The 72,089-nt window shown below is 36.6% G+C and overlaps 3 protein-coding genes and 1 non-coding gene across 5 annotated transcripts; 2 read left to right on the top strand and 2 right to left on the bottom strand.

Annotated features, from left to right (window-relative positions):
* Positions 1–12,807: 12,807 nt before the first annotated feature.
* LOC133799277 (homeobox-leucine zipper protein ATHB-14) lies at positions 12,808–19,991 on the top strand. 2 transcript variants are annotated; one of them, XM_062237293.1, is made up of 19 exons: positions 12,809–13,623; positions 13,756–14,016; positions 15,746–15,905; positions 16,031–16,146; positions 16,234–16,324; positions 16,439–16,534; positions 16,651–16,764; positions 16,856–16,939; positions 17,157–17,312; positions 17,401–17,475; positions 17,568–17,674; positions 17,796–17,982; positions 18,067–18,255; positions 18,352–18,432; positions 18,516–18,650; positions 18,741–19,063; positions 19,160–19,271; positions 19,367–19,516; positions 19,605–19,991. In XM_062237293.1, the coding sequence occupies exons 2-19, from the start codon at positions 13,793–13,795 to the stop codon at positions 19,749–19,751; spliced, it is 2,547 nt and encodes an 848-aa protein (XP_062093277.1). In that variant the 5' UTR covers positions 12,809–13,623; positions 13,756–13,792; the 3' UTR covers positions 19,752–19,991. The 2 variants fall into 2 exon arrangements, with proteins under 2 accessions (XP_062093276.1, XP_062093277.1); XM_062237292.1 differs by having other exon boundaries at positions 12,808–13,623; positions 18,516–19,063.
* A 20,079-nt stretch (positions 19,992–40,070) lies between these two features.
* Positions 40,071–41,309, bottom strand: LOC133799492 (uncharacterized). Its single transcript, XM_062237506.1, has 2 exons — positions 41,153–41,309; positions 40,071–40,618 (listed from the first exon to the last, which is right to left on the bottom strand). The coding sequence occupies exons 1-2, from the start codon at positions 41,307–41,309 to the stop codon at positions 40,071–40,073; spliced, it is 705 nt and encodes a 234-aa protein (XP_062093490.1).
* Positions 41,310–44,384: 3,075 nt separating this feature from the next.
* LOC133800912 (kxDL motif-containing protein LO9-177-like) lies at positions 44,385–46,020 on the top strand. Its single transcript, XM_062239023.1, has 3 exons — positions 44,385–44,555; positions 45,545–45,697; positions 45,800–46,020. The coding sequence occupies exons 1-3, from the start codon at positions 44,440–44,442 to the stop codon at positions 45,900–45,902; spliced, it is 372 nt and encodes a 123-aa protein (XP_062095007.1). The 5' UTR covers positions 44,385–44,439; the 3' UTR covers positions 45,903–46,020.
* A 23,409-nt stretch (positions 46,021–69,429) lies between these two features.
* Positions 69,430–69,535, bottom strand: LOC133803034 (small nucleolar RNA R71). The gene has a single exon (XR_009877766.1). It is a non-coding gene; the product is annotated as a small nucleolar RNA R71 (small nucleolar RNA).
* Positions 69,536–72,089: the final 2,554 nt, after the last annotated feature.

The following is a 72,089-nucleotide window of genomic DNA, read 5'->3' as shown; positions in this document are numbered from 1 at the left end:
TTCGTAGAATTTTGAACTAGAAATAGCCCTCAACAACCTTAACTCGTTCCTGAATGTTTTTGAGCGAATTCTGGGCATCTGTTGAGTAGATAATTCAAATTTATTCATTTTTAATCATTTATTTATTCATTTTAAAGGAGTTAGTTTCACTCCTTGAACTCTGTAAATAGAACCATTCACTCAGCCATTTTCATCATCTCTCAAGCACAGTTAAGAGCCTCCAAGCTGCTAAGTTCATTCCAGAGAGAAACACTAGGGTTTTGGGGTTAAAGCTTTTCAAATCTAAGCTTTTATAAACACCTGGGAAGTAAGTTTTTGTGTGATTTTTGGTATTTGAGGTATAGATCGATGTTTTAAGCTATCTAAGGTATTCATTATCTTCAGGTTTAGTTCACTATAGTTTCTATTAGTCTTTCATTTTTCTTCAAATCATAACTTATGATAGTGACTTTTAGTTAGGTGTTCAATTCCTTTGAAACATAAGGTTTTCGATAAGTTCTTATCTCGATGGTTTAGATCTTCTCTTCATCTTATTTTTCTTTAGAAGCTTATGTTTTTTTTTTTATGTTTGGTTTTAGGAGTTTCAATCCCGCTCTTGTCTCCAATATTCTGATTTTTGGTAAAGAAAATTAGGTAGTTTAGTATTATGATCTAGTTTATGTAGTTTATGATATAGTTTATGTTTCTATGACCTAACATTTCAGGTACAATAAATGGGTAAGTGTGTCTGGACCTAAAGTGTCCAATGATGTATGACAGACTATGTCCGGTAGGCTCGGTTGCCAAAACTTTATGACAGACCTAAGTGATGTTCGGTGTATGACAGACTTATGTCTGGGGCTTAATTGCCACCCTTGTATAAACACTTATCTTTTTATTATATCTGACTTGTTATTTTGACCCATAGTTATGATTTATGATCTATGATTTATGACTTATGACCTATGACTTATGACTTAGAGTATGATTTATGAATTATGACTTAGATTATGATGTAGAATTATGACTTAAGCTATGATATGATCTAGAGGTTTGTGTTTGTATGACTCTTGTGAATTTATATTATGTTTGATTATATGACTAACTTTTGTATGTATTTTCCTTACTGGGCTTAGAAGCTCACTCCTTATGATGTTGTTATTTGAGGCAATTAAGGATAGAAAGGCCGGTGGCGAGTGAGACCTAAGAGCTTTGTGATGTACTCGTGGGAACCATATAGTTGAGGAAGATCAAGCAGGCCTAATTATTTATTTTTGTTAAAAAAAGTTTATTTTAAAGTTTTATTTAAATGTTGCTCATTTTTATGTTAAAAACAATTATTTTATTTTTGTAAAACCATGGATCCATGTCATTATTTTCAAGTTTTTATTCAATAAAAGAGTAATGTTTATGATTTATGACTCAACGCTGTGTTTTCAGTAATCTATGAGAAATTAGTGCGTTACATACCCATATATATCCATTGATAATAACAAAATGAAAAAAAAAATTATTGATAATGGTCATCAATTTATTTTTTATAATTTTATAATTTAGATTCAAAAATAAAATAATATCCTAAACAATATCAAACTTAAAATATAATAATATTATATATTCAAAATTTATTAAGTAAGATATAATCAAACATTAAAAACGTATTTTAGTTTCTATTAATATTTCTATAAATATCTTATATATTTTATAATATATAAGTACAATAAAATAATATATATAAAACATAAAAATTACATAAATAAATTATTATATGTATATTGGAGTGAGTATGGAGAAGATTATGCTAATACCAAACCTACACCATATCCGTATATATGTTGGGTCGTTATTTCTCGCCTCAATCATTTTTCCAGTTTGAATGATTTTTTCACTCCATTCGGATCAAATAATAATCATGGGTACCAGTAACCATGGGTTATATTGCCATTTGGAATCTATCAAGAAAAAACCTCATTGAGAATGGGAAATAAGACGAGACATAGTAAAAAAAGAACCACGGTCTCTGCATCACTTTCCAATAAAAAAATATTAGAATTATTACATGGACTAATATAATCACAAACATTATTCCATAATTACAACCATTAACTAAAGTGCCTATCAATTGACAATAACCATAATAGGATGATTCACACTTGCTAATTGCATTAAAGACACATGGTGGCACCCTAATGATTATGTGTTGGCCCATTAAACTATAGTCCACCACCACTATTGTAATGAGCCCAATTAGACCACCAATACCCTTAGGGTGAGAGGGCATAAGATATATGGGGCATGAAGTTGTAATTGGAAGTGTGTGGTATTTGGTAAGGGTTGCTTTCCATAAGCCCTCTCTTGCATATACATTTGATCTTGTGTGTTGATTTTGGCATATTTGAAGTGTGGAAATGGCTCATGAAGGGATGAACAATATGGGAGGTATGTTCTTATTATTCTCTAATTAATGCCCTAAATAAAATGTATTATTGGATTGATTATGAGCATCTATTTATTGTGTATAATATGTTTTGTGCATTAATGATGCTCATATTGTGTTTACAAACTAGCAATGGTATCGAGAGCTAGTTCATTTGATTTTAGGGCTTAATTTTGACATAAACCCATTTTTTTTCAAATCTAACTTTTGCACAAATAATTTTGAAATAATGCCATATTAATTTGAAAATCGGTTTTGATAATGAGTGCTGGGTTTTAACAATGTTTTGGACACAAAATTTCGTGTGTATTGCTATGAAACCGAGCTTTTCTTGAAGCTCAAAAATGGAGGAAACCCATTTCGGGTTTTATGCTTGTTTTGATATTTTTGGTTGGAGAAGAGGAGAATGGAGATGCTAGGGTGGTCGGCGACGGTGAGAGGAAGAAAACCCAAGCTGCTGGTTTCAGTCGGGTCGGACCTGCGGATTGAATCGGGTCGAACACGACCCGTGCACCCAAATCAGGAGGTCAGGGACGACGAAAAATGACACGTCATTTTTGCACCTGTCAGGCAAAATGACATGTCGTTTTCAATGGGCAGAGGCTGTCGTTTTTGCTATCAAACGACATGCCATTTTTCTAAAACGACATGCGTGCGGACATAATATTTTTCCTTAAAAAAACAGTTTTTTTTTCGTGCGTGGGAGCGCGTGAGAGGTCCATTTTGGACCAATTTTTCACTATTTCACTCTATTTTTAATATCCTATTATTTTCATATGTTTATGCACAAGATTAATCCATGAATTTTATTTCATAATTGTATTTGTATTTAATATTTTTGTGGCGTAAACATAATTGTGTTTTTGACAATAGTGAATGCTTATTTTCTTGCCCATCGTAAGATTAAGCATGTTAAATTGTGATGAGGAACATTTAAATATTTATTTATTTAAATTTTGTGTTTTTTCCTCCAAAGTTACATTAAAGTCCATATGAGTAATTAATTATCCTATCGATAATAATTGATTGGTAAGGATGCTTAATATGATAAATAAAAACTATTGAATTTTATGAAGCACAATTTGTCTATCCTCTAGATAGTAAATTCAAGTATTTGGTTATAATGCTTAATAGATTGTTCTTACTTGTGAATGATTTATATCTTTTGTTTATTTGAGAACTCTAGCATACATAATGATCATTTGTTATTTTGTGATCATTTAAGATAAAAGAGCACAAATGACATGATTTTATTATAACATGCATTTAATAGTTATTGCTCTTGTTTCCCATTCAGCTTTAAGATATCCTAGAACCTCCGTTGTCTTGACACTGAATGCAACCAACCACAAGCAGTGGGTTGAGACTATCACGGTGAACTTGACTTTCATGAAAGTGGACTTGGCCTTGAGAATTGATGCACCATCTAAGCCCGTTGTTGATGCTATTGAGAAGGATAAACAAATTCTATGAGGATTGGGATCGTTGTTGGTTGATGCTCATGAGATATCACATGGATGAATCCATTCGTGATAGTATTCCTAAGTCTGAAAATGCAAATGATTTTCTTGCTGCCATTAAAGAAAAGTACCAGAAATTCTCAAAGAATGAGAAGAATGAACGCTTGAACATGCTCCATCACACCATTTATGATGGTTCAAGTGACATCAAGACTCATATTGACAAGCTCATGGGCTATTATCACAAACTTAAGGCCATGGGTATGGACCTTGGTGAGGATTACATGGTATGGTTGGTGATGGAGACCATTCCATCTCAATTTGATGTGATCAAATCATGCTATAATGCTCAGAAAGAGAAATGGACTGTTGGGGAGATATCTGCTATTCTTGCCAAGGAAGAGGATGACATGAGAAAAGGTAGGGCAAGAAGCATCTCTATGGTAACAAATCCTAACAATCCAAACAATCCTCACAAGCGAAAGTTCACTTCTAATAACTCTAGTAACCAAAAGCCTCCCAAGAAAAAGGCATTTAGTCCTAAAGGGAATGGACAGTCAGGTTCATCCTCTACTGGTCATAAGAATGAGTTTTTCAAAGGGAAGTGCAACTTTTGGCAAAATTTTGGGCACAAGAAAGCTGATTGTCAAAAGCTCAAAGCTCACATAGAGAAGAAAGGTAACTGTCTTGTGATGGTTTGTTTAGAATCCAATATTATTGATGTGCCCTCAAATTCTTGGTGGTTAGATACTGGAGCCACAATTCATGTTGCAAATTCCTTGCAGGCAATGACAAGTTGAAGAAGACTGAGTAGTCTGGAGAAGCATGTGTACATGATAGACGATACAAAAGTCCAAGTTAAATTTTTAGGGACAATTAGATTATAGTTGAATACAAGACATTTTTTTGGAGTTACAGGATGTTGCTTACATACCCTCTATTAGGAGGAATTTGAATTATGTATCTATTTTGGATAGACTAGGTTATAGTCTTCATTTTGGAATTGGAAAACTTACTTGGTATCGTGACTCTCTTTTGGTTGGAAATGGAACTTTATGTGGAAATTTATATAAACTTGATTTGCATGATATTGCTCATGTTTCTTCTACTTCTTATCTTAATACTATTGTTGGTTTTAAACGTGCAATATTAGATTTGAAATCTTATATGCTGTGGCACAAACATTTAGGCCATATCTCTAGAGACAGAATGGAAAGGTTGGTCAAAGATGGGGTACTTCAAGATCTGGATTTTTCAGATTTCACTGCTTGTGTTGATTGTATTAAAGGAAAGTTAACTGCAAATGTTAGAAATGGTAAAACAGAAAGGTGCACAGGATTGTTGGAATTGATTCACACTGATATATGTGGACCATTTATTCCACCTGCCATGGGTGGTTATAGATACTTCATCACTTTTATTGATGATTTTACCCGGTATGGCCATGTAGATCTCATTTGTGAAAAATCTGAATCTTTGTATGCATTTAAGATTTTTAAGACGAATGTTAAGCTTCAAAAGGGGAAGAAGATCAAGGCAGTTAATTCCGATAGAGGTGGAGAGTATTATGGGTGTTATGATGAAAATGGAAGGAACCCCGGGCCTTTTGCTAGGTACTTACAGGAATGTGGCATTGATGGAAGATATACAATGTCAGGAACACCCCAACGTAATGGAATTGCTGAAAGGAGAAATCACACTCTTCTTGACATGGTGCGATGGATTGATCTATTCTACTTTGCTAGAGCTTTTATGGGGTGAGGCATTAAAGACTGCAGCTTATATCTTGAATCAAGTACCCAGCAAGTCTGTCCCTTAGACGCCTTATGAGCTATGGTCAAGTAATAAACCAAGCTTGTGTCATTTTCATGTTTGGGGTTGCAAAGCAGAAATGAGGCCCTACAATCCACAATCTAAGAAACTTGATCTGAAGACCATTAGTGGCTATTTCGTAGGCTACACTATTGGATCAAGGGGTTCTAGATTTTATTGTCCATTCCACACCACCAGAGTTATAGAATCAAATAGAGCTGTCTATTTTGAAGATGAATTTGGTTCAAGTCAAGGGTCAAGAAAGATTGTTTTCAGGGAATAACACATTTTTATCCCTGTACCTGTTGCTTTCGCTCCTATTGATGACCCTATGATTGAACAGATTCTAGTAGAAACTCATGATGAAACTCAGAATCGAGAACAAGGAGAAAATCTTGATGTTGGGGATGATGAAGTTATGGTGAGAAGATCACAGAGAACTTGCAGGCTTGCTATTCCTGATGACTACCTTATCTATTTGCAGGAACATGAGTTTGATGTGGGAGATACTTCTGAGACAGTCACTTATCAAGAAGCCATGAGTAGTCCTAAATCTGTGTTGTGGGTGGATGGAATGAAAGAAGAATTGAGTTCTATGTCACAAAATGAAGTTTGAGAGTTGGTTGAACTACCCAAAGGTTGCAGACCCATTGAATGCAAATGGGTGTATAAGATCAAACGTGACTCGAATGGGCAAGTGGAAATGTAATGACCCAAAATTGCTAATAGGGTTTGGCGCCTTGATTAGCGTGCCGGGATGACATAATTGGTTTATATATGTGTTTAATTGGTTAAATGTGTGACTATGTGGCATGCATGATTAATATGATAATGTGAGTATATTATATGCATGTTTATGAGTATTAAATGTGCATGTGGGCCATTTACTGTTCATAAGGGCATATTTGTAATTTTGGTCCATTAAGGGCATAAATGTGATTATATGTGATAAATGGTTGAGAACATATTATTATATGTATATATTTGTAGTATATGGCTCGAGGCGGTCCTAGTGAGCGGATTAGCGAAATAGTTACAGCGGGGTTTAATACCCGACTCGGGGGAGCCTAGGGGTATTTTGGGACTTTAGATAATATTTTGGGATTTATTGAGTAATGAGTAAGTATTTGGTAATTAATTACACACGACGGGATTAATTGGTTAATGGTAGGAACACTTGAGGAATTAGCGGGAAAATGGATAAATGACTATTTTACCCTTAAGGGCAAGGAGGAGCTGATTTAGTATAAGGGGTAAAATGGTCTTTTATGGGTTAAGGATATACTTAGGAATTTTAGGAAGTGGTCAGAAACATCAGGAATACTCTCACACTCTCCCTTTCCCTCTCCTTCACGCTCACTCTCTCTCTCCCTCTTATGTTGGGGCTTTGAATTTGCTGAAGGAAACTAAGCTTGAATTTGAGTTGGAAACATGGGAATTTAGCAAGAAGGTCTGGAGATTTGAGGCTGGAAATTGTCAAGAATCAGCTGGGAAGTTTGGGAATTTAAGCTCAAGGATTGGAGGGGTGAAGCTGAGGATTTAGCTGCCATTGAGGTAAGGTTTCAGACCTTGAAGTTTGTTGAGTTTGATCTTGTTAAGGGGGACTTTGAATTTGGGGATTTAGGGAAAATTGAGTTAGTATTAAAGGTTTTAGATGTTGTTTTTTAAGTATTAATTGGAGATTTTGAGTTGGTTTTGACTGGGGTGTGTTTTAAAGTAGGATTTTGGAGCTGGGAGTTAGGGAGAAGGCTGGGAACCCAAGGAATTCTAGGTTTGGGGGGGAATCGCGGCCCGCGTGCCCAGAATGCCCTAGGAGGGCTTTTTGACTTGAGGGCGCATCGCGACCCTAGGGGACAAGTCGCGGCCCGCCTCCCCCCAGAAGCATGAGGCTGTGCCTCTAACTTGAGGCGTGCCATGACCCTTAGGGCCAGGTCGTGGCCCACCAAGACAACTTTGGCCTAGGATAGTTTTTAGGCTTGGGGATTCGAACCTAGGTGCTTGGGACGAGTTCTACTACCCGGTTTAGTAGAATTCGAGATCCCGGAGGCTAGTTTTTGTTTCCTAAATATTTATTTGGATTAGGAATTGATGGTTACCCATTGACACTGTGGCTAGGTTTATCGCTAAGGCTCAGGACTCAGGATCGTGCTCGGGACCATTCTTTATTCTTTGCTCGTGATTCGAGGTAAGAAAACTGCATCCTTATGGTTGTGAACGAGGTTGAGATTTGTACTGTGTGATTGTACGATTGTTATGTATATTAGCATGAATGACCCAAGAGTGTCGGGACTAATGATAAGTGTATGGAACGCAGCTCGGCCTAAGCGAGTCGGGGTCAGCTAGATAAATAGAGGGCTCGGCCTTAGTGTGCCAACCTTGAACATTTGTGTAACTGGTTAAGATATGTACTTGTGAATGTATGTTTACCATTGATTGGTCTAATGCTTGTTATATGTAAAATAATAGAATTGGTTGGATTAAAGTTGATTGAATGCTATTGTTGCTATATATGTTTGTTGTTTATGGTTTTCTTGCTGGGCCTTGGTTCACGGGTGCTACGTGGTGCAGGTAAAGGCAAAGAGAAATTGGACCAACCATGAGTTGGAGAGCTCTGGGGGCGGAGTGTACATAGGCAGCTGCTCGACCGCCACAGTCGAGGGAAAGTTACAGGGACAGAGCTCTAAAATCTGTATTTTGCCATTAGAATGGCTTTTAGTTGTATTAACTTTTGGGGATTGTAAATTACCACTTGTACCCTATTTTTGGGATCCCATGTATCAAACATCTGTTTTAATGAAAATTAACCATTTATGATCAAAATCTCTTAACCGTCACCTGGTGGTTGACCTTAGGATCACATTTTTGTTCAAACGACTTGATTAGAAAGTCTTGCACTATTTCAAAATACACAATGTAACAGTCTAGGTTATCTAGGGCATTACATGAAAGATATAAGGCTAGACTTGTGGTAAAAGGCTATAGCCAGAGAGAAGGTATTGATTTCAAAAAAACATTTTCACCTGTTTCCACCAAAGATTCGTTGCGAATCATTATGGCTATAGTGACTCATTTTGATCTAGAACTCAATCAAATGGATGTGAGGATTGCTTTCTTGAATGGAGATCTGTTTGAAGATGTTTATATGACTCAACCTATTATATGACTCAACCTGTTGGATTTGAAATATCAGGCAAAGAACACATGGTTTGCAAGCTCAAGAAATCTATCTATGGGCTTAAACAAGCATCAAGGTAGTGGTATCTGAAGTTTGATATGATTGTCAACGCAAATGGCTTCAAGGAGAATGTAGTAGATCAATGTATATACATGAAGGTCAGTGGAAACAACTTTATTTTTCTAGTATTGTATGTTGACGACATCCTACTTGCATCTAATAATTTTGACCTATTGTCTAAGACAAAAGAACTGTTGTTTAGTCATTTTGATATGAAGGATCTTGGTGATGCCTCCTATGTGCTTGGGATTCAGATTCTTCGGGATAGGGCTAATTGTATTCTTTGTTTGTCTCAGAAGACTTACATTGATCGGATCTTGAAAAGATTCAATATGCATGCTTGTTCTCCTGGGAAGGCATCAATAGTGAAGAATGACAAGTTCTCAAAGGCTCAATGTCCACAAAATGATAAAGAGAGAGAGAGAGATGAAATGAAAGTCGTTCCTTATGTGTCACTAGTTGGTAGCTTGATGTATGCTTAAGTTGCACACACCCTAATATTGCTTTTGTTATCGGCATGTTGGGTAGATACTTGAGTGATCCTGGACTTAGCCATTGGAAAGCAACTAAGAAAGTCATGAGGTATCTTCAGGGTACTAAGAATCATATGTTGACTTACCGGCGAGTTAACACTCTTGAAATAGTTGGGTTTAGTGACGCCGATTATGCAGGATACGTGGATGATAAAAAGTCCACTTCAGGCTACATGTATATGATGGTTGAAGGATTTATTTCATGAAAAAGTGTCAAGAAGACACTCACAGCTTCCTCTACGATGGAGGCAGAGTATATGGCATGTTATAAGGCTGCTTGTCAAGCAATATGGCTGCGAAATTTCATTTCAGCATTGAGTGTTGTAGACTTTATTTTGAGGCCGCTGGAATTGTATTGTGACAACTTCGCAGCAGTAGCTTTCTCTAAGAACACTAGGAGTACTTCTCGCTCAAAGAATATTGATATAAAGTACTATTTTGTTAAAGAGAAAGTTGTTGAGTCCCTCATTTCTGTTGAGTATACGCCTACCACTAGCATGTTAGCAGATCCACTAACGAAAGACTTACCTATATGTGTATTTTTAGAACACGTTGCCCGAATGGGATTGTCAGGAGCCTAGCTTGTTGAGCTCAGTGAGAGTTTTATTATTTATGTATTGAACATGCTAGAGGTTTGTATGGATTGCTTATAGCTTGTGTTTTGTTCTGAACATGCATAATGATATTTGAGGTCACTTCTTATTGTTGTTATATATATGTTTATTTATATATTATTGTTCATCGAAGTGACAGGTACAAAAGGAGATGAATGCGCATAGTCTCAATCTGTTGTACCTCATGCATGTTTGGTTTGGTAGTTAATGCTTGTTATGTTATTTAAATGTCTACAGGGCCAAGTCATATGTAATATATGTATCCTATCGGTATGATATTATGTATGATTTATTTGACTGCCATATGTATGTTAGACAATATTATGGTGATTTGATTATATTGCCCAAGTGGAAGAATGTTAGAATGATTATATGGACTAATATAATCACAGACATTATTCCATAATCACAACCATTAACTAAAGTGCCTATCAATTGACAATAAGCATAATGGGATGGTTCATACTTACTAATTATATTAGAGGCACGTGGTGGCACCCTAATGACTATGTATTGGCCCATTAAACTATAGTCCACCACCACTATTATAATGAGCCCAATTAGCCCACCAATGCCCTTAAGGTGAGAGGGCATAAGATATATGCGACATGAAGTTGTAATTGAAAGTGTGTGGTATTTGGTAAGAGTTGCTTTCCATAAGCCCTCCCTTGCATATACATTTGATCTTGTGTGTTGATTTTGGCAGATGTGAAGTGTGGAAATGGCTCACGAAGGGATGAACAATATGGGAGATGTTCTTATTATCCTTTAATTAATGCCCTAAATAAAATGTGTTATTGGATTGATTGTGAGCATCTATTTATTGTGTATAATTTATTTTGTGCATTAATGATGCTCATATTGCGTTTACAAATTAACAAAAAAATCATAACTCTTGAATTCATCTAAAACCATACAAAACCACCAATATCTCTGTTTTTTTTTTCACACTAAAAAGGCCATAGATCTTTTTAGCAAAGCTAACTAGAATAAATCCATCTTTAGCTCGTATGATTTTCCTTACACCGATGAAACCCTTTACAAAATCAAGAGCCACTTTAATATTCATCCTAAGAGAGCCATGAAAAAGAGCCCTCCAAGTATAAGAATTGGCAGGAATTTCAACCTATTGACTGTTTGGAAAGTTGAATGTTGTTATGTTTTGTTGATGAAGCTATAACATAATTTAAAGTTTTCAACTTCTTAACTTACCCCATTTCTCTTAACTAATACTTGTTTTACATAAGGATAAAATATTTATCAACTAAAAATCAATTTATATTTTTCTTCCCTAAAATGATACATCACACAAGAAAATTGAATGCATGTGTCTAGGTTAAAAGATTGTTCTAATTCAAATCTCACCCATGCCTAATAATTTTAAACAAAGAGCAGGATTAGAGAAGCTTTGAACTTGTTTTACAGGTTAAATAGGGTTGGAAAATTAAACATATATTTATAAAAGTACTACATTATCCTCTCAACATATTAGTCACTCAATTATAAGTATACACAATATTGTCGATCTAATTTTAATTATAAATAAAATTATTTATATTATATAGTAAGACTCATCTAAAAAAACACTAGTTCCTATTATTTGTTAAAGATATTTGCAGTAAAAATAATAAATTTTTTAGTGATAGTTACATTTAAGTACTAATTTTTTTAAAAAAAATTGGTAGTAATAATATCAAGTTTTTGTTAATAATTGCACTTAAGTACCATTTTTTTATTTGCGGTAAAAATAACAAATCTTTGTTAGTAATTGCAGTTAAGTACTAATATTTTAAAAATAATATTTTCATTATAAATTAAAATTAGATTATACATTTTTTTCACAACAATTTAAGAAATATTTGATGCTATAATACTAAAGAATTGGTATTATTGTTGTAAAAAATAAAATAAAAGAATTAGTACTTAAGTGCTACAATTAACAAAGATTTAGTATTATTGTCAGTAAAATGAAAAAATTAGTATTTAAGTATTACTATTAATACAAATATCCCTATTTGTTATTATATACTAAAAATGAAGGGAGATATTTTAAAGATTTTATGTCATTCCCTCCCTAACTTATCATGCCAACATTTATTTATCATAGCCATAGCTTGAGTAAATTTACCTACTTATTGTCTTGACTTTTGTGTGTATGTTTTTTCTTATAATAAAATAATTCCAGATCAATAATACATAAAGACCTCAAAAACATTTTCAACCTCAAACCCTAAAGTAGATAGACATGCCCCTATGTTAGCACAAAAGTAAGTAGACATTGTCCTAAAGTTGATAGACCAGAGTCCAACCCGGCCAGAAACGGATCCGGGTTCGGGTTACACCAGTCATGCATGTGGTAACGAGCCGTACCCAGTAAAAGCAAAACATTTGTAATGTTACAACATCACTTTTGTCCATTTCTTCTCGGCCTTCACGACTCCCATGCATCACTTCTCTGTCTAAAATGTATGTATATGCTCACACCCTTTACACGTATATACACACACATACAATGCTATGTATGAGCAATGATATCATATATATATATGATGAATGATGTGTATATATATGTATCCATGATGATGATGATGCAAATGGTCCACACCATGATCCATACTGTGCATCAATACAAAATAATACTACTACTACTGTTACCATTATGGAGTGAGAAGCTGTACAGTACTCTTGTCTATTATTTTTCTATTTATTATATATTTTTGTGTGATGGAAGAGAGAGAGAGAAAGAGTGACCAAAAAAAGAATTGAATCGTCAAAAAACGTCTCCTCTGATGTGTCTGGCAGAGTGGCTCAGATCAGCAGCAGTGCAGCACCAGCACCGGTACCAGCAGCAACAGCAACAGTAGCAGCCCCTCCTCTCCTCTCCTCTCCTCTCCTTCCTATTTATTAGTCCTTTTCCTTTTATTCTTTCCCTTTCATTTTTCACATCACACAGTTATAGAGAGAGAGAGAGGATATATTATATTATTATATTGTTGTGCTATATAAAAGTGCAAACTTTTTCAGATTAATCTTTGGGAAAAAGAAAAGCCCAGAAAGAAAAAAAAAAAAGACAGGACAAGGTAGAGTAATGGATTAGCCTTGGCCACCTGGCTTGTTACATTTGCTTTCTCTGTCACAATATACAAAGCCACAAACAAAGAAACATATATTACACAAGCGTTCTTCCCTTCTTTCGCTCTCTCCATCTCTTTCTGTGGGTTGGTGTCTAGAAAAATTCTCGAGATTGGCGTCTGAGATAAAGACCATCAACCAAGGACATACCACTTCTCCTCTACTGTTCAAACTTACAAAGCTCGCTCATCTCTTTTTTTTTTTCCTTACTTGGGTTTTGAGAGAAAAAGCCAGGCCAGATATTGATAGAGAAAGTTTGTGTGTGCTTGAGAGAGCTGAGAGAGAGAGAGAATATTCAAACGACAGCAGGCTGATGAAGGAGAGCGGAGGCTCTCTTGGTGAAGAGAGCCTACCCCTTGAGCACACCGTCAAGAAAAGTAATACAGAAGAAGAAGAACTGCTGACAACTCAAACTTTCTAAGTAAAAATCTCATTTTTTTGGAGCACCATGGCTTCTAGGGGCCACATAAAGCTTTCTGTGTTTTTGTTGTTGTTACTTGTTTTTACTAATTTTGTGGTGTTTTTCTCTTGTTATTCTTTCTTGGGGTTTTAGCTTAGCTCTGGTTTTGTGAGGGGTGGTGCATCGTTTGATGGCTCTTGTGATGCACAAGGATTCACCAACAAATAGTAATTATAAGCAAATGGATAATAGTAAGTACGTGAGGTATACACCGGAGCAGGTTGAGGCCTTGGAGAGGGTGTACTCGGAATGTCCAAAGCCTAGCTCCTTGAGAAGGCAGCAGCTCATTAGGGAGTGCCCTATTCTCTCTAATATTGAACCCAAACAGATCAAAGTCTGGTTTCAGAACCGCAGGTAATTTTATTCAAATACATATATGTTTGTGTATATAGAATGGCTTGTTTTTCTTTTTGGCTAATGAGTTCTTCAAACACAAGATCAACCAGTTCTCTCTCTTCTGTCATTTATTTTGTACTCTTCATTTTAAATCTTAAAACTTGGAAAGACTGTTCCTTGTTAAGGTCTCTCCTTGTACCAAATTTTTGTTAGTTTGTCATTTTCTGTGGCTTCTTGTGTTTCTCTTATCTACATTCTAATCGATTTTCCTTGTACACGGATTCTTTGGTTTCATTTTCTTATGCGTCCTTTTCTGAAGTTTGAGTTCATTATTCTGATTTATAACAGCCTTGAACATATTTTTCAACTGGGGTTGCCTCAAGTTTTATCATTTCATCTTTTTTGATATTGTTTTAAAAACAAAGTGAGTAGTCATCTACTGGATCTATCTCTTCTGTTGGGTATATCAAAGGTGTGCAGATGTATGTGAAAAGCATAGTTTTTTATTTTTTCTGTGAAAATTCTTTGGAATGTGTTGTTTTGTTTCCCACGCTCCTTTCTTATTTCATATCTTTTTTTGTCTTTTGATTCTTCATGAATTAAAAGTTGTCATCTTTCTAATTTTTTTTTCCATTTTTTTATTCTAGTATCGATGTAATGCTAAGAATTTTATCTAATATATTATTCTTTAGATTTCTTTGTAAGTTTCAAGAGATTTGCTTTTTATGCGTGAGTTTTGCACTCTTTTTATGCCTGCAGCCTGTTTTGTGTGGTTTTTTGCTCAATGAAAAAGGATTTTTGTCCATTTCCTGTGGACAACATTGTTTTTTTTTTCTCCCTTTTCTCACTTTACCTACTTTTTTTTCCTTGATAATAATAGTTATCTCTTTCTTAATTCTCTTTCTGCCTTCTTTCTCTCCTCATTTATGGATTTCTAGGGAAAAGCTTTTGTTTTTAAATGTCTGACAATTTCGTCTGAAAAGGGTTTTTTTTGTCATGATTTTTTTTAGTCTAAATGAAGGATTATGACAGCAAATTAAGTGGCTTTAGCATGCATGCCTTTACTTTATTTTACTGCTTTCCCTTCAATTTCAAATTATACTTTTAATTAAATAATGCATCTATAGATCTCAGTTTTCCATTTAATGGTAGTAATGGCACGCTAGTAGTAATGTGCAAGTTTTGAAAAAAGAAATATCAATATTAATAACGATGATGATGAGTGAGGTCTCCCAGAACATGCTTTGTCTTGTTAATGACTTAACTCATTCTCTTGTGATGATATGTTCACACCTCTTAATTTGTCTCTTCTTTGGTTAAATGAATTTTAAGAACTTTGGTAGCTAAAGACTAAAAAGTTCAGTTTCTTTTTTCCTAAATTCAATCATGGTCAGCTGTATCTTTGTCGTTTTCTGCTCCTTTACTCTTCTTTATATCAAAATGGGGCATTAAAGCAATTGCATTGTTTAATTGTAGCAATTTTTTTTAACTGGATTGCTTTTTAATTCATTATAATACAAGTCAATATTTAATAAGTTAACAACGTTGTTAATGCTTATATTATCTTTAGCAACATTGCTAACTTATTCTAATTTCACTGTGAATTTTCTTCTAACAGTTACATCTGTTAACTAAGCATGCTTATGTCAGTGTGTTATGATAACTTAAAAAAATTGATCGTCTTTGTAGCTTAAATAGTAAAGACTGATTATCTAAACTCTTATGTTATTGTATGCTCTTTCTGTAGATGTCGAGAAAAGCAGAGGAAGGAAGCCTCTCGACTCCAGACAGTCAATAGAAAGCTGTCTGCGCTGAACAAGTTGTTGATGGAAGAGAATGATCGTCTACAGAAACAGGTCTCTCACCTGGTTTATGAGAACGGGTTTATGCGAAATCAACTGCACACTGTAAGAAGCTACACAGAATTTACTCTTGTATTTTGTGTACCATACTACCAGAGAAGAATTTAATGAGGTTTACTATGCTGTGGCATATCTTTCTAATGTTAGTATTCTTCTATTGTTGTTACCAGGCATCTGGGACGACCACAGACAATAGTTGTGAGTCTGTGGTCATGAGTGGTCAAAACCAACAACAACAAAACCCAACACCTCAGCAGCCCCAAAGGGATGCTAACAACCCAGCTGGGTGAGTACTTTCTCAAGTTAAAATTTATTACTTCACTATACTATTTGATTTTTGGTTTAAGTAACTTATGAACCTTTTACTTACCAGCCTCCTAGCTATAGCAGAGGAGACCCTGGCAGAGTTCCTGTCCAAGGCAACTGGAACTGCTGTCGACTGGGTCCAGATGATTGGGATGAAGGTACACTCTTGAAGCCTAAACCCTCTCTTCCCACACACACCACACCCCATGTCTTTTGTAAATGCACTCAAATTCATGCCCTGTGAATTTAATTTGTAATGTATGATTTTGTAGCCTGGTCCGGATTCTATTGGTATCGTTGCTGTTTCCCGCAACTGTAGTGGGGTAGCAGCACGAGCTTGCGGTCTTGTGAGCCTGGAGCCCACAAAGGTACTTGTATCTGTTGCTATTTCTGCTCTCCTCTCCTGCCTTGTACAAATTATTCCTCTAAGGAAGTTTCCCTTTTCTTTATCTGGTCTAACATGATTTTTAAAAATTCAATGTAGGTCGCTGAGATTCTCAAAGATCGTACATCATGGTTTCGCGACTGCCGTTGCGTTGATGTATTGAGTGTAATACCTACAGGAAATGGTGGAACCATTGAGCTTGTATATATGCAGGTTAACATATGATTACAAAATTTACAAGTTTATCTTTTATGAAGTTTCTACGATGACATGTCATATTTCTAATGAAATTTCTTCTCACCAGACATATGCACCAACAACATTAGCAGCAGCACGTGACTTTTGGACACTGAGATATACAACTAGCTTGGAAGACAACAGTCTTGTGGTAACCAACTATTACTTAATTGCACTTTTTTGTCTTGGTTGTGCTGTCTGATCTGTCTTATTTTACTTGAGTTCTAATTTTTCTGGTCTTTTCTCTCATTCAATTTGTTGGCAGGCATGTTTATGTACCTAGTGGTTGAGTTCGATGTTAGTTAGGTCAGCCAGGTGCTTTATACGCATGGTTAACATATTTCTTACTGTAAAATTCAATTTTGCAGATATGTGAGAGGTCCTTGACTACTTCTACTGGTGGCCCAGCTGGCCCTCCATCTTCATGTTTTGTAAGGGCAGACGTGCTTCCTAGTGGATACCTAATCCGACCTTGTGAGGGTGGTGGCTCCATAATTCACATTGTTGATCATGTTGATTTAGACGTGAGTTTCAAGCAATCCAATCTGAATGACCTTTGCCTAAACTTCGTTGTTTCATTTTTTTTTATTAAAAAATTTACTGTTTTTGTAGGCTTGGAGCGTTCCTGAAGTTCTCAGGCCACTTTACGAATCATCGAAAATCCTTGCTCAGAAAATGACTATTGCTGTAAGAGCTCTAAAAAAAATTCCCCCATTTTGTTTGTTTATTGATAGTTATGGTCTTTGTAATTTATGTTTCATTTGTGTTTCTTTTATTAGGCTTTGCGCCATATCCGACAAATTGCCCAAGAAGCTAGTGGAGAAATACAGTATGGTGGAGGCCGCCAACCTGCTGTCTTGAGGACATTTAGTCAGAGACTCTGCAGGTAAAATCTTAAATCAAAGAAAAGCAAAAAGAAGTTAATATTTTTTATTTAATTCATTTCATTTACTTTGTCCTTTTGTAGTCTTCTTCATTGGCTGATATTTCTTTATAAATGGTTCTAGGGGTTTCAATGATGCAGTCAATGGGTTCGCAGATGATGGGTGGTCACTTTTAGGTAGTGACGGGGTGGAGGATGTAACCATTGTTGTCAACTCATCTTCAAACAAGTTTCTTGGTTCCCAGTACAATGCATCAATGTTTCCGACTTTTGGAGGGGTGCTGTGTGCCAAGGCATCCATGCTACTTCAGGTAAATTCTACTTGCCATTTTAAAGTCTTCATCATCGTTCTGGATTGGATTTGTCTTGATGTTCACATCTCTGTTATGAATCAGAATGTTCCTCCAGCTTTGCTTGTTCAATTTCTGAGGGAGCATCGATCAGAATGGGCCGACTATGGAGTTGATGCATATTCTGCTTCATGTCTTAAACCTAGTCCTTATGCAATTCCTTGTGCAAGACCTGGTGGATTTCCTAGTAGCCAGGTCATCTTACCACTCGCCCACACGGTGGAGAATGAGGAGGTAAGAACTTAGCCACTCAATGAACTTGCCTCTCTCCTATTCTTGTTATAATTGTTTTTAGGTATCTTAAGTTTATTTCCTTGCAACTAAATGCAGTTTCTGGAGGTGGTTCGGTTGGAGGGCCAGGCTTTCTCTCCTGAAGAGGTTGCTTTGGCACGGGACATGTACTTATTGCAGGTTTTCATCACTGCACTACTTTTTATTTGTTGAAGTTTTTTATTTCATTTTTAACCTGACATTCCTAAATATAATTTGGACAGCTATGCAGTGGTGTTGATGAAAGTGCAGTTGGTTCCTGTGCTCAGCTTGTTTTTGCACCCATTGATGAATCTTTTGCTGATGAAGCACCATTGTTACCATCTGGTTTTCGTGTCATTCCATTGGATCCAAAGGCGGTTAGTAAAATGGTTCAGCTTAATGCAATAATTTTGAATTGGAAGGAGTTCTTTGTTGGTCTTGTATATTCATCTATTTTGTATGTGCAGGATACTCCCGGTGCTACTCGAACACTGGATTTGGCCTCTACTCTTGAAGTTGGATCGGGTAGTGCCCGTCCAGCCAGTGAAGCTGATGCAAGTTACAATCTTAGGTCAGTCCTGACTATCGCCTTCCAATTCACTTTTGAGAACCATACTCGAGACAATGTGGCTGCTATGGCTCGCCAGTATGTGCGCAGTGTTGTTGGGTCTGTTCAGAGGGTTGCAATGGCGATTGCTCCCTCTCAGCTTGGCTCACAGATAGGACCAAAATCTCTTCCTCAATCTCCTGAAGCGCTAACCTTGGCACAGTGGATAAGCCGAAGCTACAGGTTGACTCTCAATACTATAATAACCAAAATGAAAACAAATTTATTTTACTTCTACAAATAGAATATTCTCAATTAATGTTTTTTTTTTGGCTTCAGGATGCACACTGGAGGAGAGCTTTTTCAAATGGATTCGCCGTCTGGTGATGCCATCTTAAAGCGACTCTGGAACCACTCCGATGCAATCATGTGCTGCTCTGTGAAAACAAATGTACTACCCGAGCCTGTCTCCTTTACTCTTCAAATCTAGTCTTCTAGATGTTGAATTTCCCATTGATCATAACGAAATTGAAAATATTATTGTAGGCATCTCCTGTATTCACCTTTGCAAACCAGGCTGGACTTGACATGCTTGAAACAACTCTCGTCGCCCTCCAAGATATAATGCTTGACAAGATTCTAGACGAAGGTGGTCGGAAGAATCTGTGCTCTGAGTTTTCCAAAATCATGCAGCAGGTAATTCACAGCCAAAATTGAATCAAAGATTGGGTTGGTAACCGAGTAGCCTTGTGTAGAATCTAATACAGATTTTTGACAACTGCAGGGTTTTGCTTATCTACCAGCCGGGATATGTGTGTCTAGCATGGGTAGGCCGGTGTCATACGAACAGGCCGTTGCATGGAAAGTTCTCAACGACGAGGACTCCAATCATTGCTTGGCATTCATGTTCATGAACTGGTCTTTTGTGTGACGATGAAGACGACACCTTGGCTTATTATATTATATTTATCTATTATAAGTTATATATATTACATTATATAGCCAACTACTACTAATATATAGTTATGAGCAGTGAACTAGTATTCCATGGCACAGGATTTTTATGAAAACTCCTTCCCACTCGATTCCCTGTATGTAACTTCTATATTTGGCTAAATGGGGTATCAATATATATGTTATGGATATATGTTATGGATATTTCTTTCTACTATTTTGGCTTTTGGTATGGATGAAAAACATAATGCTGGAAATAGATAGAATTAACCATACAAGGAAAAGGGAATGAATCTTTGGATCAAATTATAATCAAATGAAAATGAACAGCGTTGTAGTTCATTTTTACAACTCTTTCAGCCAATTTTATTATGGTACATATTACATAAATCAGGACCTATGATACTGACCGTGAGTATGATTGAGTGAAGAAAAGATTCAACAGCTCATCCAACAAGGATAAAGATAATAAGCTTAAGTGAAAGAGTCAATAATCAGCTATTTTTGCATGTTTCTCATTCCTGAAAATATAAGCCAAGAAAATAATAATGGAACAAACAGAGGCAGAGAGCTCCACATGGCTAATAAAATAAAAGTAAAAAACAAAAAGCACTCATTATCTGTAATAAATTGAAGGACCCCATAAATAATTTTAATTTCTTTTAGGATGATGACAATCAGAAACGACGAAATTGATGGTCCAAAAATGAAAGAAAAGGATCCCCTGACTGATGTCGTTTTCCAAGACTCTTCAAAGCCTGAAAATAATCTGACTTATGGCACAGAAAAAGGATCAAATTATAAAATAAAAAGAATTAAAAAAATAACAGTAGATTTGACAGGAGACAATAAATTTTGGGGACTTTAACAAGTAGAGATACCTACCTATTACTCTAAAAAATTAAGGCTACAAAATCCATTGTTCAGCAACACATTATCTTTTGCAATAAATGAATGAAAAGGCCTCATTATGACTACTACTATAATTGTTCTGCTTTCATTTCTAACCTTTTTTATTTTCTTGACTTAAAGCACCCAATAAATAGAAGTTTCAGAAGATATAATGAATTTGGACATAAATTTTCTTGACATACCAAAAATGGTGCGTTTGCAAAGCTACATTCTAATTGGAATTTAATTGTAATTTGGATTAATTATTTAATTGGTATAAATTAAGATCACTTTTAATAGATATTCTACTCTATTTTTTAAAATATATCTCTATAACACAATTTTTTTTCTATTTTACCTTTAACTTTTACATTACACCATACATCAGCTTCTTTATTTTTTTCTCTATATTATTTAAATATTATATTTTTAAATATTTTCTATTAATTTTAAATATTTTCTTTAACTATCAATAATATCATAATATTTTTTAATATTTATAAAATCTATCCATATATCATATCACATAATTATATTATAATACTACCTATTAAAAAAATATATAATAATATTATAAAATATAAATGAAACTCATTTACTAGGTATATAACTATATATATATATAAATATATAAAAAGAAAAAAAAAAAAAGGAGAAGAACATATATATATATTTGTGTGTTTGATTTGATGTGTTTGTGAATAATGTAAGAAAGAATATGAAAAATTAATATTATATGTTTACATAGATAAATAGTATGTTATAAATAAAATTATATGCTATAGATGAAGGTAATTTTTTTTAAGAATAAAGTATTCATTGGAGACTTATTTTAGTACATTTTAGTATAATTTTATCTATTTAGTTATTTTAGATCATCCATTGGAGTACTCTAAGTAATTGGAAATAATTTAAAGATTCCAATTACATTATTTAATTATCATAACTCTTATGAAAACTATGTAATTCATTTTTTAATAATATATATTACATAATATTATTTTTTTTGTGTAATTATTGACTGTTTTGCCAAGCATCACAATAGAATTTCATAAATAATTACTACTTGATATCCAAATATATTTTGTATTTTAAAATATAGTATAATTACTCAGATATATAATTACTACCCTAATAATTATACAACCTAATAATTACATAGTTGCTTCAAAACATGTTAGATTTACCACTAGAGTAAATTCCTTATAAAAGTTAAAAAAAAACACTAAAATACATACAACAATTTGGTATTTCTTTTTAATCTTTTTTTCAACTAATCTTATTCATTTAAGATTGATACAGGAATCTCATATTCTTTATTTATTTTAATTTTCTTATTTTTTTTGAAAGAATTTATTTTAATTTTCTTAAAGCTATGTGATTATTAATCTTATATATATAATTTTTTTTTTTTTAAAAAGTCACGGTTAGTGCCTTAATTTAGTTGAGTTATCTTTAATGGAAATTTTGTAATTTTGAAGTTATTATTTTTATTATGTTATTTTATTTTTGTAAAAGCATTTAATATTATAATATACAATTTTTACATTATTACTTATTTTATTGATTTTTTTCTTCTTGCTGTATTTTTGTTTATTGTTATCCATTTTTAGCTATTATATTCATTGGTCAATAGCAAAATTAGTCGAATTACAATTCCATAAAAAAAAAATATACTTACAAGAATTAGTCGATTTTTTCAATCATGGATTTGAATTTTTTTTTCTTCCAAAATATGGAAAATTTCATCATAGTATAAAAAGTGGTAACTAGATACAAGTCTGGAACAAAAAAAATATTGACATGTAAACCAAATTGAAAAAAAAAATTGTAATAGATTACCACTTTTCTTATTGTAACTAGCTGATGCGAAAATTTAAAATTTCCAAAAAAATAAAACAGTATATTTCATATTCAAATTCAACTCAAGAATCAATTGTTAGTCTCGATTCTTGTAATGTAATTGTACATCAACTAATACTAATATTATGTAGCTTGAAATCAATCAAAATTGTGGAAGACCTACGAACCTGTAACGTCCCAAATTTCTTGATTAGGATAACAAATTATAGATTATGTGATTATGTGATATATATATGCATCATTATGTGATTATGTTAGTTATATTATAATATGACTTGATATGCATGTTTTGGTGTATTAAATATACATGTGGGCTAATTTATGATTAATTGGGTAATTTTCGTAATTTGACTCATTATGAGTATATTTGGCATATATGTGGTATGTGTGTGGTCTTACATTACTATGTGGATATGTTTGGGTTACTCGGCACGAGATGATCCTAGGGAGTAAGCTAATGGGAAAGTCACAACGGGACTCATACTTGACTCAGAGTGAGTCAAGGAGTATATTGGGTATTTAGCACATTATCGGGATATCGGGTAATGGGAATGATTATTTGATGATATATTGGGAGTTAGTGAGATCAGGAGGGAATTCTTGGAATTTTGACTATTTTACCCCAGTGGCGTTTTTGGGACCCCGAGCATTAGGATTTGCTTGAGGTTACTTAAGCTCGAAGTAACCTGTCAGAAACATAAAAAGAACGTTCAGTACGTTCTCTCTCTCTCTCTCCTATTCCCTTTTCGACGTTCGTTAGCATTTTCGAAGGAAACTCAAGTTTTAGGACTCCGATTCAAGCAAGGATCAAGTCATAACGATTCTAGGAAATATTAGAAGCTTATTAGCCAGAGGATTTGGCGAGAAGCAACATAATCAGAGGTAATTTAAGCTTTAAATTTCTAAGTTTCCGTTTCCTAGAATTTGTTAAGTTTTGAATTTGGATTTTACGTTTTGAGGAGTTTTTGAATGGTTTGAAGCTTGAGTTTTGATGGTTTTGGGTCATTGAGATGATTGGGAACTTTGTTTATAAGATTTGGGTATGCTTGTATAGGTTTTTGGAAGATTTTAAAATGGAAAAAAGGAGTTCTTGGCTGTGTTCGTGGTTGGGCCGTGACCCTTTTATTGTGTGTCGCGTCCCAGGCTTGAAAAAAATATGTTTTTGGCTGTTGGGGCACTTTGGGCAACTGTCCCTTTTTGTCAGGCTGTGGCCCACGATGCAGACAGAGAGGGGTTTAGCCCCTGTTCTTGATCAGGCCGCGGCCTGGGTTTTTGGGGTCGCGGCCCAAAAGGGCAGAAATGGCCAAAATGAGTTTTATTAATGGGAACTTAAACCTAAGGGCTCGGGATCGATCTGACTACCCGGGTTGGTAGGATTCGACATTTCGGAGGCTAGGAATCGGTCTGAAAGCCTTTATTTACTCATTTTGACGGGATTCTATATCATGGTTGTGACTAGGTTATCGCTAGGGACTTAGAACCGGGATCGTGCTCAATGGTCGTTTATTGGGAATTTGTGCTTGGACCAAAGGTAAGAAAACTGCACTTGGTATGTGATACATATGATGCATGTGATTGTGGCATGGCATGAACGTTGAATATGGAATTGATAAGAGCTTGAGTCTCTGTAAATGTGCATGATCATAATTATGTTGGTGATTGTTGATGAAGCATGTTGAGTGCTCTATATTTAGATATTTGTTGCATTGTGAATGCTGGAATACACTGTTTGTTTAAGCTACGCACTGACTTATTCGTCAGATCGGCAATGGTGTTTAGTGCTAGTAGTGAAACTCTGACTTATCAGTCATGATCAACGAGCGTTGGTCGTATGGAATTGACTTATGAGTCAAGAGCGACAATAGCGCATTGAACGCTGGTCGATATGATTAGATCTAATCAACAAGAGCATTATATGCTCGACCGACCTATTGGTCAAAGAAAACTAAAGCGCTTGGCTAGTCTAAGGCTAGCTACTCAAAGCCAGGACTAAAAGGCTCATGTGACTAGAACGTCACATGGCTTAGGGCGCAGGACCCCGGATTAACTTAATAGTCATTTATTCAGGGCACAGGACCCCAGATTGACTTAATAGTCATTTATTCAAGGTACAAGACCCCAGATTAACTTAATAGTCATTTATTCAGGGCGCAGGACCCCAGATTGACTTAACAGTCATCTACTCAAGGCACAGGACCCCATAGTCATTTATTTGTACTTGCCTGCCTACATGCATGGATATGGTTATTACTGCTAGGCATGCTTATTATGATTTGATGACATGTTATTATCTACTTATGAGCATGTTTGAGTTTTCTTGCTGAGCCTCGGCTCACGGGTGCTATGTGGTGCAGGTAAAGGTAAAAGAAAGATGGACCATCCTTGAGTTGGAGAGCGTAGGTGACGATGTGTACATATGCGGCTGCTCGACCACCATGGCCGAGGGTTTAAAAAGGAATTAGGATTAAACCCTATTTTGCCGCTTAGGTCGGCTGGTTGTAACTTTTTTATTGTAATTAACCTTTTAAATGTATTTTGAGATCTCAGTGTATACAGTAAACGTTTTAGTGAAACGTTGTATTTTTTACCAAACATTTTAACCATAAACCATTAATCACATTTAGTTACTCGATTATGAACAAATGACTAATTTAGCGAGTTTAGCACTATTTAAAATACACAGTGTAATGGTCTCTGGGTAGTAAGGCATTACAAAACCCTACTTGGAAACCTTTCCAAAGGGAGCAACTTCACCACAATCACCCTTGCTTATGTATCAATTTAAAGTAGGATTAACTACATTCTTGAACATGATTTGAATTTATTTACAAAAATCCCTTATAAATAATTATTTACACATATACAGTAATTTATACCTTAAAACAAGTTTTTTTATTTTTTTATCTTTCTTCAAATCTATCTATTGATCTTTTATCTCTCTTCTCCAAAACTTAAAAACAAAATTTCGACCACACCGCTAGTCGTTTGGGCTCACAGGTGGTACCATTGCGATCTAAAATTCAATGTGGTTATTTTGATATGTGGGAAGCATATGTTTTTTTCGTCGTCGCTGGAGAAGATAACTAGAATCAAAAGTAACATTTTAGTTTCTTTTATATGTGGTTAGCCAAAAAGTTTATTTTTGCTTTGTTGTATTTAAAAAATAAAAAACCAAAATGTAGTTTCTTTTATATGTGGTTAACCAAAGTTTATATGTAGTTATTTTTTAAGTTGGTTAAACAAAAATTCATAATAAAAAACCAAAATGTGTACTTTTTTTATTATTATAATACGAATGTAACTTCTAAGTTTTTTTTTTTGTTTGATTAATAAAAGAAATAATATTATTTACATGTACATTACACTAGCGACTAAAAAGTGAATTAAAATTTTTCATTAGAAAAGTTACTATATAGTATACTAAAAATAATTTTTAATGATAAGCTATATAGTAATTTGTTATACTTTATTGTAACTCATTAGTTCCTAAAATAAGTTTGAAGGTAACGTAAAAATATCTTAAATAATAAGACACTATAATATAACCTAGAAAAAACTCAACAATATTTTAAGATAAAAAAGTTTCAACAAATAAATTTTGGAGGTAACAAAAATGTATATAAAATAATATGCTCTAAACATAAACATTTTTGTGAAAAAGTAACATATTGGTAACTTATCACCATTATAAGTAACCAACATGTTACTTTTGAAAACCTAGAAAAATGGGAAATTCAGGATTTAGTAAATGTTTCCAATTCAGGTATATTATTTTTTAAATCTAGTATTTTTTTTATGATGTAGCAATGTATTTTTGTAAATAAAATTTTGTAGGTGATTTTTATAACTATTTTATGTTATATGTATAAGAAAATTTCACTATCCATACTTAATAATGACTAATATTACCAAAAAATCCTAGCACTATTAATCTTTTCAATTTGATGCTAAACATTCATCTCATACCCAAAATACCCCTCCCATTATATCAAGAATCCTAAAACTTTTTCTTCCTCTCTCTTCTCTCTCTCTCCCTCTCTCTCTTTCATTCTCACGAAATCCTCCCTAAAACCTACGGATTTGTATGATTTTCTTGTCAAAATCGTTGTTAGCCATCTCTATTGTCTTTGTAGACGCACGAATCTACAATTGAACCGATCAAAGGTGGGCACCGACAACCTATACACAACAAAAGGGAAAAAGGTCGTAAAGTCTTAGGGACATCGGAGTGGTGTCGGCCAAAGAGACTCCAACGGTCAAGTTAGTAAAGTAGTTCCTAATAAGTAGTTGGTAATAAGAGTAGAATACTTAGCTAAGGTCATCGTCGGGGAGTCTTCCCAGTGCATGGCAGTCGAGGAGCGGTCTCCAAAAAAATCTGAAGTATGAAGTGAAACTCTCACTTTTACAGAGGATGACGCCAGGTACGTGAGGTACCCCCACAATGACCCCCTGGTCCTTACCATTCAAATCACCAATGCCCGAGTAAAGAGATGCTTGGTGGATAAGGGAAGCTCAGTAGATATTATCTACAAATCATCCCTCAAGAAGATGTAGCTCACGGTCAAGGACCTGGCACCGTGTTCCCAAGTGATATATGGGTTCACAGGAGAATGCGTAGCACCTGCAGGAACTATCAGACTACCGGTCACGGTGGGGGATGCCCCCAGGCATGAGACTATGATGACAGAGTTCCTGGTGGTAGATTGCTCATCGACTTACAATGTAGTGCTCGGGAGACCCCTCCTGATGGCGTTACACATAGCAGTATCTATCTGGCATCTATCTTTGAAGTTCCCCACAAGCGCAGGGCAAGGATGCGTACAGGGTAACCAAAGGGAGGCACGAGAATGCTATAATGCGTCATTGGTCAAGGCAAAGAAAGGACCATCCATAAACAACATGGCAGTAACCTGCTGCGAAGAGAAGGAAGGAACCGATGAGGTTGTCAACATGGAAGTTGACGTTGAAAGAAACACTCTACTGGAGTCGGGGGCTCCTTTTAACGAAGATTTTTTATTATAGCAAGTTTCCCAAAGCAAGGGAAACGACATCGATCCTCGCTTTGGGGATGACATCATGGGGGTAGGACCAGTCGAAGATCTGTACGAAGTCCTACTAGATGAGGAGGACCCGACTAGAGTAATTAAAGTTGAGAATGAGCTAAAGGTGGAAATTAAGGCACGGTTGGTAGAATCTTTGAAGAAGAACCAGGACGTCTTTGCCTGGTCACATAAGGACATGGTTGGAATTTCTCCATCCATGATAAGCCATGTCCTCAATGCGGACAAGAACTACCCACCAGTGCAACAAAAAATGAGACTGCTTGACAAAGACCAATCTTAAGCCCTGAAGGAGGAGGTCGAGCGGCTCAAGGAAAACAGTTTTATAAGGGAGGCCTACTACCTAGATTGGGTATCAAACCCTGTGCTGGTCCCAAATGGGAAGTGGAGAACATGCGTAGACTTCACAGATTTGAACAAGGCCTGCCCCAAAGACTACTTCCCACTACCCAGAATAGACCAACTGGTCGATGCAACAGCAAGACATGAAATACTCTCATTCATGAATGTTTATTATGGGTATAATCAAATAAGTATGCACCCTCTCGACGAGGAATGTACCAGCTTTCGGACAAACAAGTGATTGTACTGTTATAAGGTGATGCCATTCGACTTGAAGAAGCAGGAGCCACCTACCAGCTTTTAGTGAATGACATATTTCAAGACTTGATTGACAAAAATATGGAGGTATATGTCAATGACATGTTGGTCAAGTCCAAAGAAGCAGGAGGGCATGTTGAGACTTGGAGGAATGCTTTGCAATACTTAGAAAGTATAGCATGAAGTTAAACCCTCTCAAGTGCTCGTTTGGAGTTGGTTCTGGTAAGTTTCTTAGATACATAGTCAATTCACGTGGAATTGAGGCTAACCCCGAGAAGAACAAAGCATTGATCGACATGAAGTCACCTACCACAATCAAAGAAGTGCAAACCTTAACAGGGAGAGTAGCTGTCCTCAATATGTTCATATCAAAGTCTACGGACAAGTGTGTCCCTTTCTTTAACTTACTGAGGGGTAGCAAGAAGATCCAATGGACCGAGGAATCTGAAGAAGCTTTCCAAGCCTTGAAGGAGCATCTCACTCAACCTCCCGTCCTTGCGAAGCCAATATATGGTGAAGTACTATTCATCTATGTGGCAATCACCGAGCATGTAATCAACGTTGCTTTGGTAAAAGAAGAGAACAGGGTACAACACTTTGTGTACTATATCAGTAAAAGGCTAGTAGGTGCGGAGTCTAGGTATCCCCCTATTGAAAAGCTAGCCTACTGTTTAGTAATCGCCTCTCGAAAGCTGCATCCATATTTCCAAGCTCACTCGATCCAAGTCCTGACCGATCAACCGTTGAGACAAGTTCTTCAAAAACCAGAGTCCTCGGGACGATTACTCAAGTGGGTCATGGAACTAGGACAGTTTGATATCACTTATCATTCGAGGACGGCGTCTAGGATCACTAACTGGTTCTTCAGGAGGGTCTCATGTCGACCCTTTACTCTGTCCAACTGCTCAATCAACTCGGCGAGCTCAAGGACTGAGGCTGGGGTTGGGGCTGGTGCTGGGGTAACCTCCGGGACATCATCATTAAATATCTTGGCTACCTTGGCTGCTTGGGAAACTATCTCCGCGACTTTCTCAAAAGTTGCATCCTCCTCCTCATCAGCCTCCCCGGGATCCTGAGCAAGCCAAGGATAAATGGGAAGATCTCCCTCTGTCAATGATAAATAATAGTCTTTTTCTGCTGGTTGAGGCTTCAACATTGGAAGGGCGATCAACTGCAAACAACATAAAACATTTGGTTAACTCAAATAATCATAAAAGATAAGCATATAGATAAAAAATAATTGTTTATTGTCAATCAAATATAACTTACATTCTTCTTCGATAATATCGATGAGATGACAGACCTTGTGAAATCCTTGTTCCTCCGATGTGACCAACTAAGCATCCTCGGGACCATGTTTGCTGAGCTCACAACAAACTCCGTCGCAGGCTGCTGGATAGCCTCATATGCCCAATATTGTAAGACGGGGCATAACCATACATATTGTACTTGGACTCTTGCTGCACCTTGGCATCCTTCTTGTTGTCATAATTGGTCTTTTTCTTCACCATGTCCTTCTTACAAGACTGCAATAACCTCCTATAATAGTACTTCCCCCATGGATAGCTAAAGAAGTAGTCTATGTCCTCAACCATCGTCAGAATATCTCGCCATATATGCAACTTGCCCTCTATGGCATTCAGAACCCCATCAACCAACAAACATAGACCAAGCTTGTACACATCTTCCACAGTAGTACAAGTCTTGAAAGCATGATCCACCTGTGAGAGTTTTACTTTCTCAGCATCATTGAAATACTCCTTTATCAACCAGTTGCTGAGATTATGCTCTTCCAACTCTTCTGGTGACGAGACGGTACTAAAAGTCAACCCCGTCACTAGGGCAAATTCTTTCATACCGAATCTACTAGACTTCGACCTCAAGAAGAAATGCACCTCATCTTCGTTGTTGCTGGTGATTTTTCTCAAAAGCAGTTGATGCACCAAAACTCCGAAGCCAAAAAGAAACATATAGAAATTAATTAATAACAAGTTTAGTTTATTATATTTAGTTTTTTTTAAATAAAATAAATGAATCATAAGTGAATATTAAGTTTAAGTTCAATTAAAATTGATTTAAGTTATAAAATATATGGTTTTATTATTTTTAAATAATTATCATTGTAAAATATCTTATTTTAATTTGTTTAATTAATTATTTATTTAATTTTATTTAAATTTAAATCATGTTTACAATCTACCGTTAAATATAAGAATATTTTGTTAAATATAAAAATATTCCGTTAAAGTTAGAGGAATAAAATAAAAACCGTTAAAACCAAGAATTTATGTTATCTACACACTTATTATATAGAAGAGATAAGTGTAATATTGAGTTTAATAATACCAACTATGTAGGTAACTACTTTTTACCAAATTGAATGCCAATAAAATATAATTGTTAATGGTTAGTTAAGCACTTGGTTTTTTCTGTTTTAGGTTTGTTAATTAGTCTCAGGGTCAATATTATTTCTCCGATTGTATTTTATTATTTTCTATTTTTCTCTATAAATAAAATTTGTCCTCCCAAAATCATAGACATTTTTCATTTGTGCACTTTCATTTTCTTACTCGTGCTTAAGCTTTCTTGGTTTCAGAACCATTCCTCTTTTCTTTTCAAACCCTAATTTTCTTTGTCTTCGCATAGACATTACTCGTTGATGCACATTCATTTTCTTACTTGTGCTTAAGCTTTCTAATTGGATCCTCTATAATACGAATAAACAAAGGCAATTGTTTTACACAAGTAAGAGCAACTAAACCAAACATTTTCTCTCTCCCTACTCTTAGGGTTTCCTTCTTTCTTTCTTTCTTTTCCTTTCCCTAGTCTCTTGGCTAGGGCAGTCGCTGCTGCCCCTGGTGTGGCTGGCGGAGCCTTGGCTGAGAGGGAGGATGGGTGGCTGGCCTCGGGTGTGTGGTGGTGCCCCTTTTTATTTCGTGTGGCTTTTCTCCTTTGGCTCCAACGTGCCTTGTGTCGGCTAGTGGTTCTGCAACATAGTGGGCGTGGGTCTCTAGTGCAGTGAGGTATGTTCTCTGACGAAGTGGCTTGGTGCTAGGCGAGGAGCTCCAGTCCATGGGTGCGACTTCATGGACATGCCTCCTTTCCTTCATTTTCCCCAAGATGGGCATGTCGTGCAGTAGTGCGATGGGTTTCCCTTGGTTGGTTTGGGTGATGGTTCAAACCTAGGTGCTGGTGTGGAGACGGGAGGTGATGGTGGTATGGGCTCGATGGGTTGCTGCCTTTTTGTTTCTGTTTGGTTTTTATGTATTGTCTTGTTGTTTTTCTTTTTGTTTGTGTTTTGAGGTTTGTAATAATGGTGTTGTATCACCCTATCTTTGGAACTTTGGCTTGTGCCAGTTTTGTTTGGTTTGACTCTAGTTTTGCTTCCATCGATGAAGGGTCGCCGAGATGAATTAGAGCTCCATCACTTATTAGATGTTTCAAATGCGAGTTTTATGTAGGTGTGGTTTTGCCGTGACCCTATCCTGTTGGACTATAATCATCTAGAAAGTTGTTATTCTTCGATGATTTACTTTTATTGTGTAATCAGCGAGATTTGTCATTTGTTTGATAATCTCTTTGTGAGATTTGTGCTCTATTTCCACCTGACCTAGTAGGGCTTTGTCCCTTTTAACCATAAATGAATATTAATAACAAAGTCATTTCCAAAAATAACTAAGAAGAAAATCATATTTGGTTTGATAAGACATCAATTTTTTCATTAATTAGAAAGAAAAAAAAGTATACTTAATAACATGTCCACGGTACTCAACATAAATAACTAATTCCTTTCAAAAAAATTAACTAATTAATTAATTAAATAATCTTATATTTTTTTTAAAAATAATAATAAAGATATATATGATCCATTTTCTCGTGATATGATAGTTATATTTGGTAAAGTGAATATATCACTAGAAATTATTAGAATCCCCACGTCACCTGATGGATTCTGTTGACTGACTCATCTAGACCAGTTTAATCCGACGGTCAGAGACCATACCACGTGGCACGCTGCTTTAGCTGGGCCCTTCTTCTGTGACGTTCCTTAATATCTCATTCATTGACTTGTCGCCTTCATGCGCCAAACTCCAAATCATTCTGATCAATTCAATACCTAATTACTTATCCGTCGTTGATCTAACATGTACGGCCTTCAAATCTCCTTATTTATTATCTTTTTTCACAAATAATAATTCTTCAATTTTTGGATTTTGAAAATTATACTCTACAAATAAATAAATAGAAAATACTATGTCTTTCTCTTTCCTTACATTAAACCAATGACATATTGTGTACTTGATTCAAATATATGATTAATGGGTCTTTGTCAAAAAAAAAAAAAAAAGCCAACAACAACAACAAAAAACAAAACATTAAACCAAAAATCCCCCTCACTTATTTCATTACTTTTATACATTTTTTTTTTCTAAAATAACACAGAAACAATTTATTCACTTAAAAACTCAAAGATTGAGTCTATTAAATTTAAACCCATGAAATCACATCTTTGCAGATATTAGAATAGAAATAGAAATATATATTTCAAACCATTTTATTATGTTTTTTATTTTTTTTTTCATTTAAAAAAAATGGAGATCTAGTTTCGATCATCGAATTAGCATCAAAATTGGTCAATAAATATTATAAAAAAACAAGTATTGTAGAAGTGGCACTGAAATATAATGACTTTATCAATATTCTAACAGTAGACAAATCGAACTGCAAATGTCGAATTACCATAAAAATATAATGACTATATATTCTAACTGTAGACATCGAGTTACTCTTGAATTAATGATGACTATATGTATTTTAATTGCATACATAGAACTAGCATCGAATTAATGAAAAACCCTAGAAATTTAAACACGAGTAACCAATAAAAAATATTTAAAAAAAATAAGAAATTCAAACATAGTGGGTGGCATGTGGCTGCTCCAACGGTGTTCGAGTGTTCGGAGTAGATTGCGTTTAGGGGGTTTTAGAGTTTGGACCGTACAACTATGGTGAGAGTGAAAGAAATGGGGGAAGTTATGAACGAAGGATATATATTTATATATATATTGTCTATAAGTGGTATTTCAAGTATAAATTGCAATAAGTGACTTATGAGATATATTTCTCAATTAATTATGAGGTATTTTTAAGGATAGAAAATCAAATCTCCCAAGCTAATATGTCAAACAAATACACTATGAAATTAAATAATCCATGAAATAGATCATTTTATAACATGACTTTGCAAAATAACATCCTTTTGAAAAAAATTTATTCAACAATGTTCGACAGGGTGTAAGTGTGTTTAGAAGCCATTTCGTAAAGAATTATAAAAAAAGAAGTTGCACGTGCTTTTTGAAAGCCTCCACATGAAGTATTCTTGAGGCACATGATTGGCTTTATGATACATGTCAATTTGGGAACTATCTGAAATTTCGTTGTTATGATTACCAACTTAATTATTCAAATTAAATAATTAATTGCTGAACTGTTACAGAAGTGTTTAAACAGACAGAGAAACTGTTTGAACAGAAACCAGATATGTTTAAACAGTTTTAACACCAGAAGATGAAAACGAACATAAAGTAAAGAACACACGAAATTATACGTGATATCAGCAATCTTTGCAGATTGCTACTAGTCCACGGGATCACGCCCAGAGAATGAAATTTATTAGAAGAATATCTAAACGATTACAAAACCAAATTGACTTATACAAATAAAGACTCCCTCTTGAATTTGTCGCAACTATTGTAATCTAAACTCCTAATCAAGTTTCTGAAGTGCTAAGATCTTGAACTCCCTTCAAATCATAACACTTGCACTTTTCCTCCCGAAAAGTAACTCACGAGCAAGACTTCTCCCGAAGCTTGATGAACAATGCCCAAGTGTGTTCAACCTGCACAGTTAGCACAAAGAAAACAATACAGAAGTATACTGTAATAAACCACTAAGAACTTGCTGGACTCAAGTTCTTCACACAATAAATAGATCTCTCTAAAACTTGAAAATATTTGGAAAATGATACACCAAGAGAGAGATAAGAAAAACCAACGACCTAAGGATAACTATATACCCTTTAGGATCTCTTTAGGTCGTGGAAAACAAATCAGAAACCAATCAGTCAATAAATAGAAAATCTTCCCAAAAAGGAAAGTCAGAATCTGTTCAAACAAACTGGTAATCCGTTTAAACAGATTCATTGAACCTGGACAGTTGTTAAATCCGGTTTCCTTAAATAAATAAGGAAACAATGTATACATTATCTCTGCAAGTTGTACACGGTTTCTAGCCAAACAAATCAGATAAAAAATAAATACCAATAATTTCAATATATACAAAAGTTAAGACAAGATAATCTTTTATAGGAAATTATATATTAATTTTATTAACATATATAGAATAATCTGATTTAGAAAATATTTCACACCAAACCATTTCGAAAATACCACACAATATATTTCGAAAATACATGTTTAATTAATTTTGTCAATTTTATCAAACATGATTGTTATCCCAAAAGATTGGAGATCGATGACGTGGCAATAGAGGTGACAAGTGGCAGTGCATGGTCAGTAAAATACACATTAATAGTCAATAAATATATTGGCTCCTCAGAGTTGTGATAAAATTTTGACTGGCTTGAGAAGTGTCGTGACCGGCCAGGCATGACCTTGTCCGACCAGTCACGACCTTGTTTGCCCAGGAGTGACCTTGTTTACCCAGGCATGACCTTGCCTGCCCAGGCATGACTTTGTCCGACCAGTCATGACATTGTCTGCCCAGGAATGACCTTGTCTGCCCAGGAGTGACCTTGTCTGCCCAGGAGTGACCTTGCCTGCCCAGGTATGACTTTGTCCGACCAGGCATGAACTTGGCCGATCGGTCATGACCATGTTCGACCAGTCAAGTGCATGTCTGCCCAGCCAAGTACATGTCTGCCCAGTCAAGCGCATGTCTGCCCAGTCAAGTGCGTGACTGCCCAGTGAAGGTATGTTCGACCAGCTTGAACGAGATATGGGTCGACCAGATAGAGAAGGACTACGTCAAGATTCCCAAAAACAGTTTTAACAAGAATCGGTCTTAGCATACGCGATAATCTCTCATTTATCCCACAAATTTAGTGTACTGTTACATTTTGAATATTGTTGTAATTTAAATATAATGAGAATAATAAAATATCCCGATTATGGGGATATCATCTGTACGATCCTAAGCCTATAAATACAAGACTTATGGCATCATAAAGATGACTTTTGGGGGGCTTTTTGGAAATTTTGGATCCAAATTTTCTAGAGAGAGAAAGTACTTGTATTTGAGAGAAATTATTGTATTCTTGTAATTTGCCCTGAAGAAATTCACTTGACTCAGGTTCATCTGATCTTGAGTGCAGATTTATAATCACAACTCTAAGTGGATTAGGCTATTACCAACATATTGGGGCTGAACCACTATAAAAATTTCGCGTGTTATTTACTTTCTTTTAAAAATCGTCTGTGTCGTTTATTTTTTCTTGAAGGTTTTATCGTTTTTGAAGTTCACACGTCGTTGGCCAAAAACGCGGTCAACAATGCCAATAAAAGATTTTACACTATCATCGAGAAGCTTAAGAAAAAATAGTCTGATCCTCCTCGAGTAGCCCATTGCGTAGCTACGCAGTCTCAAGTAAGTAATCATCACCATCCACGACCCACTAAGAATAAGTCGTGGTAGCGTAACCAACTAGTTTCACGATTTTGGGAAGTCCTTATTTGAGAGTAAATTGTTCCACTTCGAAATCCCCCAAGCATACTTGCTACTTGAGAATGGTAGACTTGCTACTCAAGTCTAAGACTTTAAAATAAAGAAAAAAAAGATGTGGGAACCATGGCTTGACAGAAGGGACAAACGCCCAACTACCACTATCACCTTAGTGACCATTGGAGAAGAGTGGTTGTCGACTCCGTACAAGTTCAATCGACAACATAGAATGTTAGAGACAAAATCAAACTCATGAAGTGGAAGGTGTGCCCCTAATGCCTGCCACATTTTACTAATTCCCAAAACGTGGTCGCACACGGTACAAATTCAACCATCCGACTAGCCCAATCTATGGCCACTCAAAGACTCGAGCAAGCTACTTTGACTGCTAAACACATGAAATACTTAATGTCTTTTCCTACTTTTCATTGTGTAAATCATGTTCTTTTGAATGTAACTAGGAAAAATAATGTAATTAAGCCTCATTAAGAGTATGAATTACCTATAACTGCTAATAAATAGGGTTGTGGAAGCCGTTGTAAAGAAAAATACAATTTGATTAAGCCAAAACGTTGTCAATTTGTAAATTTTTAGAGAACTTGAGTTTTGCAAGTAATTTTCTAAATATATTGACATGTGGATCATACTTTATTAACAATGGAACCATGTAAAACTCTTATCTTAATCAATTTTAAGATCTCTAATTTTGTTGACGAAAAACAACATCAACAAAAAATTATTGTGTAAATAACTTTAAGTAATTGTTATTCTGCCATATACCTTCTTTATAATATCTATAATATATTATTTTAAAATTTAACAATGCATTTTTTATTGGGTAGAATTATGACAAAATATACACAAATTTTTATAAGAAAATTGAAAACTAAATAAAAAAATCAAAACCATAAACAGCTTTAATTTCGTTACAAATTTGAATTACTTGTGTATATATTATGCAACCTTTAAAATTTTATTTTGGTAAAGCTAGTGATAAAAAAAATGGTGCTTGACCTAAAGAAAAATAAATTTGTTAGAATGTTTAAATTGAATGCCTATAATAATATAGAAAATACATAAGTATTAGTGAGTGGCTTATGAGGGGAGATGGGAATAGTATTTATTTATCTTTTCCATTGTGTTTCTAAAATTGTAAATGAGTAACAAATTACAAATGATACTGAAATATAATTTAATTTGAGTAATTCAAAAAAAAAAAAAGCAAACAAAAAATGTCCGGGAAGAAGAGAAAGGTGGGGGCTGAAGCTTTACTTGCCTCGTACTGGCTCCCTCAGTGTGTATACATATTAAATTCTTTTTATTAAATATTCACTAGAACCACCTTATGATTAATATTATTTTTGTCTACTTATTTTTCAACTTTTTAAGCTATATATGTTAGGTTTCAAAATTCCATATAATATATATAAAAAATATTTATGTAGAGAGTAATTGGTGATATTATTATTATTTTTAATATAACTCAGAAATGGACTTTACGAGTTCAATGCAATAATGTACCTCATAATGCGACTGTAAAAATAATTGCATCACTAGTAAATACATTTATTTCTTTTAAAATAAAATAAAAACATTTATTGTTGTTTTGTATTTCTATTTTTACTTTTAACAATTCTCCTAAAAATCTTACCTACTACACTGTGATCTACTACACTTTGTGTGTATCAATAAATACTTTTTATTTTTGAATTTTTGTCCAACCAGCCACTCATTTTCCTAGCCCAGTTCCTTTTTTTGTCCCTTATAATTGGATTCGAACCATTTATTTTCTTTCCCTCTATCTATCTCATGTCCATCAATCTCTTTTCAAGCCTTAAAAAAAAATAGAAACCTCCTAACTAAATTGCTCACATTCTCCTTCTCTTATATTATTTTATTTAAAAAAAAAAACAAATCTTTCTACTTTTTGAGTTTTGACAAGAAAATCTTCAACTTTCGTAGTGACCAAATCAAATTGAATTCCATTTAAAGCAATAAAATAATAAATTCCATTTATTATGTCAGCCAAAAAAATCCCTATTTCATTAAAAAATATATATATCATATTCATAGGTGATAGGTATATACGGGTCTATAGTGTGTGTGGGACCCACTTACACATCATTTAAAATAGAAAATTAAATTAAGTGAATTAATTATTGTAATTTTTTTGTAAAGAAAAAAAATGTTATTTTCCAAAAAGCCCCAGCACTTTCTGACCAATCTCAGACCACGTCTCTGCTCCCTTACCCTTGGTAAAGCTGAAGCAGCTGACCAAAATAAAATGCTGTTCCCTTGTGGGTCCCACCCAATTATACGTACATATATACATGTATTTATACGCTTTCCATTTTTTCCCAACGTATACATCATAAAATGACCATACATACCATACATACATATTTTGGATGGTCATTAATCATTGTGGAAGTGTGTATGGGGGTAAATTTGTCTTTTCATAATCATACATATTTTTTTAGCGTTTGAAAATCGAGGCCTTCATTAAAGCTTATCACACTAGCTAGTGCGTTATATTTCGAGCCTCGTGCTCAAACTATAAATTTATTATTTATTTCTCTTTCTCTACAAATTTTTCCCACCACATACATTATTTTCTTTTCTTTTCTTCCAAACACAAATGGAATGGACGATGAAGAAGAGAGATTAATATATTTGAATGAATACCCTTTTGAACAGTGGTCCTATCTTTCTATTACTGTGATGTGATGATGATCAAGAAAAATATAATTAATAATAATAATAAATTAAAAAGAGATAACCAGTCATAACGAGTATTGTTTGGAGACTTGTACGTTAGTTTTATAGATTTATTTATTTGATTTTCTTTTAGAGTTTCCAAACTAAATTAAATTGCTAATAATTTTTTTGTATGTAGTATAAAATTTCCCTATATTATTATATGACTATATATATGTAATAATATAGCTAGGCACGCAAGGCATCCCACGTTTGTGTATAGTAAAGAGTATAATAAATTAATAGAAATATTTATATAGTGATCCATGTTTATTATATTATTTTTCAAAGATTAGTATCTGAATAAGTAAAGACAAATGAACTTTTCCCAGGTGGGTATTTTTCAGAACACGCGTACTGTTAGATCCTTTTCATGGCACTCTATTTGTTTTCTGGCTTTTCAGTTTTCACAGTCCAAGGAAATCAAATAATTAATAAACTTATTAAAATACAAATAAATGTATAAAATTAAAAGCCCAGCCTAATATATATAATTATCAGGGTTTTGGTTTTTATTTTATTGCTTAATTAGAAGATCATAATATTATTAATGTAGATCGACTATCATGCATGGCATTTGAGATTGTTTAGTTTTTATTATTAGGGTTGCCTTAACTAGTGATAAGAAGCAAGTTTAGCTAGCTAGGGTTTATAAGACGGTTTGACTCATGAGATGACTCCATGTTTTTGCATGGTAATTTGATATAATTTATTCATTAATTAAATATGGGAATGGGAGAGCTATAAATATATATATGTTATGTATAGGGTTTTCGAAGTGACTCTTCGAAAGATGTGATCTGTCATGGTCGATTCTTTAATTAATTAAGTTTTGGTTAGTGCTCTGCTTGGCTGCAAAATCTTTTTGGGGATTCTAGGGTTTTATTTTCAGGGTAATTCAATATATGATTGAAGTTTTATCATGGTTTATGTTTAACATTTAACACTTTGAGGTAATTAGTACTTAGTAAATTTAAATAAATAAGATCTGAAATTAAATTATATCAATAATTATATACCACTTAGAGCAACTTTAACAGTAGATACTTTATTAGTTGCTTAATATGTCCAAACAATCCTAAAATATAATTTTTTATTTTCTCTTTCATCCACATTATTTTTGACAACTTTTTTCATAAAAATGCTTCAATGCTAAGCCACCCCAAAAATTGTCAACTATGACCCCATACATTATTATTTAATATATTATTTTGTAATTATAAATATTGTCACACTAAATTTTTTAAATCCATTTATTAATATAAATAAATATTACATCAAATTTAAATTAGATGAAATTTAAAGGAACTTATAAAATGATATAATCATAATTAATCAATATAACATAATTTAAAAAAATGCTAATTAAAATTATTTCCAAATTTTTACCATATGTGCTCAACCAAGTCCGCGTGAAGATAGTGATGAATGTTTCTATCACGAATTTCAGCATTTCTTTGAAGCATTGTCGAGAAGTCAGAAATAGGTCCATGCAATACTTTAACCATTAGAGTGTCAGCGGGGCCGTCATCATAATTAAAATCAAACAAACTCTCATATGCATCTCTTTTATCCTCGACAATAATGTTGTGCAATATGATGCATGCATACATAATATCTTTGAGAACATTTATTTGCCAAAAACGTGTTGGTCCTCGTACAATAGCAAAATGAGATTGAAGTACTTTGAATGCTCGCTCAATATCTTTGCGTACCGCTTCTTGGCATCGGGCAAATAATTTTCTTTTCTCTCCTTGAGGCAGTGGGATAGTTTTAACAAATGTACCCCACTCTGGATAGATACCATATGCTAGATAGTACCCATTGTTGTATTGTGTGCCATTTATCGTAAACTCAACTCTCAGAGCTTGCCCTTGTAAGATATCAGTGAATAATGGGGATTGATTTAACATGTTGAAATCATTATTGGATCCTGGAACACCAAAAAATGCATGCCATATCCAAAGATCTTGTGACGCAATTGCTTCGAGCATGATTGTTGGTCTGCCGTGATCACCTTGCGTGAATTGGCCTTTCCATGCAACGGGGCAATTTTTCCATTCCCAGTGCATACACCTTTTGGTTGGTATATTGCATTCCATTTCGGCTCATCCTTTAGCAATCTCCAACAGTCCACAAGCAGAAAATTGGAGTTGCTATTTTCAGATTTGTATAATTGATGTGCATTCTCAAGAATTTGCTCATCAGACCACCCACTCTGATGTGCATATTGTACTCGTTTATAACACATTGAAACGTGCAACCTTTTGATTCATCTTGTTCCAATGATCTTTGCATTGCCTTCCAGTTATTGGTTGCTCGCCTTTTTGGTTGGTGTTGTAGTATTCTGCTATTCGAGCCCAGAAATGTGTAGAAGTTTGGTCATTCCCCACAATGACATCCTTAGATGTATTAAGCCATCCACTTATCAGAAGTATAGTGGCTTCCTTGCTTCATTTGACTTTACCTTTATGCCTTGATTCATCTTCATTGTGTAGAACTACATTTTCCGACCCTTCAACACCATGTTCAGGTTGGGTTTCAGAGACAGATGTCGATGATGTTTCATGATTCAAATCAATACTAGACTTTTCCATACTTGGCCTGTAATTTCTTGAAACCATTTCGGGTTGGTGTAGGGAAGGCATATGAAAGACATATGGTAGTGAATTTGGTTGTGTGAAGAATGGAGCTTGTTGAGGTGTCTCAAAAGAGCCAAAATTTTGAAAAGGGTGGGAGGATATATGAGATAATTTTGAGAGTTTGAAAAACTTTGGTTAAATTGAGAATATTGAAAATTTGGATTTTGGGGATTAGTAGGAGTATTTTGAAAATTTTGATTGAAATGAGAATATTGAAAATTTGGATTTTGGGGGTTGGTATGTGGAGAATATGATGAATTTTGAAAATTTTGAGAATATTGAAAATTTGGATTTTGGATGTTGGTATTTGGAGAATTTTGTGAATCCATTGGTAAGAAAAGAAATTTTGTGATATTGATAATTTGGAATAAAAATATATGAAATGGTGTGAAAATTGAATGAAATAGATGAGTATTTATAGAATAATTTTTTTTAATATATTGACAATAATATAAACGGTAATAATTTATACTGTTTTTTACATCAACGGTAATATTTTACTACATATAGTATATATATACATATGTATAATTTTTTTTAGAAAAAAAAAAGAAAGCACCGTTGCCTCTGTGAGGCAACGGCAGAGGCAACGGCTGCTTCAAAATTGAAAAGTAGCTCTTCACTCCAATGCTAAGCTATCAACCAATTCTGTAGCCTGTCAGAAAGTTACTTCTTTGACTACGGGCGTTGGAGCTGCTCTTATATGGTGTTGGACACCATTAATGCTCATTTTCTTAATATTTAGTAGCATCTATATCATATTATGTAATGAAAAAAAATATTGACAAGAAAAAGTTATTTTAATATCGTTGAATAAGTCATAATGGAATAACTTTAGAAATTGTACGACTTCTTATTTATGATTACCAAGGATATAAGGATATAAGGGGATGAACATTAGAAACAACATATATATACGAACGGCATTTGTATAAGAATATTCCAACACTCCATGACATATATGAAATATGGAATTTAATTGTCAATATTTTTTATAATATTAAATATAATTCAATTTTAGATTCAACAACACATAAAATGTCTCCTCATGTATCCATATCTGAAAAATTAAAAAATCAAAATTCTCTAAACAAAACAAGGTATACAACATGCCATTAGTATTGAATTATTTTACCAAAATAATTGTTGGAAGGTTTACTTTTCAAAATGTTTTTCTAGATGTGTTGTCAAAATTTATATAATTAAGCTAAAACGATATTTGTTAATTGTTATACTATAATCACTCTTCATTCTTTGTGGAATTTTGGGCCTTTTGTAACTCTTAGATTTTTAGAAGCTTCATTGTTAGAAGTTATTAGATTTATTATTGGAGATTTCGTAGTACTTTTTCAGAAGTATTGATACTAGTTAACTGTTTGGTATTCTTATCTTAGTCATCTTTTTCGAAAAATCAGTATTATATCTTTGAACAATTCTGACCTACAACAAACTATATCCGATTAACATATAATGAATTTTATTTAAAAAAAAAAATTAAAATATATATTTTTTATGATACTACTTAATTATCTGTGTAATTTTTCTACAAATGTTGAGCTTTAGCCCAAATTTTCGGGTCAAGTACGCTGGCGCTCTATATGGGCCACACTAGATTATTAACCAAATAGAGAGACTTTTCAAAAACACAACGCGAAAAATACTAACGAAAAATAAAAACTTATTTATTAAAAAAATTCGGGGTGTTTATTAGTCGGTTTGGTCGAGTTATAACATATTTTAGTCAACCCAATGTAAAATTTGGGTTGCAAAATTCCAACTCTAACTCGTTTAATTAAGAAAAAAAAGTTTAATCCATCAAATGTTTTAGGCAGTTTGATCAGATTAATCCGCCCAAACCAATCTTAAGTTTTTTTTTAAATGTTCAAAAAATTAGATTCGACAAATTAAAAGTATAGTGTATATCTTCCAAACTTAGATATATTATTTTAAATTGAAACTTTAAACATTATTATAAATTTATTGTTAAAAATTTAAAAACAATATTTAATATTACATATAATATATGTATGTATAAATGAAAAAAAATTCTTAATCGGTTTATTCGGATTACATTTGGTGGGTTGGTATAATTTTCAAACTGCTCAATATAATAATTGGTGGTGTGAATTTTTGTTGGGTTGTATTTTTTGTCAGTTTCTTCGGTTTAGTTTAGGCGGTTTATTCGAGTTAGACAGTTTGCAAAAACTGTTGCACAACCCTAAAAAAAAATGTGTGTATAGCCGTACTCATATTTGAAAATAGCATTATAGGCATGATTTTTCTCTAACAAAGTAGAAGTAGGTTTTGCTTGCTCGCTATAATAGGCAAAGCTAAATGTGACAACATATTAATCAATCCTCTTTAAAATGAGGAGAGAAGTCACTAGTTTGTATAGACATTTGTTCTAAGTTAAAGATGCAGTATACTTTTTTCTTATTTAAATTTGGTAGAAGGCAATTAAGAAAAATAAAGATGTAGTATAAATCATTTATTTAAAATTAAAAGAAAAAATTACATGAAATATTGTATTTTTTTCTATAAGTTTGAAAAATATGGAGTTTTTAACATTGTGCATTTTTTTATGGTTTTTTTTGTTTTAATTTTTATGAGTTTTTTTTCATAAATTTTTTGTGGTAACCAGTTACTACCACATTAATTTTTAAATGACTAATTCGACACTACTAATTGGTTACCTCCATATCGCTAATAAACTAAAAAATCGATAATGGTAATCGTTTAGTTGTAACTAGTTACTATCACATTAATTTTTAAAATAACTAATTCGACACTAATAATCAGTTGCCATAAAAAATATGGGAAAACAAAAATAATATTACCAAATATGGGAAAAAAACCCATAAAAATGTTAGAAAAACAGAAAAAGTTATATTTTGATGACATTATTTTTTTGTCCATATATATAGAAACTAAGTTTAAATTTACCATATTTTTGTAAATTTCTCAATTAAAAGTGGCACCTACTCTCTTCTTCTAAAAAGCCCAACCCAAGCAAAAAGCCCACCACCCACAATATTGCTTCATCCCTCTCACTCAGTATCTGAAGAAAGTTTCTTACAGCAAATCTTCGAAGGTAGATTGGTATGTCCAACTGATGGAGCAAATGGAGAAAGAACCAATAAAGGAAGCATCAGTAGAAGTATCTCGCGAGTTCAAAACCCTAATCAACTCTCAGCATTTGGATTCCCTCAAGCAAATGCAGAATCTCATGTAAGAAGAAGTTTCTCTTTATTAATTTCATTACTTTCTTATTACCGTAAAAATTCTTGTTTTCCGAGAAAATTTCCCTGGAGAAAGATATATAGTCAGGTTCTCCGAGAAAATTTTGGCAAAGATTGAGCCAGGAAAGAAAAGGGGTAAGTTCGTTTCCTATGCTAAACGTATACCTGATATGTTCGATCATGTCTCCGAACATTGATTATAGTCGTAAGAACACGCCGAAGTTTTGGTATGTAGGGTTCGATTTAGGGAAAAAAAAGGAATGATCAATCACAAATGATTATGAGCCAGTCGCAAGCCATGGCCTTCTTTAGACCTCGGTGAGAATTTTAGAAGTGGAGAAGAGAATGGACCTTGATTTGAGCCGGTCTGAGATGATATACCCAAATTACTGTGGGATTGATTGTGAAAATGTTTTGGAGAATAGAGTGGATGATCAAGACACCCATATGGCTCAATTGGAGGAAGGGAAACATAACATTGAAATTTCTTTGTTTAAGATCGGAATCGAAATGATCACTTTTCTTTCAATATAATTTTTGGTTTTCCGAGTAAACATATGGGTTTTTGGGATGATAATTAATTAGGAAGATATAAAGTGAATGGAAATAATTAAGAGAACATGGATGTACTAACATCTCCTCTGTACATTACTATGTGATAATCTTATTCAACTTCAATTTATTCCCTGAGTTTGGGTTTTGCATATGATCACATGTCTCTCTAAGCAGTTTGTGTCACAGAACTTTTGAATGGGATTCTTTTGTTAAGTAAATTGTAGGAGGCTGTAATCAACAATTAGGGAGTAGGGTCAAGTAGCCATGGTTCTTCTTTGAACTAATTTTTGTTCCATATGATATTTACTATCTGACGGGATCCTTGATTTGTGAATATAGAAGATTTTTTTCTTCAGCAACTGAAATGAATTACATTTGGCTATACAAAAATTTCCCTGCTACAATTCTTTTTCTTGGTTGCAGATTGGGAAGGTTACAAGATAGCAACGCTGTACTGTCACATTTTAACGAGTACTCAGATAACTCTTTTGCCGAGGTTTCTGGAGACTTTTCCAGAAATACACGAGTGTTGAAGTCTATGAAAACAGATCTTGATTATGTATTTCTGAAGCTAAGGTATATTTTGATAGAAAATACTTCATTCTTACTAATTATTCTTGTGATTGATCTCCTGGTAATTCAGACTATGAACACATATGCCTAAACTCTTCTTATCAGGAGCATGAAATCGAGAATTTTGGCTACCTATCCAGATGCATTTCCAACTGATTCGGAAAGAGAATTACTCGACCGTAGACCAGACTTGGAAACACCTCAGTAATGTATACTAATAAGATACCTATTGGATTGTAAAATATAGGTGAAAACCATGTAATTACTTTTTGTCTAAACTCTTCTGTTCATAATTCTTAACAAGCTAGTCATTGGTTTTATATATTCTTACTCGCCTCAAAACTAGCATTATTGTTCTATTCATGATGCCACTGTTTTTTCCTTTGACCCGTGTACCATTGTGATAAAATTAGTTAAAACTCCTTTGTGTTTGATTTTAAGTCATTGGTAGAAGAAAACAATAATTTTTTTTCCTCAAACTTGAAACTTCATAAAACTACTTTTACCTTTAAGAGTGTAGTTTCTTGGACGAAGCTTGTTAGTTTGTTTTGATGATACAACTCTTTACTAATGTTTTAAATTTGATAAAATAATATTAAAAAAATAATGAAGAAGTATTATGGATTTTTTTGTCTCACCCTAAAATGTAAGTTCAAAATAAAAAGATTATATGTATATATATAAAATTAATATGAATTATTTTTTTGCTTATTTATATTTTCGATTGTTTAATTTCAAATTTATAATAAATTCAAATTTAAATAAGTTTAGTTTGGATCACGTATACTTGTGAATCTATAAATATATAATTTAAGAAAGTGTTACCGTAAAAACATATGTAAAATTGGATCAAATACAAATTACAACGCTTTTACTGGATATACTTTTTAACTTTACTGTTCTTGATTTTCTTAGTTATAATATTGTAGGTTGATACAAAATAAACTTGTACATATATAAATATCTGTATATATATTTTCATATTGTTTTAATTACACGGAAAATGAATTTTGTTTTTATACATGTTTAAATTTATAAAATAATTTTTGTCAAAAAAAAAATTATAAAGTACAGTTAAAAAATAATGATAAAAAATTATGGATTTTTTTTTCATTCTAAAATCTAAGTCAGTTAAAACAGATAGATTATATAAATATATATATATGATTTGAATAACTTTTTTTATTATTATTTTGAAATATTTAATAAACTTCCAATTTAAATAAAGAATTATAATTCGTAGGATTAGAATTCTCCTAGTTATAAATAGGGGGTTGTACACCAAAAATAAAATACCATTCATTTTTCTTTTTCATTCTCTATGTGGCCACATTCTCTAGGCTAATTAAGGTACTATACTTTCCTCAACTCCAAGGAAGGAAATTGTGCTTTTCATATTATTATTCTCTTTTCTATTCAGAAACTAATAACGTAAGCACCTCTCTCTCCTCTCTCTCTCTCTCTCTCCTGTTTGAAATTTAGGGTTTTGTTAATTTTAGATATGAATTTGATATTTTTACTAGATGGCCGATAAACATATCACCCACTCTTATTATTCTGAAAGATATAAATGTATTTAAATTGTTTGAAAGCAAAATATTATATATATATTACTAATATTTTATATTAATGAAATTAGACCTGCAACAACCCTCGTATATATATGTTGGGCCTAATATATTCGATCCAAAGTTCTTTCCTCATTTGCCGAATATTCAAAACAGATCGTTTTGATCTGCAGAAGCTCCGAAGGCAGAAGCTACGGATCAGAAGCGATCTGCGCCTCTGACTTCCGAGTATTTAATTTAAAATCAACACATTTTGGAGGGAAATTCAGTTGTGTTTCCCCCGCCAAACAAGAGTTCAGTTGAACCATTGTTCTATAAATATGAGATTCTTATTCAAACAATGGGATCAAAGAAATTTCTGACTTAGGCATTGGAGTGTCTTTCTTGCAGGTATCCCCAACGGATCAAAGGCGTTCTTCACCACTGGAGTAGGATCAGAGCACCATCTATTGTCGGCTCATACCTCCAATTATAGAAAGGCACATTTGTTGCATCAACAATTGGCGCCGTTTGTGGGAAACGAACCCACGACCACATGGTCTGCAGATCCCCGAGCTCATTCAGATACTCGTCGACGTTGTAATCTCCAACTTTCACGTCGATACTTTTACAGTACATCTCGAGCTTAGCCCATTTTTCCTCCAGGGTCTGCTTCTTATTACGCAGCGCCAAATCAAGGTATTTTGCAGTGTCCACCTCAGCCATCCTCACAAACTTCCGTTCGGTGATCTCACGATCTCGGATACGCTGCCTCGTGGCTTCCACTGCCGCCTCTTCTGCCCTCTGCAAAATAAATCAATCTTATCATCAACACATGCAACATATTACTCCACCATCTTACCAATACACCAATGAATACAGGAAGAACACATACCTCAGCCATCTCCTTCAATTGCCTCTCGGTTTTTAAAACCACCTCCTCTTTTTCCTTCAACCTCTTCTCTAACTGGAGTTCCACCTCCAACTTCTGCTTCCTGGCATCTGCAACCCTCATTTCCAGCATCTCTGACTTTCGTTGCAGCTCTTTCTTTTCTTTCTCCAAAATCTCTTTATCTGTCTGCAACGACACTATATCCTCTTGCAGGTCATTTATCATGCTGTCGAGCTTTTCCATCCAGGCTTCTTGATGAATGCAGACTTAGTTCTTCTCCATCCATTTATTGGTCATCGCCAACAGATCAGCTTTCAGTCTGTCTCGTTCCACCTCGACTCTGACAGTACCTACTAGCTTCTCCTCTGTGGCAGCAACCTTCTCTTTAGCCTCTTCCAGCTGCGTTTCTAACTTCTTGATGGCTTCCACAAGCACATTTCGGTTTGCTTCGGCCATCTTTCTCCCTGCCCGCTCCTCTTCAAGCTTAACCACCTGCTCCGCCAGCTTAGAGCTGTTCTGCACAGCCGTTGCATACTCCCGTCTCGCAGCAGAAGCACATACGTAGCTCTACAAACCATCAATTACACTTATCACCAATCACACTACATACGTATCACACGATACTCACTCTATTCTATAATAACAAATCATGATAGTTTTCAACCAACTTACCATCCATATATGGTCTGACACTTGTTGCAGCAAGTCCCCTTGCCCACTCAGCGACCCAATATCTTCTGCAGGAAGATGAGGTCTGCTTATGCGTAGCATCTCCTCCATCACCTCTGTAGATGCAGAATGTCCATATTCGGGCACATCTCCCGCTTTGTCATTTGCTTCTCTCCCTGCTAACGCAGCAACAGAAGCAACGGGGGTAACCGGCTCCCCACCTTCTGATAACGTTGACACCATAACACTGTCAGATGTTAACGCGATTGTTCCCACTCCAGAAAGATATGGCATGGTAGGGCGTACAAGCAACCCATCTCCAACGTCTTCGCCCAAGTCACTCGGCAGATTCACTGGCGTCTGCACTGCAGAGGACGTTAGTTGCTCCAAAAAAGCACTAGGAGACTCAAAAGTACTTGTACCCTTCGGGGATACAACAATGACCTCTCCTGGGTGGGAGTCAGAAGCCACAGTTGATGTTACGAAAACGTCAACACTTAAAGTATGAACACATGTGACTTTGGCAGTCCTCGATTTTTGACATACGAGGAGAGTCTCAGAAGTGACGGTCAGACCTGCCTCAACTGACTGAGAAGGATTGTTCACGGATTCAAAACCCCCTCCGAAGGCATCCTCCAAAAGTCGGTTCTTACGGGAGGCAGAAGTAGGGCGTCTCCCCTCTGATCCATGCTTACGGCCAGCATCAGAACCCCCAGCTAAAGCAGAAGAAGAGGGTAACGCCTCTGACGACTTCATGCAGACGCTAGGAGACTTCGCCTCGGCTGGTGGACCACCTTGCACACCATCTACAGTCGTCGCTTCTGATGGATTGGCCAATGTAGAAGGTACAGCCTCAGCATGCGCCGCCCCTTCTGGACTTGCCTTCAAGAAGGATCCAGCTGCATGTGAAGAAGAAGATGATGCAGGTAAAGAGCCAACGGGGGCAGACCCTCGAGGCTTCTTGCACAACAATAGAGCCTGCCCGGTTGGTAACTTCCCTGGAGTAAGCTTGGGGATCGCTAGAGGAGAACCCTTAGCAGCAGAAGTAGATCCCCTTGGGATCTGACGCTTGGACGAAATACATTTCCCATTGCCCGAATCTTCATCAGAGGACTCCTCGCGCGCCTTCCTCTTCCCTAAGGCATCCTTTGGCAGAGGCACCTGTTGAAGAGGTTGGATTTGGAGGGCGTCAGAAGGCGTAGAGGATCGCCCATGTATACGAGAAGATCTGGGTGCCAAAACAGACTTATTAGGAGACGATTCTGTAGCAGGAGCTGAGCCAGAGCCTTCTTTCTTTTTATTTTCTAGGATTCCTAGGCGCTTGGCACATACAGCAAAGGTCTCAGAGCACGCCCTTTCACACTCGGTCTTCGATAGCGACAGAGTTGAAGAAGTAGGGGGAGACTTCTTCAAAAAAGCTCCCAGCTGCTTTGCGCATGTAGCTGTAATTTTGCCTAAGGACATGTCGCGCTTTTGCGTCCTGATCTGTATGGCCCCAGGATCGACTCGATCCATGAAGCAGAGCCGGGTCATAATTTGCATACAGTAGGGGTTCATCACACTTCTGATGCTGATGGCGTTTTCCTTGGACTCATGCAGAAGCCCCTTCTCTGTCAGCAGGCTCTGTCGTTCAGGACTCATGTTAACTTGAGGCCATGAGAAATCTGGTACGAGGAAATAAAACAGTAACACGTAAAGTCAGATTAATAGACAATCATCCAGACATGATTCACCCACACTAAAAGCAAAAAGGAACAAAATAAAAACATGACTCACCTTTTATGAACACCCTGGCCAAAGGAAAAATTTCTTGAGGCAGAAATTCAGGATACCATGCTCCACCAACGGCGAAGAAGTATTTATCCCAATTTCGGTGAGAGCTGTCGAAATCAGTAAAGATCGTTCGATCCTTTTTAGGAGAAAGATAGAAGGTCGTCCAGGGTTTACCCTTTATTGCCTTGTTAGTTGACTTAGTGAAGCATGTGTATATGTCATCTGATTGAATGTCGACATTCCTGAGAGTTCCTATCATCTGAGCACTAACTATGGATTGGATAGCGTTCGGAAGAAATTGAGAAATGTGAGCTCCAGAGTTTGAAATTACTTGCACCAACAGAGCAAGGAGAGGGAAACGAAGCCACTCAATGTGTCTCAAACTCATAACAATCTCAGTGGGCTTAACTGCATCCTTGAATCGCCATTCCCGTAGTTCAGCATCCGAAAGCATCCGGACCGTAACGTTATCAGGAATGTCGAACGATTTGCGTATGTGTTTGTATGCATTTTTGTATCCATCACGATCCATAGGTTCGGGAGATGAACATGAAGACATGATCGAGAAGACTGAGATGATTGTTGTGAGAATAGAAGGATGGTAAAGGGTTTCTTCCCTCCGAGTTCTTCCCTGAAAAATTTAGAGTAAAGTTTGAAATGTGAATTATTTGAATTAAAACCAGTTAAATGAGAAATGAAATTCCTTAATCGAGTGCTTCACTCGGTAACTGTGTTTGCATTAAATTTCAAGCGTAAAATGTCAGGGGATTATACGATCGTGTACCTACAATCCGCCTCGATCTACGGGGAATGACGGCTTTAGGCGAAATCTTTGGCATTGAAGAGTTGGCCTAAGGTTCGAGTGAATAAGCGTGCCTCATCCGTTCGAAGCTTGGGCCAGGGGGCATCTGTTGGGCCCAAGATATTCGGCCCAACGTTCTTTCCTCATTTGCCGAATATTCAAAACTGATCGTTTTGATCTGCAGAAGCTCTAAAGGCAGAAGCTACGGGTCAAAAGTGATCTGCGCCTCTGACTTCCGAGTATTTAATTTAAAATCAACACATTTTGGAGGAAAAATCAGTTATATTTCCCCCGCCAAACAAGGGTTCAATTGAACCAACTAAACACTTCACATTTTTGTTCTATAAATATGAGATTCTTATTCAAACAATGGGATCAAAGAAATTTATGACTTAGGCATCGGAGTGTCTTTCTTGCAGGTATCCCCGACGGATCAAAGGCGTTCTTCACCACTGGAGCAAGATCAGAGCACCATCTATTGTCGGCTCATACCTCCAATTATAGAAAGGCACATTTGTTGCATCAACAATATATATAATTATACATCATAATATATTTAGTCTCTAATTAATTTTTTATTATTAATTGGTGCAGCTAGCTTAATCTAGATAAGAAGAATGGATACTATGGATATATTGGACATATTTGTTAAAAATCATCGATCTAGGCCGTTTACAGATTAGGCAGAGACACCAAAAGAAATCTTAGAATTAATTTTGGAGAAAATAGAGTCATCTATTGATTATTTGCGATTTTGTGCAGTTTGTACTCAATGGTGTTGTGTAATGAAGGATAATCAACTCCAATGAATCAAAACATTACATAATCGATATCGACATCAGGTTCCAATGCTTCTAACTCTTTCTGAAGATGATGATACTACTACTACTTGTACATGGAATATTTATAATGTTATGAGCAATAAATATTTAGAATCAAAGATTGTAGTACCATATGATAAACGATTTTGTGGGTCTTCAAAATGTTGGGTGATAACTGTAAATAAGGATTGGACTGTAACATTGTACAAACCTTATTCTATGGTTCAAGACAATACTAATAATAATGCAGATCATACATGCATTATTCAACTTCCAACCTTATATCCTAATGAATTCGAAGACAATGTTGATGATGATGATGCCTACAGTATATTTATTGTTCTATAAAATGTCTACTACTTCAATGTTTACAAGGCTTTACTCTCTGATGATCCTCTAGGAAGATATTTTGTTTCATAATAATTTATTTTATGCTGTAACAATAGAAGGCATATTGAGATATTTAGATTTTAGAGACTCTTATGTCAACTCAACAATGAGAGAACTTGCTCATGAGATTCCATGAATATTTGGAGAATTTGAATATTAAGTATTTATAGATATCTCGTGGAGTCATGTGGACTAAACATAATAGTTGAAAGGTTTATTGACTTCCATCAAATCGCTACTAAAGGCCAAATTACCAAATTTTTTAGAGTTTGGAGGTACGCTTTTGACTCTGACAAGTGGATTCGAATCAAAAGTCTTGATGATATGGCCTTGTTCTTGGGTGATAACTCTTTCATATCTGTTTTGGCTTCTAAGGTTAATGGAATTTGTTGACCCTGATTTTGGTCAACTGACACGGAGTCAAAATTGCTTGATGCAGACAGATGTGTCGAAATGAGAATAATGACAAAAACAATAAAACACACAGGAATTTATAGTGGTTCGGCCCCAGAATCTGGTAATAACCAATGTCCACTTGAGCTGTTATTGATATAATATTTCAAAAGAGTGATCAAAGAACTAGGGTTCAATGAGTTTCACCAACCTCTGAAGAACAAAACAATATATCAAGTATGATAGCTCTAATACACTCGTAAAACTCTAATCTCAGATAATTAGAAAGCCAAAAGTTCCTTCCTTGAGCTATCTTCCTCTATTTATAGGCTCAAGGAAGATTACATTAATTTGTTACAGATATTCTTTCCTAAATAATCGGATACTCAGGAAATCATGAGAGATAATTTCGGATATGATTATAACTGCATAAGATTTTCTCCAAATATAGCGAGTATACGACCAAGATGGTCGTGTATAAAGATTGGGCGTTGCGCCATAGACGTCTTTCTGGTCGATGGTTGAACAAGACTTCTGCCAGATGTTAGCCACGTGTATCAAATGCCTGCCATGTCATCCATGCCTGTTTTTTGGATAACATTTGCCCCCCAAGTTTGTTTAGTGCGACCAGCAATAAAGAAACTTTAGGGAAACAACCGTTCATATGCCCCACGAAATCTGTCAGAATCCTCGTGCGTTTTTGAAAACCGTGACATAATTATGTCTAATCAAGCCTTTTCGGTTTTCAAGAAATCAATTTGATGGCTTATACACTCCCCCACGTTTCGAAAATGGGAAAGTCATGATTGCCACTTTTTTCCATACTTCAGTCTCTATAAGTAACCTCTTTATCTTTCTTATAATTCTTTACTCACCATTCCAATCAAGAACTTTAAGAACTTTACTTCAGAGCCCAGAATTTCGGAATCATTCAGACGTCCTGCCGAAGATCCTTCCGACTTAAAATCTTTATTTTTCTGAATCTCCATCTTTGCCCAGGTAATCACCTAGTCTTTTAAACTCTTCATTATGCCATGCATGTTGTTACTGTGCTCTGTGATTTCCTGCGTTTTTTAGTAGAATTTTATTAGGATTTTGTATAAACCATCTGATGCTTGGTAAGAGAGTGTATTTCTGCTTTATATAAGTTAGGAGCTAGTTCGATAGTAAGGATCATAGGTTTAGGGCGTAAGATCGATGTAAAAATTCAATCTTTAAGCTAGTTGAAAAAACTGGGTTTTTTCCTGCCCTTTAGGAGTTGAAAAAGTTCCCTTTCAGAAAACATTTTATTCCCTTTTTGATCCATTTTTCAAACTGCTAGCACCAAACTTAGTGTATGGGTAGGATGTTGCTGGTCAATAGACGCGAACAACGTTATCCCAATCTCCCACGTAACTCCGCAGGCTATGTGTCTTATCGCCTCCTTTGTCTGTTTGCAGTTCATATGCAAGACCCTTGGGGAGGAGAAAGACCCATTGCAGATGACCTCCTAGCTCAGCTGCTTGAAGGCAAAGAAAACCCCTCTACTCTGATACCAGATATCCCTTTCTCTCGCCTTAGCCCAAACCCTTCTCCAGTTCCAACCCAAAGAATGGCTCGAACAAAAACAAAAGCTCAAAAAAGGAAAATCCCTAACTCCTCAGGCCAGCCTACTACTGATGCCCCCTCGACCAGTGGTCGAGGTGAAAATGCTCCTGATGCCAATGTATAAAGGCATGCCCATCCTCGACACGCTGCTCAGCCGGATGTCGAGTGGCATGTTGTTTCCCAGAGTAGAGTGACGATGCGGTTGATCTCCAACTACTTAAATAAGTATAAACTGGCAGGGGTGACCCTGGTCAGACCTTCCATCGACCAGAGGGCCAATCTGCCAGGCGGGGCCTACAGCGCCTGGTCACGGTTTCACATTGAGGCAGGTGCCACTTTGCCTCTTCACTCGTTCTTTCAGGGGGTGGCAAATTACTTTGGAGTTGCCCCCTTTCAAATCACCCCAAATGGATATAGAATGCTGGCCACACTCTATATCCTTTACAAACTCAAAAAATGGGCAGAGCCCACTCCCCACGAGGTCAACTTTCTTTTTGACCTTAAGTCCAACCCTAAGAAGGCACGGGGTTTTTCCATTTTTTCCATGAAGAAACCGGGCGCACTTTCTTGTCCGACACTACTCACATCTCCAACGTGGGGAGGTATCACCAAGAATACTTCCTTACTCCTTACTTAGCCGTAGACAACCTGGCCTTCACCCAAGGAGGTAAAAATTCTTACGTCACTAGCTTCTTCGCTTAGTGTTTTTCTGCCACAATGTCTTGACATTCAACTGTGTTCCAGGTCCATGGTTACGTCCAACCCCAACTCCAGGGATGGAGTCAAGGGCGGCACTCTTAGCCAGCATGCCGAATGCTGATAAGAGTGTCAAAAATTTAGTTACTGAGGCTAACCTTAGAATGGTCGGCCTCTGGAATCCTCAACCAGCGATGAGCGAACCTTCGGCGGAGAACGCCCAAGCCGAAGTGGAACCCGAGCAGCAACCCCAAGCGTCTCCACCACGGAGGAGACCAACTGAGGTTATGATCAGGGAACTTGCCGTCCCTCATCGTGCAGAGAAACCCTTGGCCCCCGAGGGCAAAGGAAAACAAAAGGCTGGTGAGCCTACTGAACTTTCTGACGACTCATCGGATGAAAATGGTATAACAATCTTGCTTTTAAATCATTTACCAATTCCCTCTCATCTATTTGATGGGGATGGCAACTTTAGGAATGCTCCCTCCTTAAATTCAGATTTCTTCCAGAAACTAGGTAGTTCAGTAAATAATGTTACGACCAGTAGTTGTAGTGCAGGTACTTTACTTATTGTTGATCCCAAAAGAGGGTGTTTTAATAATTAAGCTCGCAAGTGCACGAATCGTTTCGGAATATAATGTTCATGTAAGTACGAGGTCGAACCCATGGAAGTTGACTAACATCAAAAGAAACTATTTCAAACAAAACAAGAATATTCTAACCTAGTTCCAAATATTTGATGAGATTTTGTTTTAGAAAAATAAAACACAAGTAATAAAAAGATGTAAGATTAAATAGAAAAATTGTTTTCAAATGAGATATATAAAATAAGATTATTAAGATTTTAGAATCCACAAAATGCAAGTTCAATAGTATTTATAAGTATATTGATTCCCAAGTTTTAATATACTTGAAATAAATCACACTATATATTTTTTCAAAATATATTTTCTATTCAAGCACAAGTTACTCTTTCAAAAGGGTAGGATTTTTCTTCACTTATATAAGATATAATTTCTAAGCATTAGTTGTGTTACAACCTAATGAAACTACAAAAAATCAAAGAGATTATGTTTAGGCAAAATATGATACTTATGCTCTAAGAATTAGATGTGAACAATTTAATGAAAAACATTTAATCAAAGAATATCATATTTTTGCATAATGAAGAACTAAGTGTAATATACTTTAACACTCAATAATAGATGAAAAATGCATATCATTGATAGAAAAATCCATAAACAATGTTACACAAATGGGAAATCAACATACAATGAAAAATACTATCTAGTTACATTTTGCTTCATCATCATCTTAATAACCTTTGAAAAAGATTAGAAGCTCATAACTAGATAAAAATTACAAAATAACATACTTGACATGCTCTTCAAAAGATGAAAATGATAGAGAGAAAATAGTGAAAAGAAGAGAGAAAAATATGTGTAGAAGATGATGAAAAGATGAAGAAGAAGAGCTCCCCAAATGGTCTTACAAGACTCTATTTATAGGCAAAATATGGAGATTAAATTAATCAAATTAAAATAAATAAATTGATTAATTTAATTGTGTTGGGAAGTGGTAGGATAAATAGAGTAAGTGTAAGAGTATTGGAAAGATGAAATGTTTGGTTGGGTAAAAGATTAGTGAAAAGTTAGGGTAAAAAAATAAATTAGGAATGTTTATTTAGGTAAGAAAAATAGGGAAAAGTGAATTGATATTTGAGTGAAAAATATTGGGAATGAAAAATGTGATTTTTGGGTCTTTTTGGTGGTTGTTTAGTGCTTGGTCTAGGCTGGCCGAAATGGGCTTTGGTGGAAGAAGGCATCACTTGGGCCTTGCGGACTGGGCTGGCCCACGTTGGGGGTGCTTGGAGTTGGGTCTATGCTGGGCATTGATGGCTTGCTGAAGTGAAGAGATATGGAGTGACAGCTGGCGTTGGGAAGCATGAAGGCTTGTGATATATGCTGAAGAGATATGTGCATATGTTGAAAGAATTTTAGGTGCCAGGCGTGAGGTTGCAAACTGGAGAAGGCTTCATGGGCTTCAGTGGGCTGGAGCAGCTATTGGGCCTTTGAGTGTTGCTGAAATGAGATAACTTTGTGCCAAAATTTGCTATTTCCTCTTCACAAATGCCACTTTTTCATCATTTTCCTTGCATTTCAAGCACCTAAAAATAACATTATTTCCTACAAAATAATTATAAACTAAATTAGAATTAAATATTTTCACTAATAAAATATACAATATAACTTCTATGAAAATATTAATTAAAATTTAATTTACAAAACATTTAAGCTCAAAATTACATCTTTTTACTCCTAACTTAACAATATTAATTTTAACTAATTAAGTCATAACATTTTACAATAATATAACAATAAAAATACACAAAAATCTATAAAATTAAAATAAACCTAATAAATTCAAAATTACTTAAAAACTTAATAAATCAATTAAAAACTCAAGAATTAAGCAACAATTAGCACATAAAAAGTGGTAAAATAACTCTATTTTGTAGAGTTATCACTTATAATCCTTTTACTTCTATTCTTTTATCCTGCATGACCATTTAGTCTTACTGCTTGTGTTGCTTCCTTTGGTGCAGGTATGGACTCCGAGGACGTCTTTGAGCACTATCAGGCTGCCGCTGCCTCTTCTGTCCCGAAGATGGATAGCAAGAGGGCTCGAGGAGAAAGCAGCAAGACCCCTTCGAAGAAGGCTCGAACAGACGATGCTCCAACCACCGTCCCCTCCAAGGAGAGCTTACCACCTCCACCCCCTTCCGAGCAGACGACTCCCACTCCCGTTAATCCACAGCCTTCTTCTAAGGTTGCTGACAAGGAGGCATTGGACACCTCACCCGAAGGCTCCCTGCCCAGCTTCGTGGTTGGCTCAGCCAGGGAGAGGATATACAAGCTCTCGAAGCATAGATGCAGCCAGGTCGCCATTACTGAAACTGCCTCAATGGAGGTTGATCAAGTCGTCAACAGAGGGTTGAATGAGATAGTTAGCGTAAGTTATCTCCTGCTACTTTATCATTTATGTCTAATTTCTTTTCCTTACTTTATATCATTCTTTGTCTTCAGGGGCTGCTAACTTTAACTGCTGGCTGGCGCCGTGTTGGGGCGTTGGTTTCTCGGGGAAAGAACTTCGACTCCAGGCTTGCTCAGACTAAGCAAGCATTTGAGGCTGACTACAACAAGCTGCTCGAGGAGAATAAGGAGATGTCCAAACAGAACGAACAACTGTGCGAGGACCAAGCTACTCTCACCAAGGAGCTTCTGGACGCCCAAGATGCCTTGAAGAAAGCCAACGACTCCCGGGAAAAATTCAGGGAAAGTGCCAGGCTCAACACCCAAGAATGTAAGCAGCTTGAGCTTGATCTGATCGCCAGCAGGCAGGAGACGAGGGAGCTTGAAAAGTGAGTGCAAGAGCTCGAGGAGGATGGGGACAAGAATTTGAAGAAGTACAAGGAGGCCACTCACCTTTGCTTCTATGAATTCTGGAAGCACAACCGGGAGGCCAACTTCAACTACCTGTCCGAGCGGCTGAAGAGGACTCTGATGGCGCAGTGCGCCATCCGGCTGGAAGAAGAAGAGAAGGCCAAAGTGCCTGCCGCTGATGCTGAAACTGGCCCTTTGGCTGACCAAGGCACTCCTCCCAATCCTCAGGACCCTCTTGTTCCTTAAAAGTATTTTTTTCTTTTTATTTCGTTTTCATGGCCCACGGGTCGTTTTGTAAAGACAATTTGTTTTTATTGCTGCAAAGGCAGCTTTTTACTTTGCTGCAAGGGCAGCTTTTTTACTTTTAATTAAACAATTACATCCGAGCAGTACTGTTCGCATGACCGAACTTAGCATAGTACTTTGGCTTGATTTAACAAAATATAAATTTTGAAAAATACTCTAAGTACCGTAGCATGCTTTCACTCATTTTGTTCATGCGTTTACATACCTATTGGTATGCTTTGCTATCGATGTACCTTATATTCCCCCCAAGTGATCGAGGAGCTTTAGGTCCTTGGTCACTTTCCTTGACCACGACCTGTGCGAACATTACTGCTCGGTAGGAAATGTAACACTTATAATACAGCAAAACAACACACGTAATGAACAAATACTTGTAAAAATAAATTTACAAAGGTTGGCAAGAATGACTGGCTGCGCACAATCCCTTATAATATCGTTTAAAAATGGACTAAACATGTCTTTACGAGTGATCTTAAAAAGATCTTACAATTATAAGCGATTAGCCATACAACATGGCTAACCCTTTTTCAAAACTTGTAAAAAGTAAAAATTAATACAAGCCAATCCTTTATAAAAGAACTGTTTATTGATAATACTTGCGCAGGTGTTCTTCGTTCCAATAGCGTGGAACGAGATCTCCATTTAAGCGTGCAAGCTTGTAGGTGCCTGTATGAAGGACTTCCTCAATCTGGTAAGGTCCTTCCCAGTTTGGACTGAGCACTCCAGCAGTTGGGTCGTGGGTGTTTAAGAAAACTCATCGTAGTACTAGGTCTCCGACGTTGAATTTCCTTTCTTTCACTTTCGAGTTAAAATATCGGGCGACCTTTTGCTGGTACGCAGCTACTCGGAGTTAGGCTCTTTCCCGTTTCTCTTCAATTGAGTCTAGGGACTCCATCATCAGTTGGCTATTTTGGTCTTGGTCATATGTTATTCTTCGATGTGAGGGCGGATCTAACTCGACAGGCAGCATAGCTTCATATCCGTATGCTAAGGAAAACAGGGTATGACCTGTCGCTGTTCGATGAGAAGTTCTATACGACCAGAGGACTTCGGGCAACTGTTCTAGCCATGCTCCTTTAGCATCTTCGAGCCTTTTCTTCAGGGTGTCCTTAAGCGTTTTATTCACTGCTTCAACTTGCCCATTTGCTTGTGGATGCGCGACTGAAGAAAAGCTTTTGACGATTCCATGTCTTTCGCAGAAGTCTGTGAATAAGTCACTGTCAAACTGGGTGCCGTTGTCTGAGACAATTTTTTGAGGCAAACCATATCGGCAAACAATGTTCTTGATAACGAAGTCAAGAACTTTCTTGGTCATTATGGTAGTGAGTGGCTCAGCTTCGCCCCATTTGGTGAAGTAGTCGACTGCCACGACTGCGTACTTCACTCCACCTTTTCCCGTTGGCAGGGATCCAATCAAGTCTATACCCCATACTGCGAAAGGCCAAGGACTCTGCATCTGCTTTAACTCGTTGGGAGCTGCGTGTGGGATCTTAGAAAATCTTTGACACTTATCGCATTTTCGCACAAACTCCATTGAATCTTCGTTCATAGTCGGCCAGAAGTAGCCCTGCCTTAGAATCTTTTTTTGCCAAACTTTGCCCCCAGCGTGATCCCCGCAGAAGCCTTCATGTACCTCCTTCATCAGTTCTTTAGCCTTTTCCGGTGTAATACATCTGAGCAGTGGCATGGAATATCCTCTTCGGTAAAGAACACCATCGACCAGTATGTACCTAGCAGCCTGCCTTTGGAGGGTTCTGGCTTTATTTCTATCTGCTGGTAGTACACCATTTGCGAGATACTCCAAGTATGGTGCCATCCATGTATCCTCCATCCAGATTTCCATATTAGTTTCATCTGCTCGTATGCTCGGCTCGCACAATCTTTCTACTGGCACAATATTCAAAGTGTCAGTATCTTTCGCGCTTGCGAGTTTGGCTAAGGCATCTGCGTTAGAATTCTGATCCCGAGGTATTTGCTGGAGGGTATACTTCTCGAATTGAGCCAACAGATCTTTAGTTTTATTTAAGTAGGCCACCATTTTGAGGCCTCATGCTTGATATTCCCCTAGGACCTGATTCACTACCAGCTATGAATCACTGTAAATATCCAACACCTTTATGCTCATGTCTTTTGCCAATCTTAACCCAGCAAGGAGTGCTTCATATTCGGCTTCATTATTTGACGCAGTGAAGTCGAACCTAATAGCGCAGTGAAACCGATGCCCTTCTGGCGTTATCAATATCACTCCCGCTCCTGCGTGAGATTCGTTGGACGATCCATCCGTGAATAACTTCCACGAAGGAGCTTCACCTTGGGGCTCAGGCGCACTAGACTCTTCGCACTGCTCGTTGTCTGGAAGATCAGTGAACTCGAAAATGAGATCAGCCAAGACTTGTCCTTTTACTGCTGCTCACAGTGAGTATGTAATATCGAACTGCCCGAGTTCGACTGCCCATTTTAATAAACGCCCAACCGCCTCTGGTTTTTGCAGGACTTGCCGAAGGGGCTGATCAGTTAAGATTGTAATGGGATGGGCTTGGAAGTAAGGACGTAGTTTCCTTGAGGCCAAGGTTAAACAATAGGCTAACCTCTCGATGGGAGGATACCTCAACTCTGCTCCGATTAGCCTCTTGCTTACATAGTAAACCGCCTTTTGTACGCCTTCTTCTTCTCGTACCAGTACCGCACTAGCAGCAACTTCGGTGATCGCCAGGTAGATGAACAAAGTTTCTCCTTCGATAGGCTTTGATAAAACAGGAGGCTGTGCCATGTGGGCCTTTAAGGCCTGGAAAGCCTGCTCGCAGTCTCCTGTCCATTCGAACTTCTTGTTGCCTCTAAGTAGATTGAAGAAAGGGACGCATTTATCCATCGACTTGGAAATATATCTACTTAGTGCGGAAATTCTTCCAGTTAAACTTTGCACATCCTTGATTTTCATTGGCAATTTCATGTCGATAAGGGCTTTTATCTTGTCGGGGTTGGCCTCGATTCCTCTCGAATTAACAATAAACCCCAAGAATTTCCCTGATCCTACTCCGAAGGAACATTTGAGAGGATTTAATTTCATCTGATACTTGTTCAGAACGTTGAAACACTCTTGTAAATCCTTCACATATCCTTCTGCTTTTTTCGTCTTTACCAGCATGTCGTCCACGTACACCTCCATGTTTACTCCTATCAACTCCTTAAGCATGTGGTTAACCAATTGCTGGTAAGTCGCACCTGCGTTTTTCAGTCCGAAGGGCATTACTTTATAACAGTATAATCTCGTATCGGTCTGAAAGCTGGTGTGATCCTCGTCAGGGGGATGCATACTGATCTGATTGTATCCTGAGTATGCATCCATGAAGGAGAGGATCTCATGTCTTGCAGTTGCATCGACTAGCTGGTCGATCCTTGGGAGTGGGAAGTAATCCTTTGGGCAGGCTTTATTGAGGTCTGTGAAATCCACACAGGTTCGCCATTTGCCGTTAGGCTTGGGAACCAGTACTGGATTAGAGACCCACGACGGATAAAAAGCTACCTTGATGAACCCATTCGCCTTTAGTCTTTTGACTTCCTCCTTTAAGGCTTTCGATCTATCCTTATCGAGCAACCTTCTTTTTTGTTGCACGGGTGAAAAACTCTTGTCAATGTTTAGGACATGGATGATAACTGCAGGATCTATCCCAGCCATGTCTTTGTGTGACCAGGCGAAGACTTCCTGGTTCTTTCGCAAAAATTCCACCAGTGCACGCTTCGTGGTTACTTCTAAGTTTTTCCCGACCTTCACAACTCTGGTTGGGTCTTTTTCGTCAAGTTGGACCTCTTCCAGGTCCTCGACGGGTCCAACATCTTCTTCAAAATCCCCAAAGCGAGGATCTAAATCCCTATCCTCACTTTGGGCAACACCTTATTTGGTGACTCCATCACCAGATTGGGCTTGTGTATCAATAGCCATCTGCAACCTATCTATGGGAGTGCTCTTCGACGTTCCCTTCTTCGCCTTTATTACTGAGGCGTTGTAGCACTCCCTTGCTTCTCTCTGATTACCCAACACGCGTCCTACCCCTGCGTCTGTTGGGAATTTCATGGCCAAGTGCCATATTGAGGTGACGGCCCGAAGATCAACCAGTATGGGCCTTCCAATGACAGCATTGTACGCCGAAGGACAATCGACTACTATAAAAGTAGCGAGTAATGTCCTGGTAGCGGGCACTGTACCTGCTGTCATAGGAAGTCTGATTGACCCTGCTGGGGCGAGTCCCTCACCAGAGAAGCCGTAAATTGTTTGGTTGCAGGGCTCCAAGTCCTTAACGGACAACTTCATGCATTCCAGCGAAGATTTGTACAAGATGTTCACTGAACTTCCTGTATCAATTAGTACTATTTTCACCATCATATTGTCGATTTGAACGTCCACGACCAGCGGATCAGAATGTGGGAACCGGACATGCTGGGCGTCGCTATCAGAGAAGGTTATTTCACCCTCCTCTGACCGAGCCTTCTTTGATGCCCTGTCCTCCACAGTCATCATCTCGATGTCCTGGTCGTGGCGTAGGGTCCGAGCATATCGTTCCCTCGCCTTTCCACTGCTTCCCGCGAGGTGCGGGCCTCCGCAGATGGTGAGTAGAGTGCCAGCTACGGGGTCAGGCTGGAAAGGTGGCGAGCATTGGCGTGTGGGCGCATGCTCATTGCCACCTGGAGCCTCTCGTTGGGAATTTCCCGAGGCCCGTACATATCTTCTCAAGTGTCCTTGTCTAATAAGGAACTCGATTTCATCCTTTAGCTGGTTGCATTCATTTGTATCATGTTCGTAGTCGTTATGATAACGACAGAACTTGGTAGTGTCTCTCTTCGAAATATCCTTTCGAATGGGGGCAGGTTTTATATAAGGCACACTGGAACTCGTGGCCTGATAGACCTCTCCCCGAGATTCAATAAGGGCAGTGTAGTTAGTGAACCGAGGTTCATAACGATTACCCTTGGCGCGCTTATTGTCAGAGGTGGAAGGCTCATTATGTGGCCGTTTCCCCCAATTCTTGCCATTGCCATTGCCGTTGCCATTGGGTTTCGACCCATTGGCGGCTTTGGCGGGCTCGGCAGTCCCCTTATCCTTGCCTGGGGGCTTTCCTTCACTGGCGATGGCATCCTCGAGCTTGATGTAACGATCAGCTTGATCCAAAAATTCCTCGGTAGTCCTGACCCCATGCTTTCTGAGGCTGTTCTAGAGAGGCGTGCGACGCTTAACCCCTGCAGTTATGGCCATCATCTTGCGTTCGTATCCCACTGTTTTCGCTCCAGCAGCTGCTCGCATAAAACGCTGGACGTAATCTTTCAGTGGTTCTCCGTCTTGCTGGTGTATTTCAACCAGCTGATTTGCCTCAGTTGGGTGCACACGACCTGCATAGAATTGTCCGTAAAATTCCTTCACGAACATTTCCCAGGAAACTATACTTGTAGGAGGGAATTTGAAAAATCACTCCTATGCAGCATCAGAAAGTGTTGCAGGGAAGATCCTGCACCGAGCGTCTTCGGACACTTTCTGAATGTCCATTTGTATCTCAAATTTTTTAACGTGAGATACCGGGTCACCATACCCGTCAAAGTTTGGAAGCGTAGGCATCTTAAACTTGCTAGGAGTTTCTGCCATAGCTATCCTTTGAATGAAAGGAGTGCCCTTTCTCCTATCGTGATCGATATAAGATGTTCTTCCCCCGACCAACTGTTGCACTGCCTGGTTGAGGGCATCTATCTGGGTCTGCACGGCGCCAGGAATCGCCGGGGCCTTTGGTGCTGGGGGAACGTACTCGTCGTGTCATTCCCGGCGATCGTTGAGTACGTCTCTTAAATCCTCGTCTCTTCTCCGTTGCTCGCTAGCTTTGAGCCGGTAAGACGTTATTTTGTTTAGGCTGCCCCTCAGCGTCACGTCTTTCGAGTTGGTCATCCCTAGGTGGTAGGCTTCTGCCCCCACCTCTTTCTTCATTTCTCCGACCGGCGTTTCCTTTGCCTGAGTCAGCCTCATTATAATCATGGCCATCTCTGAATCTTGATTGGCTATGATGGGATCGACTGTTCCCTCGGTTGCCTTCCCGGGCTGGAACCTCTTGAGCGTTAGAGGGTGACCTACGTTGGTCGGTAGGTCCCCGTGCATTATCATGCAGTGGGGGGCCCCGGACCACAGAGCCTGTCTTTGAGTTCCTTCTGTTGCCAGAAGGACGCTGTCCTCTGCTCGGAGGATTTGGCTCTTCGCCCCTATGGCGTCTAGGACTGCGGGGCGGCTGCCCGACCCTATTCTGCCTTGGTTGTAAGGGATTGCCGTGACCAGCCTGGGATGGAGGCTGTACTTCAGGATCCCTCAGCGGTACGTCGTCTTGAGGCATCGGTGGCTGCTCGGGCCTTTGGGGGCTCGAGGGCTGGATATGCGGGCTAGGATTAGGACCCCTTTGGGGCGACCCATTTGTAGGTTGATCAGGATGCAAAGCAGGTACAGCCTAATTCCTAGCTAACTGTAAGGCTGCTTCGAGGGCTGCCATGGCCTCCCTCTGACGGTGGTCCATCTCCGCCTGCCTTTCACTCAATTCCTAACGCTGTCGTTCGATCTCTTGTTGCTGCCGTGCCATAATCTCGGCAGCACTTTCCTGGCTGGCCCTCAGATTGGCCAGTTCGTCCTGCAATACCCCCAGGGTATTCCTCAGCATCTCGGAATCCATTTCTTCCTCATCAAATTCCAAATGTGGCTCATCTTCGGTCACGTTTGGAGGAGGAGGAGGCGGCTGAGATGGTGCAGCGCTAGCCGCCTGTCCAGTCTTCTTGGTTGTTTTCTCCATTGATATTTCAACAATATTGTATCAAGCTCTCAATGAAAGCACCAGAATGTTGACCCTGATTTTGGTCAACTAACACAGAGTCAAAATTGCTTGATGTGGACAGATGTGTCGAAATGAGAATAATGACAAAAACAATAAAACACACAGGAATTTATAGTGGTTCGGCCCCAGAATCTGGTAATAACCTATGTCCACTTGAGCTGTTATTGATATAATATTTCAAAGGAGTGATCAAAGAACTAGGGTTCAATGAGTTTCACCAACCTCTGAAGAACAAAACAATATATCAAGTATGATAGCTCTAATACACTCGTAAAACTCTAATCTCAAATAATTAGAAAGCCAAAAGTCCCTTCCTTGAGCTATCTTCCTCTATTTATAGGGTCAAGGAAGATTACATTAATTTGTTACAGATATTCTTTCCTAAATAATCAGATACTTAGGAAATCATGGGAGATAATTTCAGATATGATTATAACTGCATAAGATTTTCTCCAAATATAGCGAGTATACGACCAAGCTGGTCGTATATAAAGATTGGGCGTTGCGCCATAGACATCTTTCTGGTTGATGGTCGAACAAGACTTCTGCCAGATGTCAGCCACGTGTACCAAACGCCTGCCATGTCATCCATGCCTGTTTTTTGGATAACAGAATTCAACCAAATTCTATAGGGAAATTTCACTTTTAATACTTAATGATGCCTAATATTACCAAAAAACCCCAACACTAATAATATTTTTAATTTGATGCTAAACATTCCTCTCATACCCAAAATACCCCTCCCATTATATCAAAAAATCCTAAAACCTTCTCTTCCTCTCTCTCCCTCTCTCTCTCTCTCTCATTCGCACGAAATCATACATAAAACCTACATATTTGTATAATTTTCTTGTCAAAATCATTGTTAGCCATCTCCATTGTCTCTGTGAAGTCGTCAATATCAAAGGCAACATCTATTTTGAGAGTTTTTGGAGGAGAAAAACTATCGGTAATAAGATTGTACATTTTATGTGTTGGGTATTATTTGTTTACATTTTTTTTTGGCTATTTTGAACATATCTGAGCCTACATTGGTGTATTTTTAGAGAGATTCCGCGATCTGCATTTTTCTGTGTTTTCTGCAACTTTTTTGCTCAATAGGAGCTCGATAACGGTTCGATATAAGCTCGATGGTATGTAGAAAAAGGTCTTTTATGATCTCGATGTGAGCTCGATAGGTTTAGGTTTTGTTGCTCGATTGTGCTCGATGGAAACTCGATAAGGGTTCGATTGGACCCTACAATATTTGAGCTTGATTATAGCTCGATAGGTTTAGGTTTTCTCAATAGGAGATCGATACTAACTTGATAAGAGCTCGATGCTAACTCGATAAAGCTCGATGATAGCTCAATAATGTTTTTTTTTTCATGAATTTCTGAAAAAATGACAGTTTTCCTGACAATGTTAATGTTTTTTTTTTCCAACACAGGCTCTATTGTCTACGTTTTTGTATCCTACAATGGTGTTTGAGAATTACAAGGGAATAAGTGGATTTTCAAGGACCCTCAATACATGGTGATACCGTTTGCTGAGTGATTTTACAAACACATGAAATCATGAATAATTAAATGTTATGTTTCATTACTGATTTATCCATTGTTATGTTTATTCAAACTAGTTCTTAAAATTTCTTCTACTTTCATAGTTTATATTTCCACAAATTCTGCATTATATTTATTTGTGTATTTATTCACATATATTAAGATATATATTATTCATTTAATTTGTCTAATTATTTTTTCATATGTTTTTTTATCATTTATGTTCTCATTCTGTCTTGTCTAGCTTTTGATTTTTGTTTCATAAACAAAAAATATTTTTAAGATATTATTTGTCCTGTTTTTTTTATTTCATTTTCTTGAATATAATTGATATAATCTTTCTCATAATGTTAATCATAAACTGTTAATCCGCTACACCTGCTCAACCCATCAAAGTCCGCCTGCTTTGAATCCACTCATTAAAAAATCCGCTGAAATTGGGTTGGGTTAATTCTTATTCCATTTGTCTTTCTTAATTTCTTTTCTATTTTTTTAGTTTAATAAATATTTGAAGAAAAAAAAAGAGATTAAGCTTGCTATTTTATCTTCACTTTACTTCACTTCAATTCTCTTTTCTTTATTTTATTTTTGTGTAGATTATTTTGTTGCTTTATTTTATTATTTGTGTTGTTTTTTTTATTTCATTTTCTTGAATATAAATTGATATAATCTCTCTCATAATGTTAATCATAAACTGCTAATCCGCTACACCCGCTCAACCCATCAAAGTCCGCCTGCTTTGAACCCGCCCATTAAAAAATCCGCTGAAATTGGGTTGGGTTAATTCTTATTCCATTTCTCTTTCTTAATTTCTTTTCTATTTTTTTTAGTTTAATTAATATTTGAAGAACAAAAAAAAAGAGATTAAGCTTGCTATTTTATCTTCACTTCAATTCTCTTTTCTTTATTTTATTTTTGTGTAGATTATTTTGTTGCTTTAGGTTCCTTAGTTTAGGCTTTTTTTTTTTTCTTTGCCTTAGTTTTCCTTAGAATTTAGGTTTTCCAGAAAAAAAAATCAACATAAAATTGCATAAAATTTTGATCATAAAACGCTTAGTATTGGGAACAATTGTGTAATATTACAAATTGTAGAAACCGATATTATTCTGTCTAGAAAGATTGGTTGTTAAATAAGGTTTGTGATAGCGTTACCCCCCACACTTACTTGGGAATCCTGGGGAGTTCTTTCTAGGCAAGTGTGGGTCTAAAGCGGTACCTTGAACACCTTCTCAATCGGTCTGGGAACATTTCGAGCATATACCTTTGCACTATTACATTGTTGAACTTATTACTATAAGAAAACCAAGCTTGTTCTGTCAAAATAAGCAATTTCACTCTGCCTAAATGTTGTTTAGTCGAAAATGTTAACTTGTGATCCACCATACTTACTCAGTAACCTTGGAGAGTTCTAATAAGGCGTTGGAGATCACCAAAAAATCTCCAAATCTACCTGGGAACAAGTTTAACAAAAAAATAAAAAAATAATAATAAATAAAAATAAATCTAATTCTGATTTCCGAGAGTGGATGAATCATCACGAAACTTCTAGTGATACTTCTTCCAATTCTTCCACCACTCCTGCCAGAACTCCTTCCACCAATCCTGCTTCTCCACAATCCTTAGTTGATAATAATCCATTCGCAATGACTCGCAATGATGAAATCCAACCAAGAACTCTCAATGACTACCTCCATCCTACTCGCACTTCTATGCCTTCGTGCATTATCTTCCCTCCTAATATGCCTGCATTAGACTTTAAACCTGGCATGATTCAACTCTTGCCCACATTTTATGGAATGGAAAATGAAAGCCCATACGTGCATATTAGGGAATTTGATGAGGTAGTAGCCACATTCTATAACCGAGTCGAAAATGCCAATTCTGTGCGACTGAAGTTCTTCCCTTTCTCCTTGAAGGACAAAGCCAAAAGTTGGTTATACTCTTTGAGACCTAAGTCTATCGGAACATGGGAGGAAATGACCAAATCCTTCTTTCGAAAACACTTCCCTGGCCATAAGATCAACAGTCTAAAACGAAAATTTTCCACATTTTCCCAAAAGGACAATGAAACGTTCTATCAAGTTTGGGAAAGATTCAATGATCTGTTGAATCAGTGCCCGCACTATGTCTATGAGAATTGGCATTTGGTCAGTTACTTCTATGAAGGCCTCACGAGTTGTGAGCGCCAATTTGTAGAAATGGTATGCAATGGTGAGTTCCTTGAAAAAGAGCCAGACGATGCTCTTGAATATCTCGAAGAAACTGCGAAAAAATCTCACACCTGGATTGGTCCAAGTGCTACAGATAGCACCAGCCAACACAAACCATCTGGGATCTATCAACTTCGAGAAGAGGATAGTGTTATGGTCCAACTCAAAGCTTTGAAAAAGCAGTTTAAGGTCTTAATGATGAAAAATGGCCAAAAACCGCACATGATTGCTCAAGCGGAACCACAAGAACCTTGCTTTGTTTGAGGAGGGATGGAGCATTTAGCTAAGTACTGCTTAGCTTTTAATGAAATGAGGGGGGTTTATGTGGAGAAATACAATGCCTTAGGGGAATATAACAAGCTATTCTCCCATACGTACAACCCTGGTTGGAGAAACCACCCAAATTTCAGTTGGAGAGATTCCAACCAAGCTCAATCGTTTGGAGGCCAATGGAGAAATGAGCAACAAGTTCAACCATCAAAGGCGTATTTAGCACCTCAATACAATGCTCATCCACATTGAAATTCTCTCAAGAATACCCTTCATGCATTCATAGAGGAACAATCCAAACTAAATCGCCAAATGATGGAAGAAATCAAGGAAATGAAATGTCAATTCTCAAAATTGACTGAATCCTTGGCCATTCCGGAAAAAGGCAAACTTCATTCCCAACAAAAATTCAATGTGCAAGGCCAACACATGGCCCAATCTTCAAATTCTAATGATCAAAATGTTAAGGAAACAAATGCCATCACGACTAGAAGCGGTAAAACTTTGCAAAATCCACCCATAAAATCCAACTCTCCCAGTACTCCAAACGTTATTCTCGAAAATCCACCACTCAATGCCTCTCCAAAAGTACCATTTCCTTAGGCTTTGAAACATGTTGGGAAACTTCCTGATAACCAAGCTAAAATCCTTGAGCACTTGACACAAGTGAAGATTAATCTTCCTTTGCTTCACATCATAAAACAAGTGCCGACTTATGCCAAAATCATCAAGGTTCTATGCACTGCAAAAAGGAAGCACCATGTAAAGAAGATTGCTTTCTTGACTGAGCAAGTGAGTGCGATGATTGAACAAAAGATACTGCCGAAATACAAAGATCCTAGTTGTCCCACCATTTCTTGCCAATTTGGGACCCATGAAATCAGCCAACCTAACTTGATCTTGGCGCGAGTGTAAATCTCATGCCTTACTCTGTATACTCGTAACTCGGTCTTGGAGAAATGAAGCCAACATTTGTTGTGCTACAGCTTGCTGACCGCTCCATGAAAAAGCCTAGGGGTATTATTGAGGATGTTTTAGTTCAAATTGAAAAATTCTATTACCTCGTGGATTTTCTTATTCTTGATACCCAATCTGTAGTAAACATGGAGTCTAACATTCCTATTATCCTCAGAAGACCATTCCTTGCTACTGCAAATGCTTTGATCAATTGTCGGAATGGTCTAATGAACATATCGTTTGGAAACATGACTCTTGAAGTCAATATCTTCCACAACGGGAAAAAACCCCGAGAAGATGATGAATAATATCAAACATTCATGATTGACTCTTTAATTCCCGAGGAGGTTCAATTGCGAAGTAACTTTGATAATCTTGATGAACTCCTCTTTCTGTCTGACAACGAAAGTTCCAGTTCTATTGAGTCTACTCTTGCTATATCAGATCACATAGACTCACGCAATAGAAGGAATCAGTTTTGGAAACCTCGCTTTGAAGAGCTACCTCGTGAGAGGGCACAACCGAAAACTTCATCCGAAGAGGTTCCAATTGTTCAGTTGACCCAACTTCCTGAGGGTTTGAAACATGTCTTCTTGGGAGACGGTGAAACCTTTCCAGTCATCATCTCGTCCAACCTGCAAAATTCTCAAGAATTGCAGTTGATCGAGCTACTGTAAATGCATAAATCTGCTATAGGTTAGACGCTTGCTGATATCAAAGGTATTATCCCTTTAATTTGCTCCCATCGAATCAATTTGGAGGACGAGGCTATCCCTTGAAGAGACCCTCAAAGGCGACTGAATCCCACAATGAAAGAAGTTGTAAAAAATGAAGTTCTAAAATTGCTAGACGCTAATATTATCTATCCAATGGCCGACAGCAAATGGGTCAGTCCAACTCAAGTCGTACCCAAGAAATCGGGTGTCCCTATTGTTCAAAACGAAAAAGGGGTCCTTGTCCCCACCAAAACTGTGGCAGGGTGGCGCATGTGCATTTATTATAGAAAATTAAATGTCGCATCTCGCAAAGATCATTTTTCGCTCCCATTCATTGATCAAATCCTTGAGCGTGTAGTTGGTCATCCATTCTATTGCTTTCTTGATGGCTATTCTGGCTATTATCAAATTGAGATTGCATTAGAGGATCAAGATAATACCACTTTCACTTGTCCCTTTGGCACTTTTGCTTTCCGGCGTACGCCATTTGGCTTGTGTAATGCACCAGCTACGTTCCAAAGATGCATGATG

The sequence above is a fragment of the Humulus lupulus genome, chromosome 9 (assembly GCF_963169125.1).
Source record: "Humulus lupulus chromosome 9, drHumLupu1.1, whole genome shotgun sequence".
NCBI classification, from domain to species: Eukaryota; Viridiplantae; Streptophyta; class Magnoliopsida; order Rosales; family Cannabaceae; genus Humulus; species Humulus lupulus.
Note: the sequence above shows the minus strand (reverse complement) of the source record. Positions and strands in the feature narration are given on the sequence as shown.

Excerpts from the sequence above, each read along its gene's own strand:
- LOC133800912 (XM_062239023.1), top strand. The coding sequence starts at position 44,440 with ATGGAGCAAATGGAGAAAGAACCAATAAAGGAAGCATCAGTAGAAGTA. Across the intron at positions 44,556-45,544 it reads AAGCAAATGCAGAATCTCAT|ATTGGGAAGGTTACAAGATA; the intron begins GTAAGAAGAAGT and ends TCTTGGTTGCAG. Across the intron at positions 45,698-45,799 it reads TATGTATTTCTGAAGCTAAG|GAGCATGAAATCGAGAATTT; the intron begins GTATATTTTGAT and ends TCTTCTTATCAG.
- LOC133799277 (XM_062237292.1), top strand. The coding sequence starts at position 13,793 with ATGGCTCTTGTGATGCACAAGGATTCACCAACAAATAGTAATTATAAG. Across the intron at positions 14,017-15,745 it reads GTCTGGTTTCAGAACCGCAG|ATGTCGAGAAAAGCAGAGGA; the intron begins GTAATTTTATTC and ends CTCTTTCTGTAG. Across the intron at positions 16,765-16,855 it reads TTGAGCTTGTATATATGCAG|ACATATGCACCAACAACATT; the intron begins GTTAACATATGA and ends TCTTCTCACCAG.
- LOC133799492 (XM_062237506.1), bottom strand. The coding sequence starts at position 41,309 with ATGGTTTCAAGAAATTACAGGCCAAGTATGGAAAAGTCTAGTATTGAT. Across the intron at positions 40,619-41,152 it reads AGATGAATCAAGGCATAAAG|GATCCAATAATGATTTCAAC; the intron begins GTAAAGTCAAAT and ends TTGGTGTTCCAG.